The 57,033-nt window shown below is 34.3% G+C and overlaps 8 protein-coding genes across 19 annotated transcripts; 3 read left to right on the forward strand and 5 right to left on the reverse strand.

The window, feature by feature from the left end:
• Window positions 1–8,961: 8,961 nt before the first annotated feature.
• LOC120255332 (glutaredoxin-C8) lies at window positions 8,962–14,130 on the reverse strand. 6 transcript variants are annotated; one of them, XM_039263198.1, is made up of 5 exons: window positions 13,952–14,129; window positions 10,975–11,151; window positions 10,130–10,203; window positions 9,316–9,414; window positions 8,962–9,223 (listed from the first exon to the last, which is right to left on the reverse strand). In XM_039263198.1, exons 2-5 carry the CDS (start codon window positions 11,136–11,138, stop codon window positions 9,153–9,155), a joined length of 408 nt encoding a protein of 135 aa, XP_039119132.1. In that variant the 5' UTR covers window positions 11,139–11,151; window positions 13,952–14,129; the 3' UTR covers window positions 8,962–9,152. The 6 variants fall into 6 exon arrangements, 4 of the variants coding, with proteins under 4 accessions (XP_039119132.1, XP_039119121.1, XP_039119125.1 ...); XM_039263187.1 differs by lacking the exons at window positions 8,962–9,223; window positions 9,316–9,414; window positions 10,130–10,203; window positions 10,975–11,151 and adding exons at window positions 11,835–13,180; window positions 13,269–13,407; window positions 13,508–13,606; window positions 13,707–13,836 and having other exon boundaries at window positions 13,952–14,130; XR_005534984.1 differs by lacking the exons at window positions 8,962–9,223; window positions 9,316–9,414; window positions 10,130–10,203 and adding exons at window positions 11,967–13,180; window positions 13,269–13,407 and having other exon boundaries at window positions 11,072–11,151; window positions 13,952–14,130.
• Window positions 14,131–22,864: 8,734 nt separating this feature from the next.
• On the reverse strand, window positions 22,865–23,635 carry LOC120251290 (putative B3 domain-containing protein At4g03170). The gene has a single exon (XM_039259848.1). The coding sequence runs from the start codon at window positions 23,633–23,635 to the stop codon at window positions 22,865–22,867; it is 771 nt and encodes a 256-aa protein (XP_039115782.1).
• A 1,018-nt stretch (window positions 23,636–24,653) lies between these two features.
• LOC120257116 (anti-sigma-I factor RsgI2) lies at window positions 24,654–26,109 on the reverse strand. The gene is made up of 3 exons (XM_039264723.1): window positions 26,063–26,109; window positions 25,205–25,975; window positions 24,654–25,016 (listed from the first exon to the last, which is right to left on the reverse strand). Exons 2-3 carry the CDS (start codon window positions 25,958–25,960, stop codon window positions 24,774–24,776), a joined length of 999 nt encoding a protein of 332 aa, XP_039120657.1. The 5' UTR covers window positions 25,961–25,975; window positions 26,063–26,109; the 3' UTR covers window positions 24,654–24,773.
• A 1,445-nt stretch (window positions 26,110–27,554) lies between these two features.
• LOC120252487 (ribulose bisphosphate carboxylase/oxygenase activase, chloroplastic) lies at window positions 27,555–33,437 on the forward strand. Of its 2 annotated transcripts, XM_039260661.1 has the most exons (12): window positions 27,556–27,925; window positions 28,020–28,105; window positions 28,760–28,769; window positions 29,425–29,487; window positions 30,242–30,355; window positions 31,021–31,082; window positions 31,549–31,603; window positions 31,909–32,110; window positions 32,232–32,338; window positions 32,552–32,607; window positions 32,854–32,946; window positions 33,073–33,437. In XM_039260661.1, exons 1-12 carry the CDS (start codon window positions 27,619–27,621, stop codon window positions 33,178–33,180), a joined length of 1,263 nt encoding a protein of 420 aa, XP_039116595.1. In that variant the 5' UTR covers window positions 27,556–27,618; the 3' UTR covers window positions 33,181–33,437. The 2 variants fall into 2 exon arrangements, with proteins under 2 accessions (XP_039116599.1, XP_039116595.1); XM_039260665.1 differs by lacking the exons at window positions 32,552–32,607; window positions 33,073–33,437 and having other exon boundaries at window positions 27,555–27,925.
• A 401-nt stretch (window positions 33,438–33,838) lies between these two features.
• LOC120252499 lies at window positions 33,839–37,482 on the reverse strand. The gene is given in 3 exon segments (XM_039260670.1): window positions 33,839–35,931; window positions 35,934–36,882; window positions 37,269–37,482. Coding segments are annotated over 2 exon segments (1,134 nt in total). The 5' UTR covers window positions 36,691–36,882; window positions 37,269–37,482; the 3' UTR covers window positions 33,839–35,554.
• Window positions 37,483–38,166: 684 nt separating this feature from the next.
• Window positions 38,167–41,688, reverse strand: LOC120254184 (putative glucose-6-phosphate 1-epimerase). Of its 2 annotated transcripts, none has more exons than XM_039262339.1 (9): window positions 41,516–41,688; window positions 40,507–40,581; window positions 39,946–40,002; window positions 39,678–39,838; window positions 39,440–39,580; window positions 39,021–39,123; window positions 38,849–38,948; window positions 38,539–38,765; window positions 38,167–38,431 (listed from the first exon to the last, which is right to left on the reverse strand). In XM_039262339.1, exons 1-8 carry the CDS (start codon window positions 41,600–41,602, stop codon window positions 38,554–38,556), a joined length of 936 nt encoding a protein of 311 aa, XP_039118273.1. In that variant the 5' UTR covers window positions 41,603–41,688; the 3' UTR covers window positions 38,167–38,431; window positions 38,539–38,553. The 2 variants fall into 2 exon arrangements, with proteins under 2 accessions (XP_039118273.1, XP_039118266.1); XM_039262332.1 differs by having other exon boundaries at window positions 38,523–38,765.
• Window positions 41,689–45,486: 3,798 nt separating this feature from the next.
• On the forward strand, window positions 45,487–53,902 carry LOC120254079. Of its 5 annotated transcripts, XM_039262225.1 has the most exons (15): window positions 45,487–45,530; window positions 45,642–45,708; window positions 46,671–46,718; window positions 46,822–46,870; window positions 46,979–47,027; window positions 48,011–48,081; window positions 48,466–48,524; window positions 48,773–48,868; window positions 49,828–49,885; window positions 51,038–51,174; window positions 51,266–51,322; window positions 52,249–52,346; window positions 52,610–52,809; window positions 52,900–52,960; window positions 53,650–53,902. In XM_039262225.1, the coding sequence occupies exons 2-15, from the start codon at window positions 45,649–45,651 to the stop codon at window positions 53,681–53,683; spliced, it is 1,077 nt and encodes a 358-aa protein (XP_039118159.1). In that variant the 5' UTR covers window positions 45,487–45,530; window positions 45,642–45,648; the 3' UTR covers window positions 53,684–53,902. The 5 variants fall into 5 exon arrangements, with proteins under 5 accessions (XP_039118159.1, XP_039118167.1, XP_039118175.1 ...); XM_039262233.1 differs by lacking the exon at window positions 53,650–53,902 and having other exon boundaries at window positions 52,900–53,172; XM_039262241.1 differs by lacking the exons at window positions 52,610–52,809; window positions 52,900–52,960; window positions 53,650–53,902 and having other exon boundaries at window positions 52,249–52,350.
• On the forward strand, window positions 53,709–54,986 carry LOC120254110. The gene is made up of 3 exons (XM_039262258.1): window positions 53,709–53,901; window positions 54,024–54,200; window positions 54,644–54,986. Exons 1-3 carry the CDS (start codon window positions 53,750–53,752, stop codon window positions 54,867–54,869), a joined length of 555 nt encoding a protein of 184 aa, XP_039118192.1. The 5' UTR covers window positions 53,709–53,749; the 3' UTR covers window positions 54,870–54,986.
• Window positions 54,987–57,033: the final 2,047 nt, after the last annotated feature.

Genomic DNA, 57,033 nt, shown 5'->3' on the forward strand with positions numbered 1-57,033 from the left:
CATGCTATCTTGACATTTGGAAGCGGTTATGAAAGCCAATTTCAGATTTGGGAAGGCATTGAGGGAGGAGTGCTGAGCGATGTGCTTCCGCGTGCGTGGGCATCACGTAAGGAATTCGATAATCTGCGTGAATAGGCTAGCAGTCGCACTCGCCCCGAAACTCGCTGTTGGATTGATTGTCATCGGATAGCACATTGGTGAATGCTCTATTCGGAGGTGATCGTTGGGGTGAGATGTATTCAAATGCTCCAGGCCGATCAGTGCTTGGATCAAAAGAAGCTCGCCATTTGACCGCTGTGAAACCGGTCGACTCCATAGAGATCTCGCCGAATGTTGATTTACACTTAACATTTTGAGCGTTTACCCTTTAAAAATCCATCTTTCGTTTACACTAGACTTCTCCGACGTTAGATAATGATCTTTTGCTTAACTATTTACAATAATGTTTAAACATGCTACGAATTATTTAACCATCACTATACTCTTTGTTTAACGTTTACGTTACCGACTTGCGCCTGCTCGAGCTGAGCGCACGTTACGAAATCCCAGCGAGCAAGCTGAGGCAAACGGGAGACCCTGCCTGCTGAGATATACATCCGAGCGTAGAGGATAATTGTTGAGGATACGAAATCTTACGCGGTTGGTTGTTGTCAGTCGATGATCAATACGCATGCATCGACGGCATGCACCGAACTCGGTAGATCTTACCATCGAGAACTCGTTTCGTGCTCGAGGTGGCAAGTTGTAAAGCTATCCTTCCGCGAGCAACGTCATGCGCAATAATCTGCAGCACATACACGCGCTACATCGACCGACTTTATTAGCTGGATTACTTCACCCGGCCGACAATTTACAAACCGGGCGTATAAGGAAAGCTATATTCTACACATCTCGGCGTATACGCCAGACTGCATGACGGAAATCGTGAGCTTCGCTCAAGCGACCGCTGACGCGAAGGCGTCGAGCGTCCTGTAGCGCGAAAAAGAGGATCGAGTCATGGCTGCTTTGATGTCCAGCGAAGCGCATTCTTGACCCGGCGCTATGGATCCACGCACTTGTCGGCCGAGATCTTTGTAATGAAAGCTGTCGCCCGACTACGTATCGTCAGGAATAAGTCGACTTTCAAAGCAGAAAACAATCTGAGATCGACTTTGCGATTTTTCATATTTAAACTCTTATTCTTTCTACGGTAAGTTATCCAGTTATTTAAAGCAGAGAAAGTGTTATGTTAAAGCGGACAGGGAACACAGCAATTTTAAATGTTTCAAACTAATATTTAAAGCGATAGGATGGTAAGAGTTGAAATAATTACCAAATGAAATGTAAACAATCACTGCTGTAAATTAAACAAAATAGCGGACTGAACTGGAATTTAACACGCTTTACAATCGAAAACAAACAAAATTTACATCGACATATACAAGGTCATGTTCTTCGAGATGAAAACAATGAATTGAATTTGTCGTGGTTTACGATCTGCGAAACACAAAATCTGAGACTTCGTGTCGATACCGTCTCACAGCAACTGAGAAAGGCTGACGTCAAGAGCAGATTTAGAAAGAGGATCAGACAGAGCGTGTCATCGTCTCATGAAAGTTACATCACGCCGGGCCCGCCATGGATCCTGGCGCAATGTCAGTAGATCTCATGTAATGAAAGCTCGTCGCGAAACTAGTGCATCGTGAAATAAGCCGACTTCTAAGAGAAACAATCTGAATCGACTGCCGATTTTCATATATTTCAGCTCTTATTCTTTACAGAAATACTGTCGCTATTTAAAGCAGTAGCCAGGTGTTACGTTAAAGCCAGTAGGAACATGTAATTTTAAATGTTTCAGGCTGATATTTTGACGAGTAGGTGGTAGGAGCAATGATTAAAACCTATGACAGCAACAATCACCTCAGTAAATTAAATAATGAAATGAAATACGACCCAGACGGAATTTAACACGCTTTGCAATCGAAAACAAAACCAAAAATTTACATCGTACATATACAAAGTCTTGTTCTTCATGAGTAACGATGAATTGAATTTGTCCTCGGTTTTTACGTCCAGCGAATCGACGTCGACATATACAAGTCCTCGATCACCGAAAGGCAAAACGCAACCCGCCTTTGGACCACCTCTTTCTCATGGCGGATGCCGCTACCGCCCTCCCCTCCTGTATCGCGGTGTAAATACGCCGCTAATCTCTCAAGCGCACGCGCGATGCAGCCGGTAGCCGTGGCTTCTCACCCAAGTAATTACTGGAAGTAAAGCATGGCGTTAGCGCTGATCGGGCGACAGCTTCAGTTTTCTTACTGCGGGTTTCATGTCGATGAGAGCTGGCGATTGCTGCGCGCCAACTCGCCCGAACTCCATGCCCGACCCGGTACCGCGATGGCGATTTCACTGCCGAGGATATGCGAGTTGAGATTAAAATCAAGTTTAATTAAATAACAAACCTCGCACGCGGACATACTAAAGGACACCATATCATGGCAACGCGCCTTTTCGTACTCACGCACGCTGAAGAACACACGCACAGTAAATGCATGTGTGCTCTGTGTCGACACTGACGACTATGGACGCGCGGCCAGTCATTATAGGGAGGACGACAAGAGTTGAACTTCATGTAAAGTCGCATACAGACAAAGCTCTCCATCCATAGCCGTAGTCAGGAGTCATGTCGGCCGTCCTCGCTCTGCTAGACATAAAACGACACCAGCGGTCTTAGCCGAGTAAGGAGGCGTTGCTTCTTGTAGGGATATGGGCACTTTACTCACGACTTTTTGCAGTATGCATACAAAAGCGCCCATCACATCATCTCAGTCGACCATCTCCTTCCTCAAGCAGGGTAAGATGTAGTAAATTATACTGTCAAAGGCCGGATAGACTATTCTTCCACACGACAATACGAGATTAAACGATAATGATATAATTAGACCATATTCTAAATAGTTAAATGATATTATCAATGTTCAAATGATATTATAAATAATTAAACGTTATAGAGTAAATTAAACGAGTAACATATAAACATTTAAACACTATCAAAAAGAAAGTTAAACACTATCACAAAAATTTAAACACTATCATGAAAACTTTAAAACTTACCGTCCATACCGGCAGCTTACAGGAAGATCCTTATCAACTCCTCGCTTGTATGTTAGCACGCCGAACGAGTCAAACCGTCTTCTTCTGAACGAAGACTTGCCGAGTCGTCTCGGTCTCATGGTCGATCGCTTTCGATCATCCTCGCGCCGTCGGCCGTGGGGTCTCTCATGGAACTGTCAGTTGAGCCATGATGGTTCGCAGCACCAGATCCTCCTTCGCCGTGGGGACGACGACGACAACATCAACCGCGGATACATCCTTACGTGGTTGTTCTTATCGTGGGATGTGTCCGCTTCGATGTCGGATCGACGCCGCAAGATCAACCGCGTACACATCCTTATACGGTTCTTTTGGTTGCGGGATCGCTGGCCTCGCTTCGACGCCGCATCTTGTTGATCACGCCACTGCCACAACAATAGATTCAACAATCTTCCTGACACGGCTACTTCAAGTAGCATCTATCCCGAGACAAACCCTTAGCTTGTTCTCGTGTTTCTGTGGATCGGTCCATTCTCACGCCGCATCTCTGGCACTTTGCCCCACCGGTCAGGATTTCCTCGGAGTCAAGATGTTAACAATTTAATTTTCTCAACCGCAGAATTCAGCCCACATCATCTACGATGTCCTCCACCGTCACGGCCATAGTCATCAATCTACATGACTTTCGTCATGACGATCACCGCCACTGGTGTCATGCTATTGTTTCACTGTCACCGGCCATGGGGAGCTAAGAGGCAGATTGTTCTCCCTCTTTTCGTCAAGTCTCTTCGAATGTGGCCGCTTGAAACGGCCAATGACGATGCTCGTGCCGCTGCCAAATCTCACGCGCCCTGCTTCGTCCCAGAGTGCAGTTTTTAGAGGGATCACAGTGACCGCGAACGCCCTTCCGTAGCCTCAACACGAGCTGATAAACCCGAGGAACTCGTATGATCAATATTCGCGCTACCGCGATAAGAGCTGCAGCTGACATTCGCCTAATGTCGCGGGCCACATGCGGTCGCTATGGGCTGCCATGGTCGGGCCGCAGCATACACGGACCGCTCGCATGGTGGGTAGGGGGTTACTGTAATCAAGCGGTGGGGAGGGCTTCTCTGGCCGAGGAATGCGCTGCGCGGTGGGGTCTGGAAGTAGGAGAACGACAGGCCGAGCCGCCAGACAGAGGCGCCGCCTCCTCATCCCGCCTTCGATAAGCTGGTTCCCGAGTAATAAGATTCCATCCGTCTTAGCCTCCAACAAATATTTCTTCTTCACAGACTACGGAACCAAATCTCAGAAACTAACATATGTAAACCAAACAATTTTCAATGAAATCATTCAGTTTTAAACTATAACAACTATATTTAAACATGAAGTTTTTATATATTAAACATTATAGAATATATTTAAACGGAGAACAAAATATTTAAACCTTTATTAATAACTTTTTAAAACTCAGAATAATAAATTTAAACGCTTAAATAAAATGTTTAAACATTAAAGACTTCAGTAAAACATCGTCTATGATTTATTACTTCTTTCCTTCGAGCTGATGACATGTTGGTTTCTACCGCTCTCGCCTCCTAGAATTACTTTCACCGTGAGGACAAAGATCCTTGGGATCTCATTAAATGGACTTTTCTTTTCCCGCTCCAGCCACTCAGAAACTATACGCTAAGCTTTGACCGAAAGCACCCCTTAATATATCCCTGTGGCTGAGTCTTCTTCCCGCTCTATCTTGCGACTCGAGCGGCTCGCCATGGGAATGTCCTCCATCGACCACCAGTGCGCCGCCTACGCCAGTACGTCCTACCATGGCGGGTAGATCATCGACATAATCACCCATCCAGCCAGTAACCGGGCATGATGTATTTGGGAAGAGGGATCGCATCGTACGAGGTACACCATCGAGTTTGAAAAATTTTCTTCTTCCCCTCTCGTCGAACAAGTCGACAAGAGCGCTCTTCACGGAGTCTCGTGTCTCTCATAAGTTTTTGATAAATACCTACCTTCGAACGCTGAGCCGGGTTTTATTCTTCTAAACACGATCGCTGTCGCCATCACAACGCACTCAAGAACGAGGAACCACATCTCGAGGCCTGCGAAACTCGAAAGAAGCTTTCCCGATCCCCGAATTTATTGGTGCGGCCATCGTATTTCTGCAATAGAGAATCAAGAAGTGGCCCTCTGGTATATAGCTTCCACTCAAATTGAACGCTAGAAACGGCTTTCCTTCGATGATCTTCCAGGCTGGCGGGGTCTGTTATCTTTCAATTCAAAGAAGGTCTCCCACTACGCTGTCAAATAGGATCGCCCATTAACTAGGGTCGACCGCCATAGTCAAAAAGTCTGCCACAATAACAACACATTAAGCTGAAATATAAGATTTTAAACGTTAACCTTCGGGCCTAAACGGATATATCAATCTGTTAAACAGAGAACTAGCTTTATTAAACAGTAGACAACAATACTTAAAACAGAGACAACAAAATTTAAACTCAGTAATATCTCATTTGTTAAACATAAACCTCATTTTTAAAACTCAAAACCATATCAAAACGAAAAGTGAAAATGTACATTATAAATATTACACAAATCATAACAATCGAAAAAACTATTTCGATAGGATAGTGCATCTAAAAGCGAAGAAACAACAGCAAAACCAGTAGGCTAGAAATCGCCTTTGCAGACTAACAAAACCCCAAAGCAGAAATCCCCATGCAGACTTCAATATCTTCCAACAAAAAACAGTGGAGCACAAACGAAACCCGAAAAAATCTTTCTTTAGAATGGAATAGTTACCATAAAACCATACTCAATACCTTAGATCGCAACCCGATGAAACTGGCAACTACTATGCGGGACTCTCCTTCGAGATACCGGTGGAAAGGGAAAAGCTTCAATTACAGAGGCCGCGCCGGTAGAGAGAACTTCGGAGACAGCTTCGGAAATGGTTTAACTGAAGATGCTAGTTGAGAAAAAAATAACTAAAAAGGCTTCAAGAATTCTCTCGGGGTTATCCTCACTGAAAACCCCCACTTCCTCCTCATACCGCGAAATGGTCACTGCATCACGACTCCCACTGTAAGGGGTATTTTTGTCCATAAAAATTTTAAAATCACTCCGCTGACATCCGTTACATGCTTTGGGGGTTGAAAAACACTGGAATTAAAAAGGAAGGAGTTTTTGGGGGAGTCAGAAACTAATCAGGTGTTTTTAGCGATATTCAGAAAACTTAGAGGTGTTTTTAGCGATTTCCACAATTGATAATGAGGCATTGAAATTTTTAATAAAAATTTATGAATAATATTAATAAAAATTTATAAAAATAATTTAATGATTTTAAAAGAAAATTAAATTGATAATGTGTTGAAGTGTTAAGTTTTTTTATACTTTTACTCGATTAACAAGTTTTCTTATTTTTCAAAAAAGTTACCGAAATTTTATATTTTATAAAAATTTAAGACAAATTAAGTTGATAATGTGGCATTCAAATTTCAAATTTTCAATAAAAGTTTCTGAATAATATTAATAAAATTTATAAAAACAATTTAATAATTTTAAAATATTAAGTTGATAATGTAGCATGGCAAGCATAAATTATTTGTTCTAATATAATAATATACATGTTAAAATAAATGAATGATTGTTTAGTTGTCTAGTTAAATATAGTTATTTTTTTTTAGTCAGATACACACCATGACAACGATAGAAGTTCAAATTATAGTTAATATTTTTTTCACTATATGTATATTCAAATTGTAGTAATATTATTGAACTATTTTTACTGTAGATAATTATTTTATTTGATAATTTTTTTACACTCTAGTTTTAGCCCCCCTACCGGTAAGTTTTGGTTCCGCCATTGATTCCGCCAAATTGAAGGAATGGCCTTTCAGTGCCTGATGGAGAGAAAAGGCAAGGGCGGGACTCACCGTAGGCGACCTGAGGTGGCCGCGGAGCCCGGGAATGGGCACGGTGGGGACGAGCAAACGTCGTGCTGCCATTTTCGAAATCGAGGAGAGCGGAGGAGAATGAAGACGATGGAGACGATGTTGACCTAGAACGAGACTTGGCTTTGACTTGTCCACGTTCCTGGGAGCGTATATATATACATGTATATTTTAGTGTGAATGTGTGAGAGTCCTTATCGCGAGACGATTGATGATCGGCTGAGATTTTTCCAAAATTAAGGAATCCACAACGCGAGGCAGCCCATCATCGCGAGACATCATGCAAAGGATGGGTGCAAATACCGAGGCGAATGGATTTCTCCTTCCAACCAATCTTCATCTTGTGATGGATGATCCATCTCGAGGCACCAAAACTCAATCCCGAGGCGATCAGATCTCTGTTGTTACCAGCCTTGTCAAACACCAATCCCGAGGCAAACTGAGCAATACTCTGCTGCATCTGGCATCATTTCAAATGGTTAGGATATGCGAAATTATAATGAAGTGACAAGTGGATGCAAAGCCCTTGAACTTGCTTGTAGTGATCTCAAGAATGGTTAGGATATGCGCTTATATCTCTGTATATTTCCTTTTATCTTGTTTAAAAAGTAGTTACTGCGCCATTGATGATTGAATCATGAAGGATGACGCTTCAACTGCAATTTGAATGCTTTTGAGATGAAAAGAAACTCTCTATTTTGATGTTTCTGGTATATATTGGCATGGAACATGCTATATTCTTCTTGCTATACATTGAAAACAGTTGTTTGATGGTTATCAGTTAGTAGATAATTTTTTGTGTAAATCTTGGACTTTATAAGTTTATCAGTGATGACACATGTTTGTTTATTAGAACTAATTAATAAATTTTATGGAGCATTCTTAATTCTCATAGTTCCCTTGAAGCATTTCTCAAATAGAAATTTATGTAGCTGATTGTATTTTTTGCTATATGGATGAATGGTCCTCTCTATGCTTTTTATGCAACAATTTGAAACATGTCCGTATGCATGCATGTCTAGGCACATGTAAGTTCAGCCTAGTTTCATTCCATCAGTGTAAGAGAATTTTGAATGTCTCTGCAGATAGTTAAGGAGCCATGCTTGATGAAAATCTCAGTAGCCTGTGAAAATCGATTTTCTAAAATTATAAGTAATGAAGGTTATGCATTATGCAGCAGAGTATCAAGAAATTCATGATTTAAAAGACTGGATTCTAGTTGAACAGGAAGAGAAAAAGGAGTTGCAAAAGAAGCTCCAAATGCAGAATGCGAATGTAAGACTTCCATAGACATAATTGCTGCTGAATTAATTTTCAAGATCGATCTACTACGCATGCACCTATTTTTGGTTCTTATTGACGAAACTCTTGGACTTGTATCCATCCTGCTGTTCTTCATCTGGGGAACTGCTTCATCTGCCAGATTGAACACTGAAACTGGTTTATGTACTTCAAAAAGTTTACTTTCCATACAATGGTTCCTCAACATTTGCAGTATGGTTGTACAGTGCTAAACCTCAAGACGAAGCAAGCGGAAGAGCAAAGGGTGACAATCTCCATCCATCATAAAGAGACTTTAAAGCAGAAGATAATTAAACTAAGAAAAGAAAACGAGTCTCTAAAGAGGCAGCTACATGTCGTGTCTATGAACTTTGATGTTGTGGCATTGCACTCTTCAAAATCATCTACTTTTGTCTTGCCTGTTTTTCATGGAACTAGAAGTTTGTATACAGTACAGGATCATATTTTGGCAAAATGTACTCAGTTTTATACATAGAACTTGCATGGTGGCTAAATTGTTGATTGCCATGAAATTGTGTTTTGAGCTGCTATTGTAATACAAATCCCAGCTTCTTAGCATTGATCTTTTCAGTTTACTTCAAACTATTTCCAACAAACAACTGCAGCAATCAGGACTTATAGATAACAGGCAGTGTGATATCAACTATAACAGCATTGAATGAAAAAGCATGTTATCACTCTAAAGTTTCAAAAGTTTATTTGCAATAGTTTCATCCAATTTCCTTGAACCTACACTCATGTTCTGATTCTAAAGTAAAAGAAACATAAATAAGCTACCGAATGGCATTTTGTAAGTTATTTCTATTGAGCCCTACTGATCTTCATTCAGAGGTCTTCTTTTCTTTCAACACCAAGAAGTTTCGCCAGTTTACCGTTTTCATATGCTTCAACGGTATCTGAAATTTTATAAGCAAATGTAAGTAGCAGAACAATTTGAAGATGCACACATGAGAAGAAAAGAATTTAAAAGAAAAATGGGGTTCATTACCATCAGATCCACCCAAATGCTTCCCATTGATAAAAACTTGTGGGACAGTTCGCCTCCCAACAATTTCGGAAAGGGCATCTTGTATGTCCCATCCATCATCTACGTGATAAAAAAAAAATCATTATTAATGGACAATGAAAGTTCAAAGGATTTTAACATAATTTTACTGAACTCTTTCACAGCACAATGAAGTCATAAACGGAGAACATGTAAGTTGTTGTGCTAGTTAATTGAGAGAGTAGGATTTTGCACGTAGGGCATCTTCAGTAGAAGAGGATGATATTGGAAACAACTCTTGACTAAGCATCAAGCAACCAAATAAGTAGTTCACATTGTGTTGATGGACACAACAGCAGGCTTTGGGAATCAACAAAAGGGAAGAGATTTGTGCACAAACAAAGAAACATATTCTTGTACATAAAATAAACAGACCTGGAGATCTAACAAGAATGAAATGCTTGAAACTTTTAATCACATAAATCTAGACTCAGAATTTCATTGTCAATAGAGGAAAAAATAAAGAAAGACGAATAGGACAAACCCAAAGATTTTGGATCTTCTTTCCTTCAATAAATTAAGTATCACATAAATCCCTTATTGATAAGTGGGTATAATTTCTATGAGATGATTGTGTTGCCCCTACTTTTCTAATCAAGTACACTTCACAATTCACAGCACACTGACAAAGATTTAAATGAAGTTCTCTCCAGAGTTTCCTGTCTTCAACCTTTAGTGCACAATACGATCAAACAATAACTTTCACAAGAAAACCGATCATATGCCACAAGATGATCTAAAGGAAGCATCAACAAACCTCTTTCATCAAGTTCTACAACATATGGCACCTTGCTCAGTGACTTGAAGACACCCTTTGCTCTTCTGCAATACCTGCTCAAAACCATGCCATGCTCAGTGCAGAGGTATAACACAGCCCCAAAATGCAAAATTGAAGCATAAAACTAAGTCAATAATGGATGCTTATCAATACAAACATTCAAACACACATTCAAGTATACAAATAAGTCAATAGTGAATATTCACCAACCTAAAAGCTTGAACTGGGCATTCATATAAAAAGGTAAGTAAATAATGACTATTTCTCAACAGAAAACTCAAAATGCACATTCAAGAAAAGAAGCAAGTCAATAATGAATGCTCCTAAAAAAACATTCACATTCAAGCACAAAATCAAATCAATAAAGAGTTTTCATCGATACAACCTCCAAAATAAGCATTTAAAAGCAAGTGAACAATGAATGTTCAACATCACAAAATTCAAAATGCACATTCAAGGAATTCCAAGACAACAACTTTCAGAAATCATTCTCATACAAGCAAACAGAAACAAACACAAGGCAACAACTTTAGGCTTAATCGCGCACTAAACCAAAAATTAATTTATCTGGTTAAAATCCAATCCTGAAGGAGAAACATTGCATAAGTTCAACACTGAGTTTCAACTACACCAACCTCACAAAGCACATACACATACAAATAGCCCTAAAGACAACACCTTTCAAGACTCACAAAGGATTTACTCCATAAAATCCCAAATAAGCACTCATCCAAACAAATCACATGAAACAAAGGACTTAAAATGAATGAAAAAGGCAAGGAGTGATCTACGAGAAGGAAATCAAAAGTAGAGAAAGCGCGTACGGGCAGTAAGACTTGGAGAAGATGACGATCTCGTGGGCAGCCACAGTTTTCTTCACAAACGCCGATGGAGAGGCCCCCATTGAGGAACCAAAGAGAGACGCCGCCGCCATCGCAGCCAGAAGCGCTGCCGCCGCCACAGCCCCACTCCTCCTCGCCACTGCCATGAACGCAGATCGCCTGATCTCGATCGAAACGTACGAGAAGAACAAAGAGCGTGGACGAGTTTAGAGGATTTTTTAGCTTTTATAAATTTTACTGACGGAAATACCCCCGGTTTGTTTCTCTTTGTTTAATTGAACCAAAAAAAAAGTATGAAATTTCAAATTAATTATAAGAAAAGTAAAATTATGTTTAATTGAATAGAAATAAATAGCGATGGTCACAATAGCCGAACAATAAGACACTTTGATTTCTACGGAAAGGTTAGTTTTATTAAAAAAAAGATTAAAAAAAAATACGATAAACACTGAAAAGAAAGAGTGCAGAAGAAAACAACAAAAATAGATTAATATCCCACCAGGGATGAAGTTTACAAAATCCAAAAAGAGCAAGAATAAAAATAAAAAAGAAGAGAGAGTTGGACAGGCGAAGGCTATCTCCTGGAGACACAAACATGCTCTAACTATTGAAGAGAGTGGATTACTTTCAGGAGGTTGAAGATTCAACTCCTTAAAACATAATTAAAATCTAATAATAAAAAATTTGTGCGAATGATTCACCACATTTAAAAAAAATTTGAAATTTAGGGGAAAAAAGCAAAATTTTCTGATCTATGCATTCAGATTTCTAAACCCAGTTTCAACCAGTGCTCAGTATCTTAGCTCAAAACTAAAAGAAACACCAGGGTATTGAAGGCAAAGAGGAACTATATTCAATTGCTGAATGAACAGTTGGTAACAAGACAAATAAATATTCCGAAAACTATACATCAGTCATGCAAATTTTGATGATACACTGCTATTCAAACAAAGTTATAGATCAATGGTTTGTACCTATATAAGTTACATGATAGCATTCCAGCAAAACTGTCTACAGGTTTCTTCTGCAGAACTGCAAGTTAAGTGAAGATTATAAGTGACAGCTTCTAAGGCTAGGAATGTTCATCTGACCATATCAACCCCATGTAACAGCATTTAGGTGTTATCTAGAGATGAAGCAAGTGGCAATTTCAACAAATCCAGAAACTTGGTGTGCATCTTTCTTATTTCTCAAATGAATGGAGACAAATCTTCTACTTAATCAAAGGCCAGTCTTCCCCAAGTTGGTGAGGATTTTAACCCCCAAGCCGCCTTGAAATCCTGCACAGATATGGGGCAGTGTTTTTCCTGCTTATGCATACTACTTTGTAGATACATGTGTACATACATGTGGCTTTCTTGCCATTCACCATTGATAGGCTTCCCCTGAGCCTGCACAACCCTCGTTCTCATGTATGACCTACAAGGGCCCAAACATTAATTTGTATGTGCATATGTCTTCCTTGCCTGTCCTTGCTCTTAATAGATAAACTGACGAGCTAATCAACTGCTTCAAATATGCATCCAGACCATAATTCAATAGATTGGCACAGTCAATTGTCTCTCCTTCCAATCCATGTCTTTGTGCTATTTTCTCCATCCTGTATTCTTAAATCCTCAGAATTGCATAATTCACCACAAACATGGCTGGTGATAGAACCAAGAATGCTTCCACTGATATTCTCAGGCAGATCTTCATGCCCCACCAACACTAGCAGCACAAAAGGGCATTCCAAGCGGAGCCTGGAGAGGACAATCTCTCATGCATTCTAGATCATCTTTTCACTCCACATCTTCCTGGCCATCAACAACAGGTAATTCAACCAGTCTCTTGCTGAGTATGGAAAACCGGTCATACGGCAAAGGCTTCTCCATCCGCTGCCTCTTTGCAAGCCACTCTGCACTGCCTGATTTATGATGCTGCGCCAATCTTTTTAAAGCACTGGAGCTCAAATCACCGTCCCACCATACAACAATCTCACTGGGTGGTACCAAAGATTGATGGGCACTGGGAAGCACCCTTCCAGTCCATTCAAGAGGATTTGACCAATCTTTGTAAGACCTTGATCTGCCTGGGGAAAGTGACAATGTCTCGCCAGTGGACAGATGGGACCAGCAGTTGCCACATGATTTTGCAAAGCTCTTATCATGAGCAACTGGGGGTTGGGATTTTTGCATGACATGCATTCCTAAAGGAAGACCAAATGAGCTTGTTGTGCAACATAACATTCTCTTGACCAAGAGTTGAAATGCAAAGTTTGCTAAATTCATGCTTACCATGCTTCTGCAAAAGCAACAGATCGAGGTGATGAAAGTAGCTATTTTTCGGACCAAGCTTTTTCAAAATCTGAAACTTCAAATCACTGAGATTGATACGGGGCTGCTGCAGCGGGAGTGGCAGCAGAAGTGGCTGCATCTGTCAGTGATCAGTAGCCATTCAGCTCACCAGATCAACCATAATTAAGCTAATTATAAGTTTTTTTCTCTCTCTCTCTACATTTCATCTAATAAGGTACCTAAAAATCAAAGCTTGTTCCTTTTCAAACAAAAAACTACATCCAAATCGTACAAAGAGAACAATGCCGATAAAAACCTCATCTTTTCCGCGTAAAAACCTAGAAATTGACAAAATCCGAGAACCGAGAGTCAGCAAAAGAAATTTAGAGAAAGAACCAATCCATGAAAACAGATCAGAGCCTCAATTAAAGCATCAACCAGCGAAAAAAACCAAACTGAGACTCTCTGAGCTCGATCAAAAGCCTCATTTCTATTGATCATAGCCAGGGCGAAGTTCAGGAAGACAAAGCCGGGACTTCCCGATCCGGAAATCCACCCCGGCGGATCACTGCAGGACCCAATCCCGATTGAAAATGAGAAAACTCGAAGATAAACCCAAGAATTAACACAAAAACGAAGCTCAAAACAGAACATCAGAACCATTAATGGAAGCACAAGCTGACCTAATTGCGTTCTTGAAGTAGAAGCTGAGAAGGAGATCATTCGACTTCGCTCTCTCCACTGCGTCTTGTGAAGAGCTTCACTCCATTCAATTTCGCATCTACCTCTCGATTTCCATCTTTTGAATTGGAGACGATCGGAGGGGAAAAGCTCGACCTCGCCGATTCCCTCTCCCTCTCGATCTCCGAATGTAGACTTTTTGGTAATTATTTTTTACATTTAACCCCCTGGCTGTTACGTATTTTCTTTTCACTCCCTGAGATCATTTACCATTAATTAACTAATGTAAAGTTTTAATCTATTTAATCTTTGGTTCATTTTCTTGTATGATATAATAATTTTTCCCTTTATTTTATGTATCAAAAAGATGAATTATTAGCAAAATATATAATATTTATCGGTTATTTCTAAATTGACCACTTGTTTATTGATTCAATTAATACAACTTTTAAAATACATAAAATAATTGTGAAGGAGTCATTCCTGGTTGTTTCGTATTTTCTTTTCACACCCTGAGATCATTTACCATTAATTAACTAATGTAAAGTTTTAATCTATTTATTCTTTGGTTCATTTTTTTGTATGATATAATAATTTTTCCCTTTATTTTATGTATCAAAAAGATGAATTATTAGCAAAATAGATAATATGTACCGGTTATTTCTAAATTGACCACTTGTTTATTGATTCAATTAATACAACTTTTAAAACACATAAAATAATTGTGAAGGAGTGAGTCATTTCTGGCAATCAAACAAAGTCTTTATTTTGTGAGATTTTTGACTTTCACCCTAAAGGATCTATTGTCAGTGAGCCTTCCACGCGGAACAAATTGACATTGATCATACATATGTTTTCTTTATTTTCTTGCAACAATCTCTATCCACCTCTGTGAACTAATGTCTTTTTGTTTTTTTTCATATTTGTGTTGTTCTAGTTTTCTAGTCTTTCTTTTGTTGCATGTATCTCTTTTTATCTACTTTATTTAAAGTTTTTTTTACTACTATTTTTTATTTTCATAAAAATTTATAAGGTACCCATTTTATAAAAAAAAAAAACATACATAATATATATTATCATTTAAATTATAGGAATTGGATTGTAATGATTTAAAAAAAATCTACTCAACCATTAAATCTCATAACACCATAGATAATCACCAAAAATTAAGTAAATCAGAAAAAAAAAATCTGATTTAATTAACAAAAACCAAAACCAAAAAAGACATCTACATATACACAATATATAGAAGAACAAACTCTATACAATTATAAAGTCCAAGTTGCACCATTTAAGCAACATTTAACCTCTCTCTCTCTCACTCTCTTTCTTTTAAAAAAAAAAATTTTGAAAAATTATTTTTTCCTCTTGTTAATGGAGTGAGAGAGTTTCATGTCTGATCTTTGAAGCATCATCATCTCCCACATCACTTGCACATCTTTGTATTCACAAGTTTCCACCTCATCCTGCAGCTTCAAAATCCCACCTCCTGCAATCAAACAACCATTTTTATCATTATTATTATTAATTCCACTTAAAAATTGAATTTTTTTTTCTTTAAAATTGTTAAATTTAATTAAAAAAAAAATTTCTCTATAATAGAGATCAACTATTCACTAATCCTCATCCAATGTATATATATATATATATTTGCAGAAAATTCCTTCAATCTTTAAAAATTTCAAAAACAACCCTCTAAAATCCTCATTTCAAAATACCAAGTTCCAGATATCTCAGTCGCATTTTTGCAGAAAACCCCCCAATAAAAATAAAAATGAAAAAAGAGATAGAGAGAGAGAGAAGCCTCCATTGATCCCCTTCTTCATCTCCACATCCATTCACAACCACAGAGAGAGAGAGAGAGAGAGAGAGAGAGAGAGAGAGAGGGATGGATGACCTTCTTTGCGGGATTTGACGCGGGAGGCGACGGAGACGAAGGCACGCTTGACGGGAACGACCATGCGACGCCACCACTCCATAGATCGATGATATCTCTTGATCTCCAGCGAAGAGAAACGATGAGAAACAATGAAATCAGTGAGGGATTGATGGATTGATCGATGATCGGAGCGAGATCAAAGAGTGAGGGAATAGAGTAGAATGTGAGAGAGAGAGAGAGAGAGAGATGAAGACGAGGAGAACCTCAAATAGTCGGCAATGGAGGAAGAGAGAGAGAAAAGTCGGGGGAGAATTGAACACGTTTCTCGTGAAGAGCGCCAGACGCCTCGCTCTCGCTTGCTTGCTTGCTTCTCATACCACCTCCCCCTATTTATTTATTTTTTTTTATTTTATTTTATTTATATTATTTATTTATTTTATTTTATTTGTTGGTTTGTTAATTTATTTGATGATTTATTAGTCATGTCCGGCTTCCGCGCAAGTGCGGCGCGGGGATGGTTTGGGGGCACGTGAAAGTTATATATATTTCTGATTTTTTTTAATATATAAATAGTTATTTTTATATATATATATATTTGAAATTTAAAAATATTTATTGAGACAATGATAGTAGGAGATCAGTTGTTGTTGATGCAATTTGTAGTTTAAATTCTGTCACCAATGGGCGTTTATTTCACGGTAAATGAGGAGGAAGTCAGAAGTGGGAGAAGTGTCATAATTCTGAAAGGGAGAAGTGATATTGCTTTCAGGACTTCTGATGTTTATTTGTCAAAAAGTGAGAATGATACCGAAGAATTTAGGTGTTGATGAAATTCTATGATTTAAAAAAAAATTTTAGAAGTGAAAAGAAATTAGTTTTTATAGATTGACTCACTTCTCCCCCAAGTTCAGTAAAAAAAAATACTGAAGTGGACTTAGTTCAAAATCTATTTCAGTCGGAAGTAAGGAAGTGTTATTTCCTCCACTTCAGAACAAATAAACACCAGAATTGGGAAAAGTCAGACCACTTTCTCCACTTTTATTAAATGAACGTCCCAGAGTATATAGATTGAACAATAATTTTTTTATTCATGTACGCACCCCTGACTATATTATGCTTGTCTCATTGGTTAAAAATTAAAAAAAAACATATTTTATATCATGTAACAGTATACATGGAGTAAGAATATGTATTGTAGTTTGGGTGTAGCAATTTGAATAGTTAAGACATTAGTTGTTATTTTTTTTATTGACATATGTGAATAAGCCATATGTTATGGTGCATATGTGTGAGAAGTGCATACTTAGTATAACAGGAATATTCTATGCAAAGTACTTAATATTTATTAGTAAAAAATTATTGACATCTTTATTTTTTTATTAATATATGAAAAATATATAATAAATAATTGATATATATATATATATATATATATATATATGAGATTCATTTAACAATTTGGTATATTTCAATATTTCATCACTTTAATTAAAGAATAATATGTTATGGTGAATAACAAAATATTTGTATAGTAAAAAACAAAATAATAAATTACAAAGAAAATTTGTCAACTTAAAAAGTTTTTTTTTCTCAAATAGTTCAACTATATTCAAAAGAGATGTTTGTTTCCATCCACTCTACAAAGAAAAATCTATTTTCTTAGTAAATTTATGTGTTTTAAAAGAAATTAAACATAATTAAAGTCTAATAAAACACATGATTTTTTTTAAACAAGCAACTCGTAGCCCAATGAATTTGTTACAAGAAGCGATAAGTAAGGAGTTAGGTTAAAAATCCTTACTCTAAAGTACTGTAACACAATTTAATGTAACATTTTTGTAGCATACTATTTATCATTGTTCTTAAGAAAATCTCATGGGCATGCATGTGAGAGTACTTTTATTGCCCATGTTATGTTTGATCAGGTTAATAAATTTTCCGATAGTTAATAAATTACTGTAATTAATGTATCACTTTATCAATTTAAACAATTTTTTAATGGGCGGCTCTTGTGGTATTAGTAAAAAAAACATGATTTATGAACAAAAATATATCTGATTTAAATACTCAAAAAGGTAGCAATCTAATCAAAAATATTTGTCACTCTATTACAAGAAATCATTGCATTATGTACCATATAATAAAAAGAAACAACTTGTTTTCCAAATGGTGTTGTTAATTGGTCTAAGTCTAATTAAAAACATTGTACTAAAAACACGTGATTTAAAACAAGAGTTTCATTAGATTCAAAGTTCAGTGAAGAAAAAACATAGAATTAATATAATTGATGTAGTAGTTTTGTGGCATACTATTTATTATTTTGTTTTTTTAAAAAAAATTATAGACATGCACAAAAAAAAAAAAATACCACTAATGTGATATTTAATTAAATTAATAAAATTTTAAAATATTTATAAAAATATTATAACTGGTGTATCACTGTATTTGTCTATATTTTTTTACAATATTTTAATATGATGATTTTTGTGGTTTTCGTTAAAAAAAAAAAACTATTTATGTTTTTTTTACAAAATAAACAAAAATATCTCTGATTTAAATACTTAAAAAGGCAGCAATCTAATCAAAATATGTCACTCTATTACAAGAAATCATTGCATTATGTACCATATTAGAAAAAAGAAACAGCTTTTTTCCAAATGGTGTTGTTAATTGGTCTAAGTCTAATCAAAACCATTGTACTAAAAACACGTGAATTAAAACAAGAGTTTCATTAGATTCAGAGTTCAGTGAAGAAAAAGCAAAGAATTAAAAAAACAAAGGGACCCATGAAGTATGTTTGGTCGGACTCGGTTTAGTCAAAGTGGTTGGAAAAAAAAGAATCCCAAAGATTAGATTTCATTTTCCGTTTTCCATTTTCTATTTTCATTTTCAACGATGGCGTCTGACCCGGCCCTTCTTCTTGTTTTACTTTGTCGTACTCGCCGCCACACCACCGACACACTCAATCTAACCAATATCCATCCTCTCGTCATGCACGACTCTCAAGACATTTTTTTATTTATGAAATATTTATACATATTAATTATCATCCGTCTTTATTTTATTATTATTATATTTCATCTATGATTGGAATCAAAACGAGAAGATAACTTTTATTAATATATATACACACTAAGTCTGATTTGACACAATACAGGTAGTAGACTCCTCGCAAGTCACTCAAAGTTTGATTCGATCATTCATTAAGTAAATGAATCGAGCTTGACTTTTGAGCTCGATTAATTAATTGAGTTGAACCCGAGCCACATACTACTCGACTCATTAAAGCTCATGAGCCTAGAAACAAACTTGTTAAATGAGATTGCTCGTAAGTCTACTAATTAGTATGTCAAACAAATATGATAATGAATCTACTTTCAAGCTTGCTAAATGAGCTTGCTAAATGTGTGTTTTTTCTCAAGTAAGGTTGTAAATGAACTAAAATATAGTTGAAAGCTCGAAGGTATAACTCATTTATAGTATTATTAAAAAATTGTTTATTAAAATGATTAAGAGGCTCATTTATATTATTATTAACAAGCTCATTTATAAGAATCATTATTAAAATTGTTTATATTATTATTAATAAACTCATTTATTAAATTGTTCATATTAATGTTAAATGGTTGTTTATGGGATAATTAATAATAATCTATTATAAAAATATCACACATAAATTTAGTATAAATTTAAGTAAAAGATAAAATTAATTTATAATTTTTTATTATAATTAGGTTTAACATTATTTTTAAAATAATAATAATAAATTATTTATGGAAAAAATGACTGAGCTTTATCAAGTTAATGAATCGAGTCTGAGCCTCAAAATTTCATGAAATTCGGAGTAGACTCAAGCTCAGTTGAAGTAAGCTCGAGCTCGGCTCAGGCCCGGTTAAAACAGTGAAGAGCCAAGTTTGAGCATAGCCTAGTTCGGTTCGGCTCATTTGCATCCCTAAATATAGGGCAATACATGTGGTTGAATTTATGCTTATATTGTTGTATGTTTAATGTTCAATAAACCGAACATTTTTTTTTTTTAGTACTTTTTCTTTAATTTTTATCATGCTTTATTTTTTTTAATAAATAGATAAATCACATTTTTGTTGAACTAAAAAAAAGAATACAAATACATCTAGAAAAACAACACACAAACATAAAACAGGGTCCAATGAGAATGGAAACAATACATAATAAAAAAGGAAAAAAAAAACTATATAAGCTTCTAATAAAAAAAAATAGTTTCCTCCTTGGAAATTACGGAAAATAGTTTTTTTATGATGCTATAATTTGACAAAATTTTGGTATCAAGTTTTTTAATTAAAAAAATATATTAATATTTAACCTTTTTTTTTTACTTTCTTACAGTACGTATACCATATTTACAAATCATTCTATTATATTTAATTATTTCATGCAACATTATTTATTTGGAAAATCAATGCATACTTATTACTACGTGCAGTGTTTTTTTATATTAAAATTGAATTGAATGCTTGGAGTGGGTTCATTGAACCATGACACAACATAAACAATAATAATCTCCATAATACTCCGTAGTACTTAAAACGGTTAAGCAGGTTCAATGCATGTTAGAAGGTGCAGTGCACTACGCAACCAGACTTAATTAGACCGACCAAACCGCCTAATCTTGTCCGTTGTACCAATTCATATATATAATCCCTTCTTAACAATGTAATAACTCATTTCATTTTTTTTAATTTTTAATACTTACTACGTCCCTGGTTTCATTATGTATCCAAACTAGTTAACAAAGTTGTTTGTTTGTTTTTTCCTTTCTTTGTTAAATCTAATGGCTAATATATATATATATATATATTAATAATAGACGACAAGCGTTCTTTTTATATGAATATAAACAGTACTGGAATCCGGATATACAGTATATATACAGTATGAGAATAATATAAAAATCCCAGATAAATAGTGTATGACAGCACAGTGAACAAAACTGTCGGGGAAGGGATTTGAACACATGACCTCCCCTTACTTTGGTGTCATACCATTTGTTAAATATTGGCTTGATATCCTTGTGATAAAGCCAAAATCTTGATCTCTTTTGATCCAACGGTCTAGATTGCTCTATTGTTTATATAGGGTTATGTTTGTTGGGTGTTGAATAATGAGAGAAAGATAGAAAGGGTGAGTTCTCTTGTATTTGGAGAGTGAAAAGAGTGGTGTAGATCGGAGAGCTCTTGTTCTTGCTTGATCTCATTAAAGCAAGGTATGACCCTTGTTTTTGAGGTAAGGCTAGTTCTTAGAGCTTGGTAATCCTCTTGTGGTTTTATGCCTATTTTTATACTCTTGTACTCTTGTTATCCCCTATGATATAGTGAAGCATTGTTCTCCCGTGGATGTAGGCTTGTTCTTAGCCGAACCACGTTAAATTAGTGTCTCTTACTTTATTCTTGTGAGATTGGTTGTATGTTATCTTTGCATTGCTCATTCATTGTGTGATTGCTAGGTATTGTGATATTGCACACCAAGTGTTCGACGAATTGCCACACTAGTTCCGCGCTTCCTCACCCGCATCACCATTGGGTATTCAATAGTTAACTAATGGCTAATATATATAAACACATGCAATAACTTAATAGATTAGAGGTTTATCTGTTTAAAAATAAATAAAATAAATAAAATAAATAAATAAAATACATGCAATAACGGAATGCTTCATGACTTTATTCACTCTCCTCTCAAGTATGAGTTGAGAGTTCAGTTCCCTCTAATAACAATACTTTAGTGTTATAATTTATCCATATTTATTAAAATTAAAAATATAATATATAGATGTTAGAAAATATCAATGGCATAGTGAAAAACTATAAAATAAAAATATTATCACGATAGCAAACTTGGTATTTTCTCCCTTTTAAACCAAAGGTTAAGGGTTTGAATCTCTCTCAAGAATATTTATAAAAAATAAAAATAAAAATCTCAAAGAAACTTGTTAAAAAGAACCGATGGTTATAAGGTAATTTTTCTCATTTATTATCACCTATGGGTTATGGCCTATAATAAACTTATGGGTGTATGAACAATAGGAAGTTGATCATTTAAAATAGCCTCACTATTCTATAAAAGAGTTTGTATGTACTCTATGTATATATAGCCTGTGTTTTCTATGAACAACCGCAGGTTGTTATTAAATTTTAACCCCATCTATTACTTTCAAATTCCTTTTTTACTTTTCATTATGAAAGTCTGTAAATGATGTTTAGCAATATATAATTTATTTATTTATATTTTTCTCAAGTTGTTTAGTTATTGGAAGGACAAACATCACCAACCGAGCATACATACCGTACGAGTTAAATTGTAAATATGTAAACAATTATGCATTAAATATACACTGAAAATTTGGGTAGATCCATTGGCCTTCTGTAATAATTTTCTGAAATTTTATAATAGAAGTCGATTTCAATTTTAAATCAAAATAAAAAAAATTTAAAAATCAAATATTCATTTAATAATATTGCTATACCAATGAGAAGATAACCTTTTGTTTAAATTCTTATTACCAAAACACCAACTTAATATATTTATAAAATTAAAAATGTTTTCCAAAAAAAGAAAAAAATCAAACTAACCCATCTCCCGCTCAATGAACCCGCGTTTTTTTTTTAATATATATATATATATATAGTATTTTTTTAAAACAAAAATTGAATAGACATAAAAAAAAAATCAAACTAAAAACAAGAGTTACAGAGATCATTGAAAAACAATAATATAAAGCCGACTAGCAATGGAGAATATAATTAAAATACATAAATAATGTGTAGACATAGAATAAAAAGATTTTTCTATACACATCAAAAAAAAAAATAAAAAAAATTCAAGATGTTCATATTGATAAACTTCAATTTTATTAAATTCTTACACTCATAATCTAGCCATGCTATTGATCTCTGTTGAGGATATGCAGACTGAATGATCAATTCCTGACTCATAAACAGACTACAAATGAATATAATTCTTATTGCATTTATCAAAAGAAGAAAAAAAAATTCTGAAATCACAACCTGTAATCCATGCAGCCAGAAATGACAGCATGATCCATAGCAAAACAAAGCTCACCATGAACTCTAAACCCCCAAACACAAACCACATGTTGTCCAGCCTTCAACTCATTATTCACCAAAAAGTTTCTCCAATCACTACCAATAATCCTATGCCCTGTCAGTGATTTATAATACCTCATTCTCATCTCATAATCTCTCCCAGAACTATCAATCACTCTCACTCTCATTACAACTTCATTTCCCAAATTTACTCTCTCTTGTTCTGTCAAATAAGGTATCACTTCATAATTCATATCTGCTTTTGAAGGCAGTAATCTATTTTGCTGACTTTCTACATCACTTCTTGTCAGTTCTTTCTTAAACAAAAGCTTCAAATTCTCTCCACCAATATTCTTTATAACATTTACTATCCACTCTGGTGGTGGATGTTCTTCATGTTGGTGTTCAACCACTTCATTAATATTTTCAACTCTATCTTGTTGAAGTTCTCTAACTTCATTTTCAACAGGTTGAATAACTACTTCCTGTTGTTGTTGTTGTTGTTGTTGTTGTTGTTGCATTCTTTCTTCTTGGATGGTTTCTTCCTTTAATCTTTTTAGCCTTTTTTCAGTCATGACAAGTAGAACTTCAAGCTTGTTATAAGGATTGGAAAACTCTTTGGCTTTGAAGTGTGTCCTTAGTTTCCGAGAAAAAGGTTTTCTCTTCATGTGGCTCTGCAATGAGCTTGGAAGAATCCAGTTTTGCCGGGATGGATCAGAACTCATCTTCTTGATATTGAAAAAAAAAAACTCTAATAAACCACCGTATTTAGTGCACTACTGTATTTTTCTGTTGTTTGACAACTTTTTGTGCGGCGGCGCTAGTAACCTTTGTTAAAATAATAATAATAAATAAATAAAAGAAAAAAAAGCAAAAAAATAAAGGTGTAATGTTGGAGTGATATGAAATGAAGGGTGAGTTGTGCTTTAATGGAGTTTGAGAAGCTGGGTTGAATGAAGAGGTTTGATTCAGAATAAGACTTGGATTTGGATTTGGATTTGGATTTGGATTTGGATTTGGATTTGGATTTGGATTTAATCCAATTTTTTTTTTTTTTGGGTGTTTATATATCTTTTTAAAGTTTTAGAGATAATTAAATTGGTTTGACATTGAATTGTTACCGAATTAGAATGGGATAACTATGAGTTTTGTTATTAATTTTTGAGTGTGTTGATGATCTTGAGGCAATTTGATGGTTATGATTAAGTTGTTTAAAGTGTTAATTGATTATGTTTGATGGTTTTGGATATGCTTTATTTTCATTAACAGGATTCATAATTATCAAGTGGAATAATAAAAAATACATGTATTTTTAGGATTTGCTATGTATTTTTTGGGAAATTTACAATGATTATTTAAATCAATTGGAAGTTTAATCTTTTTCTTATCCGTTCTTTGGCAGGTTTTTTTTAAAATCTATAAATATATATATATATATATATATATATATTTCTTTCCCTCCAAAACAAAAATTAAGAGGGAATTAAAATATATATATATATATATATATTATAGATCTTAAAAATCATAAGCCTATGTAATGAACCACCATCATCATCCTCTATTTTTAATATAGTGAAAAAATCTCCCATTTTATTCCTCATGATTATTTCCCTAATTTTGAATTTTTAAAGTAATTAAATTTATATTATCTTATTTTTATTTTATTTTTGTTTATTTTCATTAATTATTTCTTCTCACAATCACACATTCAAAAGAGATCAAATATATTATTGTGTCATTCAAACAAGTATATATAAAAGGAACATTCACAAAGAAAAAAAAAATTAACAAATTAAACAAACATAGAAAAAGAAACACCTCAATGAATCAATAGTTCAATCAATCAGACTTAATTTTAGTCTATACTGATTGACTTGAATGCAGTGTAATATTGCTCTCATCTTCTTCTTTTGCTGCATGGTTTCCTTGCTGACCACCTTCAGGTTCCTGCAATGAAATAACAGTCTCAAAAGCCCCTACCAAAGCCAACACCCTGTTCTTCCTTGATGCCAACCTGCCTGCCGTCTTTTCGATCACCGCATTGCCGTCCGGTGCCGCCTCCTTCCTTCTCCCGGCCGGCATTTCCTCCGACTTCTTCACCGTCTATATAAAATAATAATATGTTATAAATACTAACATACTGTCATACGTATCAACTCTTATATCAGAGTTGACTGTTTAATTCTCTCCTAATACATGATTGAGATATAATAATAAAATAATTTCTCTGCATTGTTAATATAGACGAAGAAAATGATGACTAACATGATATCATATGTAATGATATATACCTCAATATTCTCAGTTTTCATCTCTATATCTACTTGTTCGTCTTCGGCCTTCTTTTCGTCTTCCTCTTTGATAATCTCTTCCTTATGTTGTTCATGATCTTCTTCTTTAGCCGTCTCTAATACATCGGCCGAAGCTAACTCTTCATGGCGAAGCTCCGGTGCTGGCTCCGGCAACACCGAGATCTCCTCCAATGCATTATGATGATCTTCGACGGCCACCGGAGTAGTACTCTCAACAAGTTCTTCATGCTTTTCCTCCTCATTAGTATCATTTGGTGCAACTGTTTCATTGGAGTGATCATCAATGATCACTTCTTCATGTACTTTCTCATGAACCTTATTCTTCACTGGAGTTTTAATTGCTTTAGAAGATGGAAGTGATCTTGAAGTAGTAGAACTCCTAGTTAGAGTTTTCGAAGCCGAAGTTTTATCCAAAATGGTTCTCGAAAAACTCGTCGATTTAGGCAATGAAGAAGGAGCTCTCAGGGCTCTATCTTTCAAGGTGGTAGGCATTGGTGATCTTACAAGAGGTTTCTTTGTGGTGGCAATTGAGGTTGAAGATGAAGGTGTTTTAATAGTTTTAGTAGTGGTATCACCGCGAGAGCTCGCCGGAGACTTGACTTGGCCGGCAATGGGCTTCTCCGGTGTTTTCCGATCTCGCGGTCCCGGTGATGATCTTGGAGTTCTTCTCCCATGTGGAGTACTAGTATTGCCATTGCTCCTCTCAGAGAGGTTTGAAGGTCTTGTTGTTGCCATGAGCTTGTTAATTAACTAAGTAATTAAACAAGATAAACATTGCTATTAGTGTTAATTAATGATTGAGAAACATAATTAAGAAAGTTAGGAAGATAATTATACCTTGATTAGAGAAAGAGAGAGAGGTTGAGAGGTTAATGAGGAGTTTGATTGAGAATGGAAGGCATGCTTGAAAGAGAAGGGAAGATGAGATTAATTTGAAGGTTGGAAAGTAAAGGACATGAAGGTTAGTTAAAGAGTTGTTAAATTTAGTTCATTTGCTAAAGTTGGGTTGGAACTGGTCTAACTAACACCGGAAATATGTCATCATTGACTAAATTTTTTTGGCAACATGGGCCATTCATAATTCTAGGTAATCCTACCATTAATTTTTTTAATTTATTTTTTTAATTTGCATTTATGGAAAAAAAAAAATCAACACAGAAACCTTGATTAATTTATTTGATGGAGTTCTTGTTTAGGAAAGTAAGTTGGATAATTAATTCTTTCCCTATATGTATTTTATATATATATATATATATCTATATAAGATATATAATTTTGCTTCTTCAAAATATATAAAAATTTATGTTATATTATCGTAAACTTATCTCACCAAATTAAACTGTTTTTGATCCAGTGATACCAATCTCATTACGCAGCAACAAGATGTCTTTTAAAAATTTTTATTAATTATAATTTTAAAAATTAGACTTGATGGTATAGAAAAAAAAAAAAAAAACCCCTTGGCTATGGGAGAAGTCTTACAATACAATCTCCATATTTGATGAGTAAATGTGCATGAGTCCAATGATCAATTATTACATCCTCCTAAAAAACCAACAAATGAGAGAAATTAAAAAATAATTTAAAAAAATTAAAAAATAATTTAAAAAAATTAAAAAATAATTTAAAAAAATTAAAAAATAATTTAACCAAAATGATTTTTCAATTCATATTAAAATATAAATTTGAGTGATGAGATAAATTAGGCTAAAATTCCAGTTTTAATGTTTATACAACCATGTTTTATATATATATTTTTATTACTTGATTTAACAAATAATATTTATGTAATCAATAGCTATATATACAGTTATTGATCTCTAAGTGTATTGAAATCGGTTCCTCAACGAAGACACAATATATTTATATCTTATAAAAAAAAAAACATATTCAAAACTTGGTTCATGCATGATAAAGACATATATGTGTTGAAAAAATTAATACTACTCCCTCCGTTCCTATTTATCTGTCATAAACCCATGTTTCTTTTTATCCGTCATTTTTTAACATAAAAAAATATTTATTATTTTTTTCTTCTAAAATTACCCTAACACTCTAGAAAAATGTGAAGATATAAATTAGAGTAATTTTAAAAAATTAACTAATTTTTTATTAAATTATGTGAAATAACCAACTTTTTTAGTATATAAGATTCGGTTATTCATAACAAATAAAAAGAAACGGAGTGGGTATTTTTCAACACATTTCTGACGGGACTTATCTATATTTCATAATATATATATATATATATTACATAATTTCTCTTACATTATTTGCTCACGCGCATGTCACGTGCTACCATATCCCAAATGGGAACGGTTATACCTTCAACTTTCTCAAGCTTCGTTCCCCGCCATCGTCTCTTCTCTTCCTCTCGACAGTGAGAAAAAAAAATGGCGCTTTGCTCCGAGCTTCGCATTCCCTTCCGGCCAATCTCCACAAATTTCAAAGCAACGAAGAAGATTCCGACAAGGCTCTCATGCTCCCGGCAATCGCCGGACGGTGACGATGAGCCTCCCCGACCATCGGACGGGCTGAAGAAGAGGATCTCGGAGCAATCATCGTGGGAGACCAAGGATTTGGAAGGAAGGGATTATCTTTATAGATTAGGGCAAGAGGCTGACAACATGAACATCACCGTCGGGGCGAGAAAGGGCATTGTTGATGATCTCTTCGTTGGCAATTTCCTTGGCAGAGATGGTATGTTCGCATTCTACTACTCTTTGTTTGTTCCTATCTGAATTTATTTGTTCAATTTTCCCTAAATTTCCTTTTTTTCTTGGAATTTTGGCAGCGGATATAGTGTTTGATTACAGGCAGAAGGTCACTAGGTCATTCCAGTATCTCCAGGGGGATTACTACATCGCCCCTTTGTTCTTGGTGAGTTGATTTTGTCTATGAATGGAGAGATGATCTACTGTTGTTCTAGATTTTTGTGGAAGAGAACTGTCTTGTGTTTCTAGTTCTTGTTATTAGCTTTAAGTGATGCTCAGAGTTTAATAGAGAGAAAGATGGAGAGCAACCAAACCAAGTCGTAATCCAAAGAGTGACCTTTGACTAAACATTGCTTGGTTTTTTGGTTGCTGTTGCATTGAGTCATTGACAGTGTAATTAGGGATAGAAGTTAGAACCCTAACAATCTAACTATTCTAGCATTATGAGTTACAGCTACAGAGATTTTTTGGATAAATGTATATTTGATTGCCTTATTTTAATGCTGTATTGCATGATATATAAGGATTTAATGATTAGATTTTGATTGTTTGATATTTTTGCATATAGTTTGTGACTGGAGAGTTTCCATTGGTGAAATTCCAGGGCTTTTGTTACTGTATCACCTTTTTTATTATAAAGGAATAAGAAGCAATTCTTGTGCTATGTTCTTTTGAATATGTGCTTTCTTGGTCTATCCGCATTTCAGTATATATTTTTGTGCGGGTGATTGTTATTACATTATAGTTTAAATATATGCTCTGTGGTCAAATATTTACTGATGTTTCCCCATTTGATTCACTATATCTATCTGTTCTACAGGACAAAGTTGGTAAGCTCTGTGAACCTTTGTTGGGGGTTAGCACTTTGCTAGCATGACATTTTATGAGGTAGCAGATTAATAAGAAAAGTGAACCATTAAAATATCTTACACTGGCTTTCTCCAAATAATCTGAACAATATGTGCTTGATTTGTGTTTAGGTTTATGTAGAAATTTTATTTTCTTTCATTCATAGTATGTAATAAAAAATTCAGATGTTCAGTTAAAGCAAAATAAATATTTTATTATCTCCTTAGAACCGTTGCTTTATATCAGGAAGCTGTTGCATAGATAATTTTATTGTATTGGTATAAAACCTTTTATATTAAGCCAGGAAGAGAGAAAGAGCACTCAATAAGACCTAGATCATAAAATCAGTTCAATACAGTTCCTTGCTTAGTATGTCTAACATCTTTTGCCAGTCACCAATAAGCTTAGCTTGTCAAAAATCAGAGTAGTTTGAGGCAACAATTCCAGAATTTTCTTAATGTTTTAAAGAAATTGGTTATGAGATTCCGTTGCTGTTAAATAGAAGGATGGAATTTAATTAATGAAAGAAATAGCGCATTATATAACCTTTGTCTGCAGCTTTTGAAGAATTCAACACAAGATATATATTTTTCCTCATGTATCTTAATATGTACCTTTTTTTATTTTCTCTCGCAGCTTGTCACATCGTGAAGAACTATATTGCTCATCTTCTCGACATCAAGGTTCCATTGATATTGGGTAATTCATGATGTTATTTTAATAGTTAAATACATGACTGCCCATCTATCTTGATTTTGACTTTCTCAATCTGAGAAGCATAACTTTAAAATGGCTTTTGCTTCTAGTGGGTAATATGTATGACATACATGTCATGTGATCCGGCCTCATCAGAATCGAATCCTGTGAATTGATAATTTGTGATTAGCAATATTTGTCTTGAAAAATTTGAATTCTGCTTCCAGTGGGTAACATGTGCATATTTTGTGACACCATCCCCATGACTAGACCATTAGTTTCTATTAATGATTCAAAGAGAAGCCATTTTGGCCTACCCATTCACTATATACGATTTCTTTTGCTATTCATGAAACTGAATGTAGTAATCATTTTATTTGACTTAACTGTTCGTGGAGGTAGAAACACCATCTATTGCAATCTGCTGATTGAGTTGCAAAAATTTTTGAGCTTTTAGGTTTTAGGTAAATCTTTGTGCCCTCCTTGATCAACCTTTACTTGCTTTTTCTTTTTCACTAACATTGCACGTGTCAATAATTTGTTATCAAGAATTGTCTTTCTTATTTTTGGTTGGTTCTGTCATCTTAAGAATAATTTTATATTTCATTCTTTCTTATATATATTTTTTCAACTTGAAAATATAGTCCTTTGCCTTTAATTTTGTGTTTTATTATTTACATGATGTTTGGCACATGCACCAAGGTGTTGGAAGTTCCATATCTTAGGTCATATAATACTTACTATTTGATTCTTTTAGGTGTCTGGGGTGGTAAAGGACAGGGGAAGACATTTCAAACAGAACTTATCTTTCGGGCAATGGACATTGAGCCTGTCATCATGTCTGCAGGCGAACTGGAATCAGAGAGAGCAGGTAAGTGGGGACCTATATCATTGTTTGCGATGGACCTTAATTTCTCTTGAAAATCTTGCTGCATTGCAATGTTTCTTCTTAGAATGACAAGAAATTAACTCTTTATAGCATAAGAAGAAATCTCAAATTTTGTATAAATCAGCAACTGTGGGCTCTCCATTTGAATGCTCTTGCCCATGGAGCATGGACCAAAGCAATTTTTTTTTCTTTTAATTTGCAAATGGGTGCTGTTTTTCTTAAAATAATGCTCAAAAGAGACACATGAATGTTTAATCTTTCTAATATATATTTATATATATATATATATATATATATATATATATATATATAGCTTTTATCTTCACAATCAAGATGAACCTAGAGGAAAGAAGGGGAAATTTCTATGATGTGTATGAAATTATACTGAATGGTATCATCATTAGAATTGACCAAAGAAGAAAGGAAGACATTTTAGCACGCCAGATATTTGAAGTCCCTTGGGTCAAATAATTTTAAATATTTCTCACATATGCATCATTTGGCTAAAAGATTGTCAATCAATTCTCTCTTTTTTTTAAAAAAATTTATTTATACATGTTTAATGGGTAAACTCATAGGAATGGAAGAAGCTTATCATTAAAAGAAACTGATTTTCATGAGATTATGTGTATCATTTTTTCCCCCAGGAGAACCAGGGAGGCTTATACGTGAACGATATAGAACAGCTTCCCAGGTGATCCAAAACCAAGTAAGAAGCACTTGTATTTTAACAACAATTTAATCTTCAGCTATTCTGTGTTACAATTTTCATTACTATTTGCACTTTCGGTACAAATGATTTAGGTCACTTAAGGTAACTTATGCTTCATCTTGAATTTAAGAATCTCAACTTCTTTATTTGCATATATTATAGCAATGCAACATGTTTTTATCTTCCACTTATAATAATTTGGTTTGCAATATTTTTATTTTCTTGTATTGCACCATCAGCACCACATAGGATCTTATAAGCACAATTAAAAGAAAAATTAAAAGAAAAATAAAAAGCACATTGAAGATAATATACCAAAATAAGAAAAAATGATTAGATGAAACTGAAAGTGAAGCTAATTAGCTACAAACATGTTAGTGAATTAATAAATTTTCTCACAGAATTACTGTATGCTCAAGGCAATATATTATTCATGCCTTAGACTCCATTATTTTTGGGGCAGGGAAAGATGAGTTGCTTGATGATAAACGATATTGATGCTGGTCTAGGAAGATTTGGTGAGATTTCCGCTTCAATTCTGTATTATATATTCATCCCAATTTATGTGCAATGAGGAAGACCACAAGAGCATGTGTAATATAGATTGTGGCTAAAATGTTATGTAGATTTTTTGATAACCTTGCAGGCTTCTTCTTCAAATTCCTCCTCTTACCTCTCTTTTTTCTGAAGTTTCACCCAGTTGTGAATTTTTAATTTAAAATTCAATTTATTACTGTTGGAAATTTAGTTGGTTGAAAAAAAAGAACTATCTGTACTCCATTCTCTGAGTAGTGTTTTATTCATTTCATGTGTGTCCATGTAGGAAACACACAAATGACTGTCAACAATCAAATTGTGGTTGGAACACTGATGAACCTATCAGATAATCCTACAAGGGTGAGCATTGGACAAAAATGGAGAGAATTTGATGTAACCCATAGAGTGCCCATCATAGTTACTGGAAATGATTTTTCAACACTTTATGCACCCTTGATTCGGGAGGGGAGAATGGAGAAGTTCTATTGGTGCGCATCTTTATTGATATTTTATTATGTATATTCTAAACTGCACTTATCTGTCGATCACAATTTCAGAATTCTAATCACTGGTAAATTTATCAGTTATTTTTATCTTGTGCTGGATCAGGCAGCCGGACCGTGAAGATATCGTCAACATTGTTCATAAGATGTATGCTAAAGATGGTATATCTAAGGAGGAAGTAGAAACTGTTGTAGATGCTTTTCCTAACCAAGGTATTTCTCTGGTTTACAATTAAACTGTTCCTTAATACCTTCAGATTTTTAGCACGACTAAATACTCACAGAGACATCAAGTACAAATCTCTACTAGTCAATTGAATGTCAGTCTTCATAACTTCATGGTTATGTTTATACTTGTCTTTTTTTTTAAATTATTCTAAAATATAACACTTCTATCGATCTATTCATTTACTATCTGTTGTGCAGCTTTAGATTTTTATGGAGCTCTCAGATCCAGGACATATGATCAGTCAATTTCCAAGGTCTTTAACAATTTGGCGAATATAAATATTTCATTGTTCTTTGAAAAGCTTAGTTGATATATTCCCATATGCCAATCCTTAGCTTGTGATAACTGCTTTCATATTTAACATTTGAGAAGCAATTAATTCCTAATATTTTTTTCCCAATACTTTTTGATGCTTTCATTTCTAGTATCACCAACAAATGAATTCTCTCTTTGAACAAACAAGACATGTCTTTATTTATTTATTTATTTTATTTTACAGTGGGTAAATGATATTGGTGGCTATGAAAATCTCGGCAAAACACTTCTCAAAGGAAGGAAATCTGGGGATCTTCAGACATTTGTTCCACCAGAGGTACAAAGTTCTTATGCAGAATTACAGTGTTTCAAAGGTTACCGAACAATTTGCAACACAAAATTTACTGCATAAATAAATCAATGAACTTGCCTTTGAATCTAATTTGAATACTTCATCAAACAGCAAACTGTGGAAGCTTTGCTTGAATCCGGACATTCGCTTATCCGGGAGCAGCAACTGATTGTGAATTCCAGACTGTCAAAGGAATACATGAAGAACATAGATGATTAAGAATGCGCAAGCATTGATTATTAATTACTGTATGAAATGTTTCTCAGATTAGTACACAAAAAATGAGTATTGGTTGAAATTGTTTCTCAGAACAATGTCAGATGTTGTGTACAGTGTGGAAATCAAATGTTTTTAAGGCGAGTTTTGATGCTCGTATTTGATCGATGAAAAATGCCGACAATATCATGATCTTGTATACATACTGAAATTCATATACTATTTCTCCAACAACATTGAATCTGAAAACATCATTTTTACTTATTCATTGCAGTAGAGAAAGAAGTGGCACTTTATCTGTTCATAAGATACTAATGTTAATCAACAAAGCAAGTACTTCGACATCTTGAAACAAACCCGAGGTAGCATACAAGTTATGAACAAACCATACATGAAAATTTTATTTCGTTTATCGAACAAGACACTAGGCTGTGTACACAACATGTGGCAGCACAACAATATTAATTTGATAAAAGAAAAAGGTGTAGTTCATGTGTATATCTGTCATTTTTATTGACACTACATTGGAAAGAAATGCAAAACCATTGTAATAAAACAAAATAAAATTCAAGTTTTCGAAAGATGAACAGACAAGCCATACGAGAAGGGCATTGTATACAATGTTTATTCCTTGCATATTGCGCCGTACCTGAAGAAAAAGAATAAATTTGTAAGAAACTTGACACAAATTCAACAGCTTCACTCTTTCAAAATTAGGTAGCATGACATCAGCCTCAGCTTGTACAGAAAAAATTTCAGAGGTGAAAACAAAATCCCATTTTAAGTCAGCCAAACAAGATAAAACTTTGAGCTTAAGTACCTAATTATGTTGCTAACCTGCTATTTCCTTAATAACACAGCAGAAAAGGTATTCTGTATCGATGTTGTAATTGGAAAACATATTTAAATTATATATATATTTACACACATAAAAGAGAATCAAAGTTCAAAGCAGGCCAAATATTAAACTAATAACTCTACCAGAAGATTAGGATAAATATATAAAATCATCTCTGCTTTGGGATTTAGACAACAATACAAACAATAAGTGCATACAGGACTAAATATTCTGCATAAGTATAAACAAGAATAAACAGATAGTCAAATAGACAATTCAATTCCAAACTATATAGAAATTTTAAACAGTAGAATCAACAATGATACATCAATTGATTAAATTTCAGGATTTCAGCTATTGATTAAATTAACTTTCCTCCACTAGCATAAATTCTATGTCAAGTCTATAATGGAGAAGTAGCGAATTTCAAGCATGTACAACAAATTTTAAAGTAATCAGATATAAGTTATACAATTAGAGCACTCCATAAACACAGCAATTCTAGTAAAGTACCAAACAGCCTTGCTTTCTTTTGATGAAAAATATAAGTTTTACAAGTGGAAGAAATTGACCTTTCACAACTGCCACCAGAACAAATCATTTTTACTCAAATATCACAAAGTCTCATGCGTTTGTAAATGATATAAAAGTATCACATCTTCAACCAAAATTAGAATTTGCAACCTGACTTGAGTAGTATGTTGGCATCTTACATCCATTTAAAGGCAGCATGAATATGAAATGCAACACAGAATATTGCTTATCTCATTTAAATATATAAACAAAAATTTGATGACCTTGAATTCAGTGATAGATGCTTACATGTCTAAATGCCGCAATAGAGATGCTTCAGCAAAAACATAGACAATTAAGTCTCATTTAAGATGTCATTGAGCCACTAATACATGAGAGTTCAAAGAACTTTCCTTGCAATATGATACAAACATCATTAATTACCAACTAAGACAGAACAAGTCTAAAGAAGACCAGGAACACCTAGCATGCATAAGATTCGAATTTCTGAATTGAAATTAATAACAAGATAAAAATTTCCCAAAAAGGAGACATGAAATGGTATTGCAATGTCACACCATGGAAAACATCCATGGAAATGTTGATGATACACCGTTACCCCATGAAACTTATAGAACATATTTGTACCTATAACAAGTAACACGAGAGCATTGCTGCAAAACTGTCTTCAGATTCCATCCGCATTGACTGCAAGTTACACAAAGGATTGACTTGTTGGTTCAAGTGGCGAGCAAGTCCCTATTGAATGTTACTGTACAACATACGGACAGAATAGAAGGGTTTTCTAACTCCATCAGGAAAGATAAATCTGACAGACTTGTTATTCTTCAGGAGTGGAATTCTACAGAATCTTTTCCTCTGACATGGAGTTACAATAAAGGAATGGTTTTTTATGCCACAGAGCATTCATTTAACTGGACTAGCACCGAAGACCCAGCCCTTGGATTTCAGAAATGAAAATGCATCATGATTTCAGAAGACCCAGAGATTTGGTGTGGGTCTGTCTTATTCTTCAAATGAATGAAGACATATTTTCTCAAGAAGCAATGGCCAGTCTTCCCCAAGTTGACAAGGGTTTAACGCCATAGCCACCTTAAAATCCTGAAGAGATATTGGACTGTGGTTTTCCTGCTTATGCACAATCTCGAAAGGTCCAACGTTATTTTGTATGTACATGTGGCTTCCTTGCCAAACACCATTGATAGGTTTCCCATGAGACTGCAGCTTGAACATTGGCTGCTTTAACAGTTCCTGGCCTGTCCTTGCTCTTAACAAATCAACCGATGAGCTAATCAACTGCTTCAAGTATGCATCCAGACCATAATTCAGTAGATTGGCACAGTCAATTGTCACTCCTCCCAATCCATGCCCTTGTGCGATTTTTCCATCCGTGTTCTTAAATCCTCAGAATTGCACAATTCACCACAATTATAACTGGTAACAGAACCAACAGTGCCACCACTGATATTCAAAGGCAAAGATCTTCGAGCCCCACCTACACTAGCAGCACAAAAGGGAATTCCAAGCGGAGCCAGGAGAGGACGACCTCTAATGCATTCAAAATCATCTTTTCGTCCCACATCTTCCTGGTCATCAACAGCAGCCACCTCGACCAGACTCTTGCCATGTAACGAAAACTGGTTGTGCAGCAAAGGCTTGTCCGTCCGCTGCCTCTTTTGAAGCCGCTCTGCACTGCCTGATTGATGATACTGTGCTGGTCTTTTTAAAACAATGGAGCTCAAGTCACCGTCCCGCCGTGCAACAATCTCACTGGGTGGTACAGGACTAGGCCGATCTTTGTTAGACCTTGATCTGCATGGGGAAAATGGCAATGCCTCGCCATTGGACAGGTGGGACAACCGCTTATCATGAGTGACTGGGGGTGGGATTTTTGCATGAAATGCATTCCTGAGGACAGCCCTAATGAGCTGGTTGTGCAGCATGACATTTTCTCGGCCAAGAATTGAAATGCAAAGTTTGTCGAATTCATGTTTGCCTAGTTTCTGTGAAAGCAACCGATTGAGGTGATCGAAGTACCGATGGGCCCGATCAGGGCCAAGTTTTTTAACAATCTGGGACTTCAAATCACTAAGATTGATCCGAGATTGCTGCGGTGGGAGTGGCAACGATGTTGGCGGCATCTCTCAGTGAACAGTAGCCATTCAATCTCACTAAATCAATCACAATTAAGCTAATTATACTCCCCTTCTCACTGTTCACTTCATCTAAGCTACCCACATATCAAAATATGTTCCTTTTCAATCTCAGAACAGCCTCCAAATCACTGGAAGAGGGCAATGCAGCTAAAAATCTCATCTTTTCCGCTTTAAACCCTAGAACGGGAAATAATAACCGAAAACCTCAAGTCAGTAACCAAATATAAGAATGCCAAAATTCACCAAAAAATTAAATCTTTAAAAATGAAAATTCCAACACAAACAGATCAGAACCCTAATCAAAACATCAATCCAAGAAAAAAGAACCAAATTGGGATACTTTGAGCTTAAAAAAAAGCCTCATTTCAATTGATAATCGCGAAGATGAAGCTCGGGAAGACCCACACGGAAGTTCCTCGATCGGGAAATCCACTTCACTCCGGCAGATCGCGGTGGGACCCAGTTCGGATTCAGTACGAAAACTCGAAGCAAAACAGAGAAAGAGCACGAAAACGAAGCCAAAAACAAGATACCGGATAATATGAAAGGAAGCCCAAGCTGACCTAATGGAGTTCTCGAAGTAGAACGTGAGAGATACTGAGACTCGCCGAACGAGAAGTAGCTTCTCCGATTCCACTCACTCCACTGCGTCTTCTGGCGAGCTTCACTCCGCTCAACTTCGCCTTTGCCTCTCGATTTCAATCTCTCAATTCCTCGCGATCGGGGGAAAGAGCTCGAGCTCGCTGCTACTTCTCTCTCTCTTTCTCTTGTTTTGAGGTTTTTACCAATCACCCCCTTGACAATCTCAAAACTTTTTTTAAATCCCTGACTTTTCAAAATTATCTAAAACCCCTTAAATTAAGAACCCGTAGATACTGTGACTAGTGTTTTTATGGTTGATAAATTAATAAACATAAAATATATATATATATATATATATACATATATATATTTAAAAATAATCAACAAAATAACAATTTTTTTATGCATCAATTATTTAAGACACTTTATGGCAACTTATCAATTTAATTATTTTTCACCATTTTTCCCTACAATAAAAAAAAAAAAAGAATTGAAGGTTTAATCCCGTAATTTGACGTCTCAAGGGGGGCTATTCATAAAATTGAGTTAATTTGTGGTTTTTTATACAAGTGATCTTTTAGTGTGGCAGAGTGGATACAAAAGAGAAGAAAGATTTATTTCCTTCTTTAGAAGTGTTATGGGATTTGGAACCCCAAAAAGTGGGAGAAAAATAAAAATAAAAATTCAAAAATAAATAAAATAAATAAATAAAAAGTCAACGCAAAGGAAAGGTTGTCATGCTAGTGTTTTAGTCAACTCTAATGGTCATCTTGTTGGAGATGATCCGACAAAAGATTTTGTTGTGTTTTTAAAGCACTTGTGCAGTAATAATAATGTGCATGGCTCTAAACTCTCAAGTCAGATGTTGATGGAATGGAATGAAATGAACAACATTTGAATTTGGTAATAAAAATCAAAATAACAATAACAACAAAATACATAGTCTACATCATACACCACAACATCCCCCAAAAAACTACAACAACACTGGTTTTGAAATTCATAACTAATTATCAGAAGAGCAAATGGTCCTGCTTCCCAGTTTCCATCTCTTTTCTTTCTTTTCTACATCCATTTGAAAACTAATTTGTTTTTCCTTCCATGTCCTCCAAGAAACCGGAACCGGGAACCGGGACCGATACGCCTGTGTATAGAGTTCAATGAGATGTTAATCGGAATCGAATTCAAGTTTCGATAGTATTTTAAAGTAGTTGCATTGTAATTTGTATGCATACCTTGATAAATATTTACCTGGCTGAGTTTGTTTTATCCATTAACAACCCTTTGAGGATCCAATTGGCCACTGCAGTAACTGGAAGGAACTGCAGAAAGCTCTAACCTTCCTTTCCATTCCTGGCCTGCCTTCAGAGTGATCTGTTTCTCAACGGTAGCCGCCTCGACACATAACATATACTTGTACTCATTGTCACCGAAATCGGGCATGGCTTTAGCTTTCTTGTCCCAGGGATTCCACACAACTGACAAATAGGAATTTTTTTATATATACTGTTAAGTTTGCGAAATTTGTATTGAATAAGTGGCATGAAGTTGTTTAGCTTACCGATGTCTGGAAGACCGTCTTTACGCAGAACGAACGTTCTTTTTCTTTGATGATCGATGATTGCAATCTTGGTTGGTGCACCGAGATACACTCTGTCCACCTATTTGTGCATAAGAGTGTTAATTTCATGGTTCAGGCATTATGAACTAACTTATGTTGGTCATATACTCACTTCAGATTCAAATGTTAGAGCATCTCCTTGCTCTGTAAACCTTTTCTTTCCTTGTAAATTATCGAGATAGTCCAATGTCTCAAGACCTTCAACACGGACTTCGCTGAAATTTACATTCGATTTTAGTCTCACGGGAAGTGGGAAATCGAAGACTGAAAGCTCAACAAGTTAGCAGATTTTCAAAGCTTTTCAAATGTGATCAACATAACAATGATCGAAAAAAATTAATTTGTGTAAGCTTACTATTCTATCAAATAAAAACAATACAGAGTGTGGACACAGAACAAGCAATGGGAAAGACACATTGTACTGAATTTGCTCATCCAGATTAAAAAGTTTGCATGTGCATAACAATATGCACCTGTTTAAGATGGTTATGAGGATAAACATGACAAGAAGTTGAAAATTGATGGCCAAACCTGATATCAGTGACCTGCAAGCATGTGTGATATGACGCTGTGAACGAGAAAGACTTTCCATCGACACTGGTGTTTCTTATGCGCGAGGTGAGCAACAGATCTCCTCCAGGTCCAAGTGTGACTCTCAGACGGCATTCACAGCTGCAGTCACAAAGAAAACCAGTAACTGAATATGTTAGACGACAATGTGATTAATAATTATCTTTCACTGAAATCAAACAAATTTTCAGGTTCAAACCAGTGAGGCCAAATCCTGTGATCTGCTTCAGATAACTTGAGTATTAAATCAACAAAAGTCCTGTTGGTACTGGTAGGTGGAAAAGGAGGAGGATCAGGATCAATGCTCCACATCATGTTCCTTGCAAATCCATGATGTTCAACAACTCCATGGGTTCCAAACTGTGGTTGCACAATTTCACATTAGGAAGCCCAGTACAACCCAAACAAAGAACTGTTTGCTTCATAACATATATATATATATATATATATATATCAAAGGAACGTACTTGAGGAAAGGATAACGCAATGCCGCCACGTACTGCTTTTGGAGAATTAAAAGTTGCCTACAAAGATCAGAAACGACAAACAGGAATGCCGTAAAAAAACATTTTTCAGATAAAACCAGCAAGCATCAGAAGATCATAAGATGAATAAAAGAAAAAAAAAACAGAATTAAAACTTGTCTACAAAGATCAGAAACGACAAACAGGAATGTCGTTAAAAAAACATTTTTCAGATGAAACCAACAAGCATAAGAAGAATCAGAAGAATCATAAGATGAAGGAAAGAATCCTTGCTTTTTCTTTGATAAACACTCAAAAGCAACTAGAGTACATGCTTGGCTATAGGCATATGAACATGTCCTACTGACCTAGCATTCAAAGATTTGAACTGCAGCTGACAACATGTCAATTGTGAGTTCCAATAAAACCTTCCAATCACTATAGGCAAATGACAAGTAATCCCATACAAGATCCTTTACAACAATGACGTAAAATCTCTATACATCATGTCAAAACGACAAATCAAGCAAACGACAAGTCAAGTAAAATAAGTGCTGTTGCTACCTTGTTGCTGATAAAAAGCAACTCTTCTCCGAGATCATTTTTCCAAGATGTCACTTGGCCACCACGTAGATACACCTGCACCCACGCAAATGGATATTGAAAAAATGAGTGAAACTGTGGAAGGAAAACAGGAAAAATGGCAACAAATACAGTAAGAAATCCACTTTGATCAAGAAGTTCATTTTTTTTTTTCAATCAGACTAGTCAAGGAATTGTTCAAAACAAATGACAAATGCCCAACCATCTGGATAATGATTCCATGTCAATGAGTTTCTAACAAGATATCCATAGCACAGAGAAGCACATCAAAGCTTTTCAAATTTGTTAAGTCTTCACCAAATTACATGACACTATATATAAATAACAGAACTTGATCAGAAGATGGACTTCAGAAGAAGTATTAGTAGAACTAAAAAGTACCAACCAGAACCAGAAGTCCTGTGAGATTTTCCTGAAAAATCATGTCAGAGTCACTTCATAGTACAAAGCAACACTAAAAACCATCATTTTGGAATTTGGAGTACTATAGGCAATGGTTGTACAGTGCCTTTTCACAAGTCTGAGAAAAACTCAACAACTACTTAAATTTCCAACATAAAGTCGATACTTCTAGGCCTCTTTTTCCAAAGCAATGATGATGATAAGCATATGCAAAAACTAAAGGAACATCATCAAACAGTGTCCTTAACCTTATCCTCATCTCCCTACACATTATGAACATTAGATGAACATAAAACAACTAAAATTACTAATCTCATACATCAAAATTGTCTCTTTTTTTCTTCAAAATCAAATTAACTCCCAAAAAAACCACAAAATTAGATAACATTCATGAATCCTATCAAAAAAAAAAAATCACCAAAATCCTTTCATTTTCTCCAATGGAATTCACATTAATTAAAGATAACGAAACCAAAGTTCATAGCCACCATCAGATCCAAAAGAACCCCTTCGATTGCATCTCCATCAAAGATCAAAAGAGAGAGATATATAACGAGATAAGAAGAACCTCAGCAGCGCTACCGCGAATCTCTTTGAGAACAAGCTTTTGGAGGCCATTCACGCCCTCGCAAAGCCTCACTGAAGGACTCTCCATCTCCCACACTCTCCAAACCAGCCAAGAACCCAAACCCTCTTCTCTCCTTCTCTCTCTCTCTCTCTCTCTCTCGGTCTCGCTCTTGCTCGGCGGAGAAGACGACGAGAACAATGGAAAAAAAGAAGGAAGGGAAAGACAGCAGCAAATATAGCACTAGTGTATGGACCGTTTCCCAACCCGTTTCCCAATCCTTGTTACGTTTCCCAACTTTTTGACTTATCGGATTCGGGTCCCATTTTTAATCCTAAATCATCACAAATTATGTATACATCCTTAAAAATATTTCCACTCTCATTGTATTTTTATATGATTTTTTTTAAAATTTCTGGTTGTAATTATTTATAAATATATTATATATCAATGTATCCGGAAAATATTATTAATTATTAGAATAAAATTTTAAAGATAATTACATATACAGATTCAAAATGTTTCCACTTTCGTATATTTTTTTTATATATTTTTTTGCATTTAAATTTATAATTATTGATAAAATAAGTAAATGTATCTTGGAAAATAGAATTGATAGAATAAAACTTTCAAAATAATAAAATTTTGGTCAAATGAGTTTTTTTTCTAAGAGGAATGATTAATTATTATATATATACAATCTAGGAATATATCCAAAAATAAATAAATAAATATATATATATTTAGGCGGTGCGGATGCGGATTTTGGAGTACCGAACCCATTAATAGGATGGAAACGGGTGAGAAATGGTGAAAAAGGAGAGAAACGGTTTCCCTTTGCCACGCGGAACCGAGCTTGGCTTTTAACACGTGGACAGACAGTTACGAAAGCAACATATATCCTCAATAAAAATAAAAATAAAAATATATATAATATATATTTATATTTATTCTTTTTTCTTTAGGCGGTGCGGATGCGAATTGGGAATATAGAACCCGTTAGTGAAGATGGAAACGGGAACGTATGAAAAAAAGGAAGAGAAACGGTTTCCCTTGGACAGGTGGAAACAAGCATGGCTTTTAACACGTGGACAGGCAGTTACGAAAGCGGTGCGTCGCATTCGGATTATGACATGCACCCCAAAAAGTGACCAAGAAACCGACACGCATGCAAGATGTCTTACACTAACCAATGAAATTTGTCTCGTTTGCCAAGGTCACTCAATATTTACTTTTTTTTCTTTATTATTTACTAGGAAAATTTCATGAAATAAATATTTTTAGAAGATTAATCCGCCAATTCTTTCTCACCTTCATCCACTTTTGTGTTGTATTACTTAATAATAGATGTTTTTTTTGAATATAAAGATATGACAGTCGACAATCTGTGGGAGATTTGACCCATGGCTCACTTCATTATCAATTTAAATTTATCCAATGGTTGACTTGTGTTGTATTAATTCCACATTTAAATAACTTAGTTAAAAATTTAAAATCAAGTTTAATGAATTAATTCTTCCCACCTTTTTACTTCTCTCATTTCAAAGTTTTTATTTACTTTTTTTACTTATTTATTTAAAAAATTTAAGAAACATTAAATATAGGTTTTCTAAATTTATTCTACACGTTTCAATAAATCATATATGTTCTATTAAATTATATTTTTAAATAAAAAAATAGTATTTTAGTATACTTTATTATAAATTTTAAATTATTAATTAATATTAATTTATTTTTTTAATCTTGTTAAACAAGTATAATAAAATCCAAAAATTTCATATTAAATGGCTCATCACTATCAAACATTAAATAAATATAATTTTAGAATATTAATATACTTTATTATAAAATTTAGATTATTAACCAATTTAATTAATTTTTTAATCCTGTAAACAAGTAAAAATAATCGGTGAGAGTGTATTAAATATTAAAATCCAAAAAATTAATATTAAATGACTCTTCACTATCAACATCAAAATTGTCGGATTTCTTGTACTAAAACACTGTTATATATATTTTTTTAAAAATAATAATAAGTTAAAAATGAAATGATTGGTTAATTCCATAAGATATTCTAACTAATAATTAAGTTATGAAGCTTTACGTGGCGATTGATGTGCCATGCATGACTCGGCAACTAGGAAACTTGCCAAGAGAATAATGCAATGGTAAATACATTATTGGTATAAACTTCATAAATTGTATTAATGTCATGCCACGTATCACATGCAAATCAATTCCTTCAATGAATGATTGAATTAATCATAAGCATGGATTGAATCATTCAGGAACATTTAACATGCTCTTAAAATTCAATTGCCATTTTCCTTTGATTATGATTGACTCTTGCTTCCATTAATTAATAAACTTACATTATTCAAAACATGCCTTACTTTGGCACTCTCACCATAAATCCGCTATCTTGGATTTAGACTCAAACTCTGTTAAAACACTTATTATTTTTTACAACTTCACTTTTGAATATATGAAATATTTTGATAATTTTTTTAATGTTATATATATCTCATATGAAATTAATATTCTCTTTTTATTAAGATCGATGCTACTATTATAAATATATATATATATATATATAGGATCAATCCTCTATGCACGTTCACAGATTAAAAATCTGTGAACGTTGCTTTGGACTGCTGGATTTCGATCCAACGGTCGGACACTATTCAATGAACAGTGTTGCTATGCTTATGAACAGTAGTACAGTAAAAAATGGGTTGTACAGTAAAAACAAAATTAAAACTAATGAACTCATTAATTTAAGATTAGCTCTACTGCAGCTAAAGGTTAGCATTACTGTAGCTCTATGTGGACGTCTATGCACGTCCACAGAGAACCTTTTCTCATATGTATATATATATATATATATATATATGTGTGTATATATGAATATGACATACCTTTAGATAGTTAGTTTAGTTTTTATTATTTATTTGTAATAGTATTTTAATTTTTTTTAATGAAAACGTGATTTATTTAATTTTTATAAATTAATAATATAGTTATTTTATTATTTTAAAAATAGATAAACTAAATTTTGCTATTAAAAATAAATAAATGTGACAAAAGAGATAATATATTAAAAAAATGTAATATGAATACTCTTATAAATAAACTTAGTTTGACTAAATTTTTTATTTTTTATTTTTAACCACGTTCATTTTAATAAACAAGAAATATGAATGAGTAAAATGACCAACAAGAATTATACAAATTAAGACAATAGTCCACCATAAGTGAAATATGATGAAACAAAAAACTGCAATAACCAGAAAATGAAATAACTAAAAAAACACATGAAATTAAACACATAAAAATAAATATTGAACCAATACACTGTAAAAAATAGACAAACAATAAAATATTGAAAATCACTTGAAGAGATTATGGCACACCCGAGCAAGGAACTTAGAGTTAGGAGTCCGTTACATGACTGGCCATATCTGCATGATACCCTGAAAACTCCAAGTTATACTTTTAGTTGATAAATTATTCTTAAATCACAATCAATATTAATATTGAGTTAAAAAAAATATTATTTACTAATTTATTATATAATTTATTTAGTGAAATTAAAACTGTGTTCGTTTAATAAGAAAAATTTAAAAAACATGAATAACCATTTTTAAAAATACCAAGCATATAATTTTGTGCCCTATTTTATTGTGTATTTATAATCAATAGTGTTATAAAACAAATAATTTATTTTTTTAACATTTATTTAAAATATTGATTGATAATTTATTTATAATAATAATTTACAACATGTTTAGGCTGGCATATCATGAGAAAAAAAATAACAATATAATTTTAATGTTTAATTTAGCTTGATTGAGAGGAAAAAAAATAGATAAATAGATATCGGATCCGAACCTGATATCGGATGCTACTTAATGATCCGATAACCTTATCGGATCCTACTCTATATAATGCCTTCTTTCGAATCCGACCCGTTTTGTCGACTGGTTTGCATTCTCGTCCTCCCTCGCGTTCCGAAGATGTGCGCGATAAAACCCTAGTTTTTCTTTTTTTGAGCTATTTTTTTAGCAAATTTTTCTTTGTTTTTGATCTAATGTTTTGATTTCTTTGCATGCATTGCGCATTGATGCAGTTGTGGGATGGATAGTGATACCGATGAATCTGGGAGAAGGAAAGGCGGAAGGAGAAATCCTTTCAAGGTCCTAAATTTTCTCAACCATTTGGTTGTCTGATTTTGTGAATCATTGAATGCATTGATTACTTGAATCAGGGATTTTGTGTTTTTTTTTAAAATGAAATCTCTTTTGATGAATTGGAGTGATTTTGAGAATTGGGAATGAATGTGTTTGCGCTAATGATGAAGCTTCTGTGGTGATGAAAATCTTGAGTTTTTTGTTGTTGTTAATGTGTAGAGTGAATTGGTTTTTGATTATTTGTGAAGTTGGTTTGCTAGGATTGCCTTTTGCAAGGAAGAGATTGGGAACTTCTTTCAAATTTGTGTGCAGGAGAGACAATATTAAAGAAAATTAATGTGTTGTATTGATTTGATTTGGTTTATCTTTTTTAGTCTGAGTTGAATTCATGGTGTGGATAGAGATGGGACACCAAGTCTGTCAGGATTTTGTTTGTAACTGGCATGATTCAAGCTTTTGCCTACTTAAACCTTTTCTTGTGAGATTCTGTATGCATAGGGTTTTTGAGTGAGAGGTTTAAACACATGGTTATTCTGTCTTTCTGGTCGGATTAACTTTTAACCTAAAATTTTTAGGTTAAATATGTTGGATGTGTTTGATTACTTTTTTTTTTTTCTTCCATATGGCTGTTAATAAATTACTTGAACTTCTTGTCTGTATACACTATACAACATATCTGGCATATAGTTTGTCAGGAAAGAAGGTTAAGTGTCTTGAGAACAATGTATGAATCCAAGGATAACATGAATAATCTTATATGTTGTTGTTGTTGTTGTTGTTGTTGTTGTCGTTATTGTTATTTTGATTGTGATCAAACTATATTTTGTAATCTGTAGTTGTTTGTCTTTATGAGCCTTTATTTATGAAATTGGAGTATATGATTTGAAACTGATATTTACTTTATGTTGATGTCAATTTTTTTTTTCTCTGAAACATATGCTAATTACATTGTCATTCATGTGCTACAGCAACTCGAACAATTGAGGGCGCGTGCAGATGCAGTAACAGATGGCATTGTACGTAGCGTTGTATTCCTTAGTTTTGTTTTCCCATGTTTTATGCTAAAGGCTTTCCTTGTAAACTCTTGGAGGATCTAATGAATTATGTCATGCCTTGCAGAACTTTGCTAGGGAAGATGATCGTAGCTTGGAGGCTTCAAGGGAAAGATGTGGGATTTACATTAATGGCAATAGAATTGTTGTTGTAATATGTTTTTATTAAAAAATATTGGCTATGCTATTCTAATGGTGGAGTTTTTGAAATGCTCTCTTTTCAGTGTCAAAGGTTCTCAAGAGATATGAAGACTTGAAGGACCGCTTGTCAAGGTAGTCCAATTTTGGGATAATTTGTGATTAGTGGTACCATATATCTTCTTCATGTAACATTGGATCCTTTTGTCAATGATTAGTTTCCATTATTTATTTATTTATTTATTTAAAATCTGTATTCATGATTCATCATGCCCCATTATTGACCTGCCAAATATGTGAATCTATTGACATTAATATATTAGCCTTTCTTATGTCCTCTCATGTTATTCTCTCCCTCTTTAGTACCATATAAGTTCTGAATTATATCTAATTTTGGATGAAAACAATTTGGCGAAGAAACAAAAGAGATCTAGATCCTATTCTGTCTGGTAGAATGCCGTGTCATTGATTTCCAACTTCACATGTTAACTTTTTATGGGATAATGCTTTTTTAAATGTTCCTTGAGAAATTTCCAAGGACAGGAGACTGATTGGGGCATGCGGACAGTGTTCCTCTGTGCCTAGTATCAAAGCCTGCAGATATGCTATGCTTCTTAAACAGCTACTTGATTCTCCACCTGCATTTTTTGTGTACATTGTTTAATACTGCTTGCTAAAATGACATGTGTTGGCATTGTAATTGATGTTTCTGATATTTTTGTTCCAGTAATTTGCAATTGCGAATTGAAGTCTAGATAAATCTCTTTTTTGTTAAAATTATCTTCAATTATTGGCTTTAAGTGAGTCAATGGGCTTCTATTCTGCCTGACATATGAAGAAGTTTGCTTCTTGAAGACATCCCAGCCTCATTTTCACGTAGTTTTGCAACTAATTGCTTTTCTATATGGTTTCACTTCCATTAAGAACTGTGAAAGATGTTTAGATTGCAATGTTTGAAGTTGCTATTTTTCCTAAATTTCTTTACTGCTCAAAATTTTTAGTCAGTGTGAATATTATAATTCTTCCATTGAACATAAGTTGTTCCATTTCGTATGAGATACTAAATTTTTTTCTGACGAAATGAAGACTAAATGTCTTTTACCTTTGCTGTTTTATAGAGATTCTGATAAAATGATCTATGAGCGTTTGCTAAAGGACTTTGAAGCTGCGCGAGTTGCTCAAAGTGAAGGTATTTATATATGATTAATGTGTGCAGAGTCCTATAGTTTACAAGCAAACTTTTGTTCATTTTGATTTATTCTTCAGTATTTTTTTTTGGTCATAGAATGCCAATAACAGCTTTTATTCTTTCATATCAATTTTCATGAAGCTCTACTTGCATACTTTCCCAATAGCTTCTCTATTATTTTCTTCACTTTGGATAAATTATGGCAAACTCCTAATGGTTTCATGGGAAAGGTAGTTAAGGAATTGTGGCATCCATCATGGCAAAGAATCATAAGAAGGTTTCTTTTCATTTCTTTTGTAGCTTTGCAATTATGGTATTGTCGCTCTAATTGTGGTGCATTTTTTTGTTACATACAAACTACATACAGTGAATTTTTTTTTGCAGAAATTCTTTTGGAGGCTGAGCAGTGGAATGATGGATTATTAGCCACAATTCGAGAAAGGGTATTGCTAGCTTGTGCTCTTGAGGCCTTTGGTTATCTTTCTTGTGATTGTTTTAATTTTATTTCAGTCAGTTATGCATTTTTATTCAAATAGAGAACTTGATATCTTAAGGGATTAATTTTCTGAATTTAAGAATTCTTTTTTAATCCTATATGCCAAAAAATTTTGAAGCCATTGATGCTAGTTTTTAACTTGTTCTTGATTATGTGCTAAAGCTAGGAACTAACTGCCTTGATCTTGTAGACCAGGTCCACATGGAAGCTGATAGAAAAGCAATGGGTCAAACTGGCATGCCTCTGGATCCTCATTTCAATGAGAAACCTTCTTATAGAATTGGAAACAAGGTGATTATTAGCTGATGCTCTTCAAAGGTCTACCTATGTTGGCCTCATGTCCTTTTATGGTAGTGTTTTTTCTTCTTTGAAACAAGTTCTATTAGTGTCCATTTTGACGTTTATATTGTGTCAATACTGTTTGTTTTTGTCATAATAGCTATGTCACATTCACCAGGTATGTCTTTTTGGGTTAACATAAATTTTTTTCAAAATGTTAAGATGCTGAAATGTTTAGTAGAAGTAGAACAAGGTTAATATTTTTTCTACTGTTGAATTGCAATATCGGTTGACTTCAGACAATACTTTGCTTTTACGACTCAAAAGGTTGGGTTGTAGAAATCTTCCATATGAAAGTTAGATATGGTTGCGATCAAGTTAACAAACACTAACACCTCAAATATTATGTTTTGTTCAGTAAAGTAACATATTTCTAGTTGTATTAGAATTATCTGCATTTGAAATTTGATCAGTTCCTAGTTGTTTTTAATATTATATTGCTTCATTTGGATTAGGCGGGGTCTAACTCTTCAGTTAGAGAACAATCTTGTTTGAGGTTTTATTTTATATTTCAATTTCTTATTTTTTACATATGATGCCAATAAAATAATATCATTCAGTGGCAGTGTTTGATGGTATTCCTTGTTGGACACTTCAAACATGGACTTGTCCCTTAGTTTATTTTTATTCCTAGTGTTATGACCAGTGCAATTAGTACTTTAATAGATTTTTTTAATGCTATCTATTATAATTATCCTTTCTCATATTTTTGGTGTCTGCCTTTGTGTGTGTGTTTAAATCTGATCCATGAAAAAGCAATTGTCTACCTGCTTAACCCGTAGAGCATCTGACACTTGAAGTTAATGAAAATCAGAGATGTGGACACTGCCAGAAAAATATATATACAAACTCATGTAAATGTTTGTTTATATATTCTTACTCATTCCATTGTTAACTGATTTTTTGGGCAGGTACTCTTTTGTTTGGAAGGTTCTAGGATAGGCATACAATATGAGACATCTTTTGCCGGTACTTTGTTTCACGAGGCTTGCATACTTTTGTGGTTTATAAATTGTTGTTTAATTGTATAGAAAATTTAATGATCTTCACTCAAGTCATGTATAACTTTGTGCACATATAATCAATGTTTTATAATTAGGGCAGAGCATCGGTAACCGAACCGAATTATCGGTTAACCGAACCAAATTACATTAAAAAATGAGAGGGGAAAAACTGAAATTAACCAAACCGAAATCTTTCGGTTCGGTTATTAACCGAAATTTGTTATTTAACTGAAATTTTATAAAAATGCTTTTAAATCATTTGTAATTTTTCGGTTTGGTTATTAAACCGAAATTTTGTAAATTAATATGATTATTATATAGTAATACTGGACCTGGCCCATTTGGGTTTGGGACCTTGGTGATAATGGTAATGGGCTTATAAATTAATAATATTAATATATGACTTATACAACATATATATTTTTTTAATGTATGTAATTTATTCGGTTCGGTTTCGGTTACACCGAATTATTTTACAACAAAACCAAACCAAATACCAAATTATCAATAAAATTGTTACCAAACCAAACAAAAAAAAAATTCGTGAACCGAATTTCTTATTCGGTTTGGTTCGGGTTTGATATTCGGTTTTTCCGAATAATGCTCACCCCTACTTATAATGGAGTATACCTGGTTGATGAAATTAACTCTAGTTCATTAATTTTCTTTGTGTGGCTCACTTGAAAACATTGACTCCTGCGAAAATGGAACTAACACAACTGCCATTTTATCGTTTTCTTATTTTTCTCTTTATTTTTTATATTTTTCCTATTTTATTTGAGGATGGTTTCTTCTTCCCTGGCCTTGTTACTAGGGAAGAAGCACATCACTTGCTTACTTGATCAATCTCTTCTTTTCTTGTTTTGTCTTGGCAATGCTCAATTTTTAATATTTCCATGTAGATGCAGATGCTTGCATTTCATTCATGGTATCTTGTAACAAAATGATGTTTTTCTATTTCCTTTATCTTTTTAAGAATGGCATACTAAATACACTCCTGGATTTCAAATTATAATGTTTTCTTTAAATGCTGTTTGCAATTCTACATGGTGAGATTATGATAAAATTCTGCCATTTGTTGCTTGAAACCTGAGAAAAGATATCCTTGTTTTTTCAGGAGAGCCCTGTGAAACTTTCCATTGTGTGCTCGAAAGCAAATCGTTTCTTGAAAAATTGACTGTAATTGAGCACACAATTCCATTTTTTTTACCTATTAGAGAGGCAGAGAATGATTTCCTCTCGTCTAATGCAATGGTGGGTTGGTCTCTTCTGTGTTACTCTGCCTGCTCCATTTCTTGTTTTATCAAGTTTGTTATAAGTATCCTCATGTATGCTGCAATTCCAGAAATTCATCGATTATGTTGGAGCGCTTTTGCAGTCATATGTTGACAGAAGAGAGCAGGTAAAAGTGTTTATTTCTTATTGTCAGATGTGGTTTGACTTGTATTGAAATTCTTATGCTCTAGTATCTTCCTGAGCAGTCAAGGGCTGTCTCCCTTTAATCGAGATCAGATACAGATATCCATGAATCACATTGATGATATCATGAGATTTGGCAATTTTACATCTTAATCAGAAGCTTAATCATATGATTTTACACAATGGAATGCCTGGCACCTGGCAGAACCTAGATTCGCATTAAGTTGCACTATACTTGTAATAAAAGAAGAACACACCATTTATAACTTGATCAGGTATTTTTTTAGAATATATGTATATTTTTTGGGAGAAATTCTTTCTGCTGATTGAAGTATGCTAGCTCACTGCATTATCTGTATTGTGTTCTATCCTATTTTGCATAATAACTTTTGAGTTAAGTGTGGGTTTTGTTCTGGCATTGATCCTGACAAGCATATAATCTTTTATGTACATTGTTATGGAATGCCTATTATGGTGGAAAATTCACTTCACATGGATAAGTGGAAGTTGGATATGCATGACTTTTAATGTTAGGTTATAGCAAGGGATTTGGTTGCTAAAGGTTGGCCTTGTGTTTATGCCTCTGCTTAGTTTCTTGTTACATATGAAGAAGTTACGTGTTGGAAAAGAAATATTTAGTTTGGAAATGTTTCTTCTTTTTAGATTTGGTGACCATGATCATGTATAAATATTCTTTAGTAATCAGAGTATTTTAATGCTTTTCACCCTATATATTTGGTTTCTGTCGAAGAACTAGAACTGTCATATAGTTTGTTTCTTCTTGTCACTCATGCATCTCCCTTTCAAACTCTTTATTTGTTTAAAAAAAAAAAGAAAAAGAAAAAACATATCAATTAAGCATCTGTTTGGCACATTTTACCTGATTCTTTTGTCTTAAACTTTATGTAGGTCCGTCTTATAAAGGAATTGTATGGAAATCAAATTGGAGAGCTATTTCACAGTCTGACATACAATTTAATTGAATTTGTGCTGGATGATTTTGATTGGTAAGTGCCTAAATTTCTGTATGACTAAGAATGATTTCAAGTAAGACTTTGCCATTTCTCTTTCATGATTAGGAGTGCTATGATTGAACTCATCTGGTCTATGAATACTTTATGTTTCGTTTGTTGTAATTTTCCCCAACCGAACAACCCATGGAACTTGACCATTTTCTTTTCATCTTTGACAAGAGCTGTTATAATATAAAGAACATGTTGACCACCTCCGACATTCTTCTGAAATATATATATTTCTTTTTCTGGTGTAGCAAGGTGACTGTCAGTCTGAGATACGCGGATCTTGTTTCTGTATTACCGAGCCGAATTAGGGTATTAGCATGGCCTATTCATCCGTCCAAGAAGGCTTTGATAACCGACAAAAAAGGAAGTGGAGCAACAGTCGCCAAATCAATTCCTTCTCGCCTTTCTTATGCCGAGGATGCCTTGCGAACCATGAGCTTGCCAGAAGGTTCTCCATCATCCTTTTTTGCCCTAATTTCCAAACAACAAGCATTCCACCTTTCTGACAGAACCCTAATCTTTGTTTCTTTTTTTTCAGCATACGCCGAAATTGTGCTGAATTTGCCTCGAGTGCTTGAGCAAATCTTTTCACATACCGGGTCAGTGTAGAATTTGATCTTAAAAATCAATGCTACCAAGAAGAATGATGTGAAATCCGCATTTCATTTGCATCTGTAAATTTTTCTATGAGATTTTAGCTTAATCAGCAAATGTGGTGGCTTTAGATGACATGAAGCATGATCTATGGATTGATTGACTTGTGTAATCCTTTTTAACAAATTGAATCTAGTTTTCTGATAATTAGGTTTCATTCTTTCTGAGCTCGTTCTAAATTTCCATTCCAATTCTTCCTAAACAGCCAATAGAAAAAAAAAAAATTATTATTTTTTCTATAATACAAATAATTTTATAATTTACCAACGATCTTTTATTCTATTGTCATTGACTCTTGTGTGAGATGGTTATGTCATTAACATTGAGTAGGATTCAAAAAGGCATTTTGAGAATCGATCTGATTCTATCTTTATTTATTCATTTTGAAGAAAAAAAAGATCCTAAAAAATCGATTTTTTTTTTTATTATTGAATTTTTGTTTGAGGTTTTAATTCCATAGTTTATATATATGTATTTGATATGTGTTGTGATATTAGCTTTACGTCTGTGCATGTATTCGGATGTACGCTTGGATGTGTTTGTTTAAATTTTGAGAAAAAAAATTTAACTAAAAAAAATCAACAAGAGGAAAAAGATCTGTCTCTAGAAACTTATATCAGCCACTAATTATCAGCCACGTGGCAACATTTCAATCTCAACAAAGATAAGCCTCCCAGTATGAATGAAAGAAGAAGAAGAAGAAGAAGAAGAAGAAGGTGAAGCTCCAAAGCACAATGATCATGGCCACCATCTCCATCCAATTCCATCCCAGTTTCCTCACCGGCAACCCTCTCAGGCCAATCACTAAGCTCAATTACAAATCCCATCCACTCTCTCTTCTCCCATGCACCACTGCATCCATCCACCACCCCAACCATTCCCAATTGTATGCCTCTCTCTTCACTATTCATTCATTCAATTTCACAATCTTATATACTTTCTTTTTTTATATAATCTTATCTTTCTGTTATATATATATATATATATATATATGGTTGGAGAGATCAGGAAGAAGGATGAGTTGAAGCTTGCTAAACTAGCTATGGTGACATTAGCTGCCGGAGTTCTAGCTGTCACACCGGTGCAGGACGCCACTGCAGCCAAGACCGGCGGCAGAGTTGGTGGTCAGGCTTTCCGGTCGCCGGCGCCACCGAGATCTTCCGGTCCCCGGATCAACAATTCCAGGTTCTTTCTTACTTCTTACTTTTGGTACCATCTTATCATCAGAACAACTCATTAAACTACTTCTTTGTGTGATTTCAAGTACTATTCTTTTCCTCTATCTTATTATTAGTGGTTAATTAAAACAATATATCATTTATTAATTAAATTTTTTGGAGACGTTTTCACAGTAACCGTTAGATCACCCATCTTGATTTAACGGCTGTTGTTTCATTTCTAACCCCACCTTCAAGGGTTAGCATTATAATAAAACAACTGTTAGATGATAATCTAATAGTTGTTATGGACGTCTCTAGATTGTTAAATTTAAAGACATCTCTAGATTACCGGTACTCTATATATACCTCTACTAAAGCACAGTAAACAACAATTATTTTGTAAAAATAACATATACTTATATATATATATATATTTTTTTTTTTTTATTTTTGTTGGATGTGAAACAGGACAAACATTTTCATTAACCCACCAATTGCACCTCCATTGGTGGGAGGATATGGATATGGTGGATATGGTTGGTCACCTTTTACATTCTTTGTTCCGGGGCCAAGTGTTGCTGTTGGATTTGGAGGAGGCTTTGAGCTCTTTGCTGCCATTGTTGTTTTTGGTATCATTGCTAATGTTTTAAGAAGATTTACAAGACAAAGGGATGAAGATGAAGATGATTATTGAATTTATTCATATCATAGTTTTTGTGTATGCAATATGCATGGTTTTGTTGTAAAAGTTTTCCTTTTTTTCTTCTTTAGAAGTTTTTTAGTTTCATAATGCATATATGTATACTATTTATACTCTTTGATATTGGAATGGAAGTGTAATATTAGTTAGAAATTTGAGGGTTTTTGGTTGGGGAGGGTAATATATATATATATATATATATATATATATATATATATATATATATATGAGTGTTGGTTTTTTATGGACGCTTGTTAATAAAAAAATTACGGACATCTTGATATCAGTTGTTGGATTCAAATTCAACGTCACCCAATTGTATAAATAGTAAAGTGAACAATAGATTCAACAATTCTTCAACAATGTTATAAACAGTGCTGAATGTAATGAACTAAATAGAATACAACAAAGATAAGTAAAACTACCACAAATAATAGAAAGTGCAAAAGGAAATAGAAAGAAAATATAACATAAAAAAAAAAATGACTTTACTATACATTTGTCATGATGTGATAGTAGGTAGAGAATATGTGGTAGTAGATAAGGAATATTATTGGGAGTTGGTGGGATGAATTATTGGTGGTAGGTGTTACCAATTCCATTTATGAGACCCTTTGGATTAAATTGATTATAGCTATTCATTTATTTAGTGAGGGTCTGTAAAAACCCTCAAAGACACCTTGTAAAACCACACAAGAAAGCATTGTAAGAAGCATTGCTAATATAATTGAGTTTCCTCCTAATTTGCTTGTGTTACTTGTATTATTACTTACATACTTTAATTCTCTTTGTCAAGACTTTTATTTCATTTTTGCAAGTTTGTATTTGTGACTAACCAAAGGTAGAAGATTGCCTTGGCCGTGTAGAATATTGACCAAGGGCGGCACAGAACCTAGACAAAAGAACAAGCTTGTGACAGCTAGTTTAAGAGCTTTGGTTTTTCTTGTACTTATATCTTGCTTGTGAAAATGTCAGGCTCTCAAAGTGATATAACCCAAGTTGCTAAAGAGAAATAACACTACAAGGAAAGGTTGAGCTCTAGAGACATTATGGCAAAAATGAACGCAAGGCTATGAAAAATGGAGCTTGTGGTGGCTGAAAGGCAAGAGTGGTTTGATGATATTGATCATCGAATTTGGGAACTCAAGAATGGGCGTGAAGAGTTACGGAAGGAGATGCAAGGTGCACTCAACATAGTCACCTCAAAGTGCCTCAACAATGTGAAAAGCTTGGAGGAGACTCTCCAATCCAAAGTTATTCTTATTGAAGAAAAACCTGTAAGGATCATCACCAAAGTGAAGGAAGTAGAAGAGGAGCTCGCATTATGGAAGAAGGCAATTGCCCAAAGAGCAAACGTTGTCATTCCAGCATCACCAAAAGTCGAGGTACCTACACCCAAAATCTACAATGGGACTAGAAACACCAATGACATCGACAACTTCTTATGGGGACTAGATCAATATTACAAGGTTCTTGACGTGGAGGCGGCCAAGAAAGTTGATTATACAACTCTCTATCTCATTGATGCCGCAATAATTTAGTGGAGGCTACGATGTAGGGATATCGAAAGAGATACTTTCGCTGTAAACTCTTTTGACGATTTCAAGAGAGAACTTAAGAAGCAATTCTACCCTGAAAATGCCAAGAATGAGACTCGAGCGAAACTCCGCAGACTAACCCATAAAAAAAAAATAAAATTAGATAAAAAAATGTGATGGGTTCACCTAGAATTAATGTTTTTGCAATATGAATCGCGTCCTAAAGAAAAAACTGAAAAAAACTGCAAAACTAGTTTAAATATTTGAGTTTTTATGTAATTAAAAAATGTGAATAGAATGAGTGAGAACATAGTGCAACGATGCTACTTCTCAAGCGTTCAACACGAGCTCCCCTCTCCGGCGCCGGCGACGGCGCCGACCATCTCTTCAAGCTAATCACCGGCCACCCATCTCCTTCCCACCTCTTCCCTCACCTCTCCCTGACCCCTTCCCTCCTCTCCGACCTCCTCTCTCGCCTCCTCCTCTCCCATTCCCCCTCCTCCACCGCCCTCTCTCTCTTCCTCCATTCTCTTCCCCACTCCTCACCAAACTCCCTCCACACCCTCCTCCAAATCCTCTCCCGAGCTCGCCACTTCTCCCTCTCCTCAAATCTCATCCAA

Source organism: Dioscorea cayenensis, chromosome 3 (assembly GCF_009730915.1).
Source record: "Dioscorea cayenensis subsp. rotundata cultivar TDr96_F1 chromosome 3, TDr96_F1_v2_PseudoChromosome.rev07_lg8_w22 25.fasta, whole genome shotgun sequence".
In the NCBI taxonomy this organism is placed as follows: domain Eukaryota; kingdom Viridiplantae; phylum Streptophyta; class Magnoliopsida; order Dioscoreales; family Dioscoreaceae; genus Dioscorea; species Dioscorea cayenensis.

What these genes read in the sequence shown, in the direction of transcription:
- LOC120255332 (XM_039263182.1), bottom strand. Translation starts at nt 13,407, where the DNA reads ATGCAGCCACTTCTGCTGCCACTCCCGCTGCAGCAGCCCCGTATCAAT. An exon ending in GTTGCTTTTGCAGAAGCATG is followed by an intron (nt 13,181 to 13,268) that starts GTAAGCATGAAT and finishes GTCTTCCTTTAG; the next exon opens with GAATGCATGTCATGCAAAAA.
- LOC120251290 (XM_039259848.1), bottom strand. Translation starts at nt 23,635, where the DNA reads ATGAGTTCTGATCCATCCCGGCAAAACTGGATTCTTCCAAGCTCATTG.
- LOC120257116 (XM_039264723.1), bottom strand. Translation starts at nt 25,960, where the DNA reads ATGGCAACAACAAGACCTTCAAACCTCTCTGAGAGGAGCAATGGCAAT. An exon ending in TGAAAACTGAGAATATTGAG is followed by an intron (nt 25,017 to 25,204) that starts GTATATATCATT and finishes TATTTTATATAG; the next exon opens with ACGGTGAAGAAGTCGGAGGA.
- LOC120252487 (XM_039260661.1), top strand. Translation starts at nt 27,619, where the DNA reads ATGGCGCTTTGCTCCGAGCTTCGCATTCCCTTCCGGCCAATCTCCACA. An exon ending in ACTGGAATCAGAGAGAGCAG is followed by an intron (nt 30,356 to 31,020) that starts GTAAGTGGGGAC and finishes TTTTTCCCCCAG; the next exon opens with GAGAACCAGGGAGGCTTATA. An exon ending in TGCTGGTCTAGGAAGATTTG is followed by an intron (nt 31,604 to 31,908) that starts GTGAGATTTCCG and finishes GTGTCCATGTAG; the next exon opens with GAAACACACAAATGACTGTC.
- LOC120254184 (XM_039262339.1), bottom strand. Translation starts at nt 41,602, where the DNA reads ATGGAGAGTCCTTCAGTGAGGCTTTGCGAGGGCGTGAATGGCCTCCAA. An exon ending in TTCGCGGTAGCGCTGCTGAG is followed by an intron (nt 40,582 to 41,515) that starts GTTCTTCTTATC and finishes GCGTGGGTGCAG; the next exon opens with GTGTATCTACGTGGTGGCCA. An exon ending in CTCTAACATTTGAATCTGAA is followed by an intron (nt 38,949 to 39,020) that starts GTGAGTATATGA and finishes ATGCACAAATAG; the next exon opens with GTGGACAGAGTGTATCTCGG.
- LOC120254079 (XM_039262225.1), top strand. Translation starts at nt 45,649, where the DNA reads ATGGATAGTGATACCGATGAATCTGGGAGAAGGAAAGGCGGAAGGAGA. An exon ending in ATGCAGTAACAGATGGCATT is followed by an intron (nt 46,719 to 46,821) that starts GTACGTAGCGTT and finishes CATGCCTTGCAG; the next exon opens with AACTTTGCTAGGGAAGATGA. An exon ending in GCGAGTTGCTCAAAGTGAAG is followed by an intron (nt 48,082 to 48,465) that starts GTATTTATATAT and finishes TTTTTTTTGCAG; the next exon opens with AAATTCTTTTGGAGGCTGAG.
- LOC120254110 (XM_039262258.1), top strand. Translation starts at nt 53,750, where the DNA reads ATGATCATGGCCACCATCTCCATCCAATTCCATCCCAGTTTCCTCACC. An exon ending in CACCCCAACCATTCCCAATT is followed by an intron (nt 53,902 to 54,023) that starts GTATGCCTCTCT and finishes TGGAGAGATCAG; the next exon opens with GAAGAAGGATGAGTTGAAGC. An exon ending in CCCCGGATCAACAATTCCAG is followed by an intron (nt 54,201 to 54,643) that starts GTTCTTTCTTAC and finishes GATGTGAAACAG; the next exon opens with GACAAACATTTTCATTAACC.